The 72,089-nt window shown below is 41.9% G+C and overlaps 2 protein-coding genes across 16 annotated transcripts; one reads left to right on the top strand and one right to left on the bottom strand.

Annotated features, from left to right (window-relative positions):
• Nucleotides 1-13,003: 13,003 nt before the first annotated feature.
• amph (amphiphysin) lies at nucleotides 13,004-48,140 on the bottom strand. 15 transcript variants are annotated; one of them, XM_076745875.1, is made up of 23 exons: nucleotides 47,947-48,117; nucleotides 41,985-42,065; nucleotides 37,455-37,509; nucleotides 37,073-37,167; nucleotides 35,659-35,754; nucleotides 35,469-35,576; nucleotides 35,228-35,313; nucleotides 30,857-30,932; nucleotides 30,300-30,382; nucleotides 29,450-29,588; nucleotides 26,072-26,191; nucleotides 25,869-25,952; nucleotides 25,327-25,353; nucleotides 25,077-25,100; nucleotides 24,528-24,737; nucleotides 22,581-22,610; nucleotides 21,333-21,374; nucleotides 20,467-20,817; nucleotides 19,765-19,809; nucleotides 18,713-18,763; nucleotides 14,211-14,399; nucleotides 13,987-14,088; nucleotides 13,004-13,858 (listed from the first exon to the last, which is right to left on the bottom strand). In XM_076745875.1, the coding sequence occupies exons 1-23, from the start codon at nucleotides 48,013-48,015 to the stop codon at nucleotides 13,754-13,756; spliced, it is 2,268 nt and encodes a 755-aa protein (XP_076601990.1). In that variant the 5' UTR covers nucleotides 48,016-48,117; the 3' UTR covers nucleotides 13,004-13,753. The 15 variants fall into 15 exon arrangements, with proteins under 15 accessions (XP_076601990.1, XP_076601983.1, XP_076601984.1 ...); XM_076745868.1 differs by having other exon boundaries at nucleotides 22,899-24,740; nucleotides 47,947-48,112; XM_076745869.1 differs by having other exon boundaries at nucleotides 22,899-24,737; nucleotides 47,947-48,112.
• Nucleotides 48,141-53,778: 5,638 nt separating this feature from the next.
• On the top strand, nucleotides 53,779-58,981 carry inhbab (inhibin subunit beta Ab). Its single transcript, XM_076745399.1, has 2 exons — nucleotides 53,779-54,196; nucleotides 57,477-58,981. The coding sequence occupies exons 1-2, from the start codon at nucleotides 53,779-53,781 to the stop codon at nucleotides 58,253-58,255; spliced, it is 1,197 nt and encodes a 398-aa protein (XP_076601514.1). The 3' UTR covers nucleotides 58,256-58,981.
• The last annotated feature ends 13,108 nt before the right edge of the window (nucleotides 58,982-72,089 follow it).

Genomic DNA, 72,089 nt, shown 5'->3' with positions numbered 1-72,089 from the left:
TGGCCATAACTTTTGAACCAAATGTCACAGAGCTTCAGGAACACCACCGTTGGACTCAGGGTACATGAAATAGGGGGGGTAGACAAAGTTTCAACCTTCTAGCTCCAAAAAAAAAGTTTGTCCCTTTTTGCCCGAATCAGCCTTTTCACCCTTAATCTAACCCTAACCCTACCCTACCCGCCACTGACACTAACCCTCTCCCTGACACTAACCCTGACCATAACCACTTACTACCCACTTGCCAAACCGTAACCCTTACCTTTGCCTAAGGTTACTACCCACAAGGGTTACCATTTTCAGACATCGGAAGGGGGGTCCAAACCACTCGGGGCACCATGAAACGTGCTCCTACACACTTTCTGGGGGACACTTTTGGCCTTTGCCCAAGCGTAACCCTTACCTTTGCCTACCTTTACTACCCACAAGGTTTACAATTTTCATACATTCAAAGGGGGGTCCAAACGACTCAGGGGGCTCTGAAACGTGCTCCTACACACTTTCTGGGGGACACTTTTGGGCTATGCCACTTTGTCATATTATCACACTTTTCCATATTCCCATACACATACATGGGAATATTAATATGGCCATAACTTTTGAACGGAACATCACAGAGCTTCAGGACCACCACCGTTGGACTCAGGGTACATCAAATAGGGGGGGTAGACAAACTTTCAACCTTCTAGCTCCAAATAAAAAGTTCGGCAACTTTTGCCGAATCAGCCTTTTCACCCTTAATCCTAACCCTAACCCTCCCATACACATACATGGGAATATTAATATGGCCATAACTTTTGAACGGAACATCACAGAGCTTCAGGACCACCACCGTTGGACTCAGGGTACATCAAATAGGGGGGGTAGACAAACTTTCAACCTTCTAGCTCCAAAAAAAATCTTCAGCATTTTTGCTGACATCAGCCTTTTCACCCTTAATCCTTACCTTTGCCTACCTTTACTACCCACAAGCTTTACCATTTTCATACATCGGAAGGGGGGTCCAAACGACTCAGGGGGCTCTGAAACGTGCTCCTAGACACTTTCTGGGGGACACTTTTGGGCTATGGCACTTTGTCATATTATCACACTTTTCCATATTCCCATACACATACATGGGAATATTAATATGGCCATAACTTTTGAACCAAATGTCACAGAGCTTCAGGAACACCACCGTTGGACTCAGGGTACATGAAATAGGGGGGGTAGACAAAGTTTCAACCTTCTAGCTCCAAAAAAAAAGTTTGTCCCTTTTTGCCCGAATCAGCCTTTTCACCCTTAATCTAACCCTAACCCTAACCCTACCCTAACCCACCCTAACCCCTAACCCTACCCTAACCCTAACCCTAACCCTACCCTAACCCTAACCCTAACCCCTAACCCTACCCTAACCCTAACCCTAACCCTAACCCTAACCCTAACCCTAACCCTAACCCTAACCCTAACCCTAACCCCCCCCTAACCCTAACCCTAACCCTAACCCTAACCCTAACCCTAACCCTAACCCCCCTAACCCCTAACCCTAACCCTAACCCTAACCCTACCCTAACCCTAACCCTAACCCCCTAACCCTTACCCTAACCCTAACCCTAACCCCTAACCCTAACCCCTAACCCCCCACTTCGTGGGGAGCAGCTCCCCTCTCACACCTAACCAGCCAGGGCCTCCTAGGGGCCATTTAATTTTTGGAGCCCAATATGGCTATATCCCCCCACCCCAATATTCTAACCCTTACCATAACCAATTTTTTTTTTTAAGTTGCCTAACCCTAACCAATTCTAACCCCTCCAATTTAATTTCATTTTTACCCTATCCTATCCTAATCCTAAATTTCATCCCCAATTTTAATTTTTCCCTTGCCCACTTATTACTAATCTAAACTAGTGCCCGCTGTCCCTATATCCCAATTTAATGCCCACTACTTTTACTTGAAACTCTTAACCCAAAAACTAAGCCTAATTTAAAAAGGGAGAGGACTAAAGCAAGTCAGTGACATGTGAGGAGGGCGAAAGGACAGTGCCACATGGCCTAACGAGGCTAAGGGGAGGAGAAGGAAGGAGTGAAGCAAAGGGAGAAGGCAGAAGGAAGGGATGGAAGATGGATAGAGAGTTGGATAGTGGAAAGAATAATTTATTCAAATTAAAGGAAATTGACCAAAAAAAACTGAGACACAAGTTTAATATATAAAAACAATCTTTATTCAACACAAAATCATATAGGACAACATTGGACAATTGGAGGACACACATAGGATCAACACAAACTTACCTGGATCAGAAACCTGAAAAAGAAGAAACAAAAAACACAAATTAGAAACTTTAACATAAATTACTTAATATACAAATTGACTATATAAACTTACCTGGATTTGGACACAAGACACACCTGGAAAGAAAGAACAAAAAACACAAATTAGTAATTTAAACACAAACACATTTAGGCAAACTTACCTCAAAAAGGGAAATAGAAGAGAAGGGAAAGGAGGAGGAAGCTAGAAGGGACAGGAGTGAGGGAAAGGCCAAGTAGGCACCCCACTTCCATCATTGGCCATCGGTCTCGCCTGAAGAAGGCCAAGAAGGCCGAAACGTTGCGCACAAAGACCGACCAGAGTCTAATTTTTTGAACCCCCACCACCTTCGGGTGGTGGGACCCCCACCACCTTCGGGTGGTGGACTGTGGCCCCTAGGGTGGAGCGTGCATTCGCTGCCCCCCACTTCGTGGGGAGCAGCTCCCCTCTCACACCTAACCAGCCAGGGCCTCCTAGGGGCCATTTAATTTTTGGAGCCCAATATGGCTATATCCCCCCACCCCAATATTCTAACCCTTACCATAACCAATTTTTTTTTAAGTTGCCTAACCCTAACCAATTCTAACCCCTCCAATTTAATTTCATTTTTACCCTATCCTATCCTAATCCTAAATTTCATCCCCAATTTTAATTTTTCCCTTGCCCACTTATTACTAATCTAAACTAGTGCCCGCTGTCCCTATATCCCAATTTAATGCCCACTACTTTTACTTGAAACTCTTAACCCAAAAACTAAGCCTAATTTAAAAAGGGAGAGGACTAAAGCAAGTCAGTGACATGTGAGGAGGGCGAAAGGACAGTGCCACATGGCCTAACGAGGCTAAGGGGAGGAGAAGGAAGGAGTGAAGCAAAGGGAGAAGGCAGAAGGAAGGGATGGAAGATGGATAGAGAGTTGGATAGTGGAAAGAATAATTTATTCAAATTAAAGGAAATTGACCAAAAAAAACTGAGACACAAGTTTAATATATAAAAACAATCTTTATTCAACACAAAATCATATAGGACAACATTGGACAATTGGAGGACACACATAGGATCAACACAAACTTACCTGGATCAGAAACCTGAAAAAGAAGAAACAAAAAACACAAATTAGAAACTTTAACATAAATTACTTAATATACAAATTGACTATATAAACTTACCTGGATTTGGACACAAGACACACCTGGAAAGAAAGAACAAAAAACACAAATTAGTAATTTAAACACAAACACATTTAGGCAAACTTACCTCAAAAAGGGAAATAGAAGAGAAGGGAAAGGAGGAGGAAGCTAGAAGGGACAGGAGTGAGGGAAAGGCCAAGTAGGCACCCCACTTCCATCATTGGCCATCGGTCTCGCCTGAAGAAGGCCAAGAAGGCCGAAACGTTGCGCACAAAGACCGACCAGAGTCTAATTTTTTGAACCCCCACCACCTTCGGGTGGTGGGACCCCCACCACCTTCGGGTGGTGGACTGTGGCCCCTAGGGTGGAGCGTGCATTCGCTGCCCCCCACTTCGTGGGGAGCAGCTCCCCTCTCACACCTAACCAGCCAGGGCCTCCTAGGGGCCATTTAATTTTTGGAGCCCAATATGGCTATATCCCCCCACCCCAATATTCTAACCCTTACCATAACCAATTTTTTTTTTTAAGTTGCCTAACCCTAACCAATTCTAACCCCTCCAATTTAATTTCATTTTTACCCTATCCTATCCTAATCCTAAATTTCATCCCCAATTTTAATTTTTCCCTTGCCCACTTATTACTAATCTAAACTAGTGCCCGCTGTCCCTATATCCCAATTTAATGCCCACTACTTTTACTTGAAACTCTTAACCCAAAAACTAAGCCTAATTTAAAAAGGGAGAGGACTAAAGCAAGTCAGTGACATGTGAGGAGGGCGAAAGGACAGTGCCACATGGCCTAACGAGGCTAAGGGGAGGAGAAGGAAGGAGTGAAGCAAAGGGAGAAGGCAGAAGGAAGGGATGGAAGATGGATAGAGAGTTGGATAGTGGAAAGAATAATTTATTCAAATTAAAGGAAATTGACCAAAAAAAACTGAGACACAAGTTTAATATATAAAAACAATCTTTATTCAACACAAAATCATATAGGACAACATTGGACAATTGGAGGACACACATAGGATCAACACAAACTTACCTGGATCAGAAACCTGAAAAAGAAGAAACAAAAAACACAAATTAGAAACTTTAACATAAATTACTTAATATACAAATTGACTATATAAACTTACCTGGATTTGGACACAAGACACACCTGGAAAGAAAGAACAAAAAACACAAATTAGTAATTTAAACACAAACACATTTAGGCAAACTTACCTCAAAAAGGGAAATAGAAGAGAAGGGAAAGGAGGAGGAAGCTAGAAGGGACAGGAGTGAGGGAAAGGCCAAGTAGGCACCCCACTTCCATCATTGGCCATCGGTCTCGCCTGAAGAAGGCCAAGAAGGCCGAAACGTTGCGCACAAAGACCGACCAGAGTCTAATTTTTTGAACCCCCACCACCTTCGGGTGGTGGGACCCCCACCACCTTCGGGTGGTGGACTGTGGCCCCTAGGGTGGAGCGTGCATTCGCTGCCCCCCACTTCGTGGGGAGCAGCTCCCCTCTCACACCTAACCAGCCAGGGCCTCCTAGGGGCCATTTAATTTTTGGAGCCCAATATGGCTATATCCCCCCACCCCAATATTCTAACCCTTACCATAACCAATTTTTTTAAGTTGCCTAACCCTAACCAATTCTAACCCCTCCAATTTAATTTCATTTTTACCCTATCCTATCCTAATCCTAAATTTCATCCCCAATTTTAATTTTTCCCTTGCCCACTTATTACTAATCTAAACTAGTGCCCGCTGTCCCTATATCCCAATTTAATGCCCACTACTTTTACTTGAAACTCTTAACCCAAAAACTAAGCCTAATTTAAAAAGGGAGAGGACTAAAGCAAGTCAGTGACATGTGAGGAGGGCGAAAGGACAGTGCCACATGGCCTAACGAGGCTAAGGGGAGGAGAAGGAAGGAGTGAGGCAAAGGGAGAAGACAGGATGGAGGGATAGATGAAGGATGGAAAGGAAAAAAGGAAAAAATGGAAATTAATATTAATTGACATATAGGACAAAAAAAGACACTGGACCACCAAACTGAGAAAAAATTAATTTTTATTGAACATAAACTCACATGAGAGGACATACAAAACAACTCACCTGGATCTGGACCTGAAAAAAGAACAAACAGAAATACAAATTAGAAAATTGAAATACAAACCATGTATAATTAAATTACATACATAAAAACTTACCTGAATCCTAATCTGGAACACACCTGAAAAAGAGAAAGAACAAAAACACCAATTAGAAAACTCAAACAGAAATCATTTAGGCAAACTTAAATTACATAGGGGAACAGAAGGAAAGGGAAAGGGAAGAGATAGTCAGAAGGGACAGGAGTGGAGGAAGAAAGGCTCATTCAGCACCCCACTTCCCCTTGACAGGTCGGTTCCGCCTGAAGAAGGCCGAACAGGCCGAAACGTCGCGGCTAAGGACCGACATATGGTCGAATTTTTTGAACCCCCACCACCTTCGGGTGGTGGGACCCCCACCACCTTCGGGTGGTGGACTGTGGCCCCTAGGGTGGAGCGTGCATTCGCTGCCCCCCACTTCGTGGGGGACAGCTCCCTCTCTCACACCTATCCAGCCGGGGCCTCCTAGGGGCCACTTAATTTTTGGAGCCCAATATGGCTATATCCCCTTACCCAATATCCTAGCCCTTACCATAACCATCTAACCCTAAGTTGCCTAACCCTAACCAATTTTTCATCCCCTTTAATTTGAATTCTACCCTATTCTATTCTAATTCTAAATCTCATTCCCCCATTTTAATTTTCCCTTGCCCACTACAACTAATCTAATCTAGTGCCCGCTGTCCCCTATCCCAATCTACTGCCCACTATCTTTAGTTTAAAAAAACTCTTAACCCAAATACTAAAACCAAAAGGAAAGGGAGAGTGACAAAACAACAGTTAGTGACAGAGGAGCAGGGGGAAAGGACAGTGCCACATGGCCTAACGAGGCTAAGGGGAGGAGAAGAAGGAGTGAGGCAAAGGGAGAAGACAGGATGGAGGGATAGATGAAGGATGGAAAGGAAAAAAGGAAAAAATGGAAATTAATATTAATTGACATATAGGACAAAAAAAGACACTGGACCACCAAACTGAGAAAAAATTAATTTTTATTGAACATAAACTCACATGAGAGGACATACAAAACAACTCACCTGGATCTGGACCTGAAAAAAGAACAAACAGAAATACAAATTAGAAAATTGAAATACAAACCATGTATAATTAAATTACATACATAAAAACTTACCTGAATCCTAATCTGGAACACACCTGAAAAAGAGAAAGAACAAAAACACCAATTAGAAAACTCAAACAGAAATCATTTAGGCAAACTTAAATTACATAGGGGAACAGAAGGAAAGGGAAAGGGAAGAGATAGTCAGAAGGGACAGGAGTGGAGGAAGAAAGGCTCATTCAGCACCCCACTTCCCCTTGACAGGTCGGTTCCGCCTGAAGAAGGCCGAACAGGCCGAAACGTCGCGGCTAAGGACCGACATATGGTCGAATTTTTTGAACCCCCACCACCTTCGGGTGGTGGGACCCCCACCACCTTCGGGTGGTGGACTGTGGCCCCTAGGGTGGAGCGTGCATTCGCTGCCCCCCACTTCGTGGGGGACAGCTCCCTCTCTCACACCTATCCAGCCGGGGCCTCCTAGGGGCCACTTAATTTTTGGAGCCCAATATGGCTATATCCCCTTACCCAATATCCTAGCCCTTACCATAACCATCTAACCCTAAGTTGCCTAACCCTAACCAATTTTTCATCCCCTTTAATTTGAATTCTACCCTATTCTATTCTAATTCTAAATCTCATTCCCCCATTTTAATTTTCCCTTGCCCACTACAACTAATCTAATCTAGTGCCCGCTGTCCCCTATCCCAATCTACTGCCCACTATCTTTAGTTTAAAAAAACTCTTAACCCAAATACTAAAACCAAAAGGAAAGGGAGAGTGACAAAACAACAGTTAGTGACAGAGGAGCAGGGGGAAAGGACAGTGCCACATGGCCTAACGAGGCTAAGGGGAGGAGAAGAAGGAGTGAGGCAAAGGGAGAAGACAGGATGGAGGGATAGATGAAGGATGGAAAGGAAAAAAGGAAAAAATGGAAATTAATATTAATTGACATATAGGACAAAAAAAGACACTGGACCACCAAACTGAGAAAAAATTAATTTTTATTGAACATAAACTCACATGAGAGGACATACAAAACAACTCACCTGGATCTGGACCTGAAAAAAGAACAAACAGAAATACAAATTAGAAAATTGAAATACAAACCATGTATAATTAAATTACATACATAAAAACTTACCTGAATCCTAATCTGGAACACACCTGAAAAAGAGAAAGAACAAAAACACCAATTAGAAAACTCAAACAGAAATCATTTAGGCAAACTTAAATTACATAGGGGAACAGAAGGAAAGGGAAAGGGAAGAGATAGTCAGAAGGGACAGGAGTGGAGGAAGAAAGGCTCATTCAGCACCCCACTTCCCCTTGACAGGTCGGTTCCGCCTGAAGAAGGCCGAACAGGCCGAAACGTCGCGGCTAAGGACCGACATATGGTCGAATTTTTTGAACCCCCACCACCTTCGGGTGGTGGGACCCCCACCACCTTCGGGTGGTGGACTGTGGCCCCTAGGGTGGAGCGTGCATTCGCTGCCCCCCACTTCGTGGGGGACAGCTCCCTCTCTCACACCTATCCAGCCGGGGCCTCCTAGGGGCCACTTAATTTTTGGAGCCCAATATGGCTATATCCCCTTACCCAATATCCTAGCCCTTACCATAACCATCTAACCCTAAGTTGCCTAACCCTAACCAATTTTTCATCCCCTTTAATTTGAATTCTACCCTATTCTATTCTAATTCTAAATCTCATTCCCCCATTTTAATTTTCCCTTGCCCACTACAACTAATCTAATCTAGTGCCCGCTGTCCCCTATCCCAATCTACTGCCCACTATCTTTAGTTTAAAAAAACTCTTAACCCAAATACTAAAACCAAAAGGAAAGGGAGAGTGACAAAACAACAGTTAGTGACAGAGGAGCAGGGGGAAAGGACAGTGCCACATGGCCTAACGAGGCTAAGGGGAGGAGAAGAAGGAGTGAGGCAAAGGGAGAAGACAGGATGGAGGGATAGATGAAGGATGGAAAGGAAAAAAGGAAAAAATGGAAATTAATATTAATTGACATATAGGACAAAAAAAGACACTGGACCACCAAACTGAGAAAAAATTAATTTTTATTGAACATAAACTCACATGAGAGGACATACAAAACAACTCACCTGGATCTGGACCTGAAAAAAGAACAAACAGAAATACAAATTAGAAAATTGAAATACAAACCATGTATAATTAAATTACATACATAAAAACTTACCTGAATCCTAATCTGGAACACACCTGAAAAAGAGAAAGAACAAAAACACCAATTAGAAAACTCAAACAGAAATCATTTAGGCAAACTTAAATTACATAGGGGAACAGAAGGAAAGGGAAAGGGAAGAGATAGTCAGAAGGGACAGGAGTGGAGGAAGAAAGGCTCATTCAGCACCCCACTTCCCCTTGACAGGTCGGTTCCGCCTGAAGAAGGCCGAACAGGCCGAAACGTCGCGGCTAAGGACCGACATATGGTCGAATTTTTTGAACCCCCACCACCTTCGGGTGGTGGGACCCCCACCACCTTCGGGTGGTGGACTGTGGCCCCTAGGGTGGAGCGTGCATTCGCTGCCCCCCACTTCGTGGGGGACAGCTCCCTCTCTCACACCTATCCAGCCGGGGCCTCCTAGGGGCCACTTAATTTTTGGAGCCCAATATGGCTATATCCCCTTACCCAATATCCTAGCCCTTACCATAACCATCTAACCCTAAGTTGCCTAACCCTAACCAATTTTTCATCCCCTTTAATTTGAATTCTACCCTATTCTATTCTAATTCTAAATCTCATTCCCCCATTTTAATTTTCCCTTGCCCACTACAACTAATCTAATCTAGTGCCCGCTGTCCCCTATCCCAATCTACTGCCCACTATCTTTAGTTTAAAAAAACTCTTAACCCAAATACTAAAACCAAAAGGAAAGGGAGAGTGACAAAACAACAGTTAGTGACAGAGGAGCAGGGGGAAAGGACAGTGCCACATGGCCTAACGAGGCTAAGGGGAGGAGAAGAAGGAGTGAGGCAAAGGGAGAAGACAGGATGGAGGGATAGATGAAGGATGGAAAGGAAAAAAGGAAAAAATGGAAATTAATATTAATTGACATATAGGACAAAAAAAGACACTGGACCACCAAACTGAGAAAAAATTAATTTTTATTGAACATAAACTCACATGAGAGGACATACAAAACAACTCACCTGGATCTGGACCTGAAAAAAGAACAAACAGAAATACAAATTAGAAAATTGAAATACAAACCATGTATAATTAAATTACATACATAAAAACTTACCTGAATCCTAATCTGGAACACACCTGAAAAAGAGAAAGAACAAAAACACCAATTAGAAAACTCAAACAGAAATCATTTAGGCAAACTTAAATTACATAGGGGAACAGAAGGAAAGGGAAAGGGAAGAGATAGTCAGAAGGGACAGGAGTGGAGGAAGAAAGGCTCATTCAGCACCCCACTTCCCCTTGACAGGTCGGTTCCGCCTGAAGAAGGCCGAACAGGCCGAAACGTCGCGGCTAAGGACCGACATATGGTCGAATTTTTTGAACCCCCACCACCTTCGGGTGGTGGGACCCCCACCACCTTCGGGTGGTGGACTGTGGCCCCTAGGGTGGAGCGTGCATTCGCTGCCCCCCACTTCGTGGGGGACAGCTCCCTCTCTCACACCTATCCAGCCGGGGCCTCCTAGGGGCCACTTAATTTTTGGAGCCCAATATGGCTATATCCCCTTACCCAATATCCTAGCCCTTACCATAACCATCTAACCCTAAGTTGCCTAACCCTAACCAATTTTTCATCCCCTTTAATTTGAATTCTACCCTATTCTATTCTAATTCTAAATCTCATTCCCCCATTTTAATTTTCCCTTGCCCACTACAACTAATCTAATCTAGTGCCCGCTGTCCCCTATCCCAATCTACTGCCCACTATCTTTAGTTTAAAAAAACTCTTAACCCAAATACTAAAACCAAAAGGAAAGGGAGAGTGACAAAACAACAGTTAGTGACAGAGGAGCAGGGGGAAAGGACAGTGCCACATGGCCTAACGAGGCTAAGGGGAGGAGAAGAAGGAGTGAGGCAAAGGGAGAAGACAGGATGGAGGGATAGATGAAGGATGGAAAGGAAAAAAGGAAAAAATGGAAATTAATATTAATTGACATATAGGACAAAAAAAGACACTGGACCACCAAACTGAGAAAAAATTAATTTTTATTGAACATAAACTCACATGAGAGGACATACAAAACAACTCACCTGGATCTGGACCTGAAAAAAGAACAAACAGAAATACAAATTAGAAAATTGAAATACAAACCATGTATAATTAAATTACATACATAAAAACTTACCTGAATCCTAATCTGGAACACACCTGAAAAAGAGAAAGAACAAAAACACCAATTAGAAAACTCAAACAGAAATCATTTAGGCAAACTTAAATTACATAGGGGAACAGAAGGAAAGGGAAAGGGAAGAGATAGTCAGAAGGGACAGGAGTGGAGGAAGAAAGGCTCATTCAGCACCCCACTTCCCCTTGACAGGTCGGTTCCGCCTGAAGAAGGCCGAACAGGCCGAAACGTCGCGGCTAAGGACCGACATATGGTCGAATTTTTTGAACCCCCACCACCTTCGGGTGGTGGGACCCCCACCACCTTCGGGTGGTGGACTGTGGCCCCTAGGGTGGAGCGTGCATTCGCTGCCCCCCACTTCGTGGGGGACAGCTCCCTCTCTCACACCTCTCCCTGACACTAACCCTGACCATAACCACTTACTACCCACTTGCCAAACCGTAACCCTTACCTTTGCCTAAGGTTACTACCCACAAGGGTTACCATTTTCAGACATCGGAAGGGGGGTCCAAACCACTCGGGGGACCATGAAACGTGCTCCTACACACTTTCTGGGGGACACTTTTGCCCTTTGCCCAAGCGTAACCCTTACCTTTGCCTAGGTTTACTACCCACAAGGTTTACAATTTTCATACATTCAAAGGGGGGTCCAAACGACTCAGGGGGCTCTGAAACGTGCTCCTAGACACTTTCTGGGGGACACTTTTGGCCTATGCCACTTTGTCATATTATCACACTTTTCCATATTCCCATACACATACATGGGAATATTAATATGGCCATAACTCTTCAACCAAATGTCACACAGCTTCAGGACCACCACCGTTGGACTCAGGGTACATCAAATAGGGGGGGTAGACAAACTTTCAACCTTCTAGCTCCAAAAAAAAAGTTTGTCCCTTTTTGCCCGAATCAGCCTTTTCACCCTTAATCCTATTCCCATACACATACATGGCAATATTAATTTGGCCATAACTTTTCAACGAAACATCACAGAGTTTCAGGAATACCACCGTTGGACTCAGGGTACATCAAATGGGGGCGGGGGGGGGGGGGGGGGGGGGTTAGACAAACTTTCAACCTTCTAGCTCGAAAAAAAATCTTGAGCACTTTTGCTGACATCAGCCTTTTCACCCTTAATCCTCAACCCCTTAAGTATTTATTTTCTAATTCGATTTTTATATAATCATATTTTTAAATTTATATAAAACTAATCCCCAACCCTAATTATTATCTATTAATATTAATCTTTTTATGTAAATCCAATTATCTATTCATTAGAGCTCCTCCTTCTATTTGGATTTTTTTATAATGAATAATTATTACAATATGACCAAGAAAATTAATTTCAAGCATAATTGAGTTAGGGGGTGGGGCTGGTCCTTACTGGGGGAGGCTGGATGGAGTGTGCATTGGCTGTGCCGCCCCCAGCGGGGAGTCCAAACGACTCAGTGGGCTCTCAAACGTGCTCCTAAACACTTTCTGGGGGACACTTTTGGGCTATGCCACTCAAATTAGCACACTTTTCAATATTCCCATACACATACATGGGAATATTAATTTGGCCATAACTTTTCAACGAAACATCACAGAGCTTCAGGAACACCACCGTTGGACTCGGGGTACATGAAATGGGGCGGGGGGGGGGGGGGGGGAGTAGACAAACTTTCAACCCTCTAGCTCGAAAAAAAAAGTAGGTAGGTCAAGGTTCCAAGCCTCTAGCTCACTTCCCAAAGTTCGGCAATTTTTGCCACGTCAGCTCTTTCACCCTTAATCCTAACCAAAATTGATCTTTCCTAACCCATATTCACATTTAGCCACTTCACTATCAAAAGAAATGACATCATGTTTGATAATCTACAGATCTGTTTAAATACGGACATCTTCAATATACCAACAACATTGATTGCATAATATATGTTGTCACACCTTCCCTGTGATTATACACTTCTGAATTAATAATTGCTCAGCTTTAGCTGTCTTCTGATTCAATCCATTTCTTGCAAATACACTATTGATAAAACGTGACTCAGGCAGCTACACAATGTCTTTCAATATTGGGAGATTCTTTATTTTTTCCATCTTTGAAAACTTTTTCATGCTGAATGTGGGCTGGATTCTTTACCAATTCTCAGATAATACATATGAAGACTCTTTTGGCAAAAACACTGTAACACTCACTGATGACTTAATTCATCACCACATCTGCCAAAGAAATCATCACCACACACACTCAAACATGATATTACAGAAATACACAAACAGTGATTCAAGGGTAATAGTAATGATGTATCTGAAAACAAGTAAAACTCAAGAGTTTCATGTTACACTCAAAAACACTTAAAATGATCACAGCACTACAGATTCTGGTATATTCCACAGCAGAGCAACAAAATCAGGACCACACACCCAGTGCAAAGAAAGTAGAGTTTTTCTTTTCTTTTTTCTGCTTTTTGTAGGTGAGGACATGTAGAGATTGCAACATTCCCAATAAATCATACACCATTTTTTCTTTCAACAACAATAACATCAACAAAAAACATGTCTCAGTTCAAGAGAGGGATAGACCATACTAGGACATCATGCTTATTAATTTTCAGTTACGCTGGGAATAGTACTAGTTTTCATTATAATGAATAATATTTTCAACAGAGTTTCATCTACCAGAGAAAAGCCTTACATTGTCCAGCTGGAGCAAGTTATAAGGTGTTTGCAAGGATTGGCTACATGCTGATGGCACAGCTTGGACACCAATGTCTCAAACCTCTGCTAACTATTCCCACCAGATGAAGACATTAATTACTCCAAACGCTGAGTAAAGTTGTCTGGAAAAAGTCCTTTTTGAGCACCAACTCCATGTGTTAACCAGTCACTTTCTTTGATCCCTGTCAGCCAGCCAGCATCCTGCAACAAAAACAACAATAAAAAAAACTCACTACCAGCCAGAATTTCTGTTAAGACTGTTCATTCCTTCTTTCCAGGATGCTTAGCCTCTAATTACTGGAGTTTAAAATATCACCAGTGACTCTCACCTGATCCTCTACTGAAGCAGTGGGAACCACCAACACCACATCTCCTCTCTTCAACTCAAGCTCATCTGTATTTGCAGCCTCAAAGTCATGCATTGTCTCCACCTGCAGGAAGAAAAACATCACCACCTCAGCTCACAACAGAATTGAGCATTGTGTATTTCTTTACTTTGCTGCTTTAAATGTTACATCCTCCATATAGTGTTCATATGTGGAGGATGCCACACCTTGTAAAGAAAGTCATCAGGGAGTCCAGACACTCCACCAGATGGACTCATGTGTTTGATGGTCTGATTCTCAGCTGTCACTCCGTTGTCACTGATTGCAGTGGGAGAGTTGATGTCAGCATCACGATCATCATCACCCTCATTGCTGGATGCAGGCTCTATCACCACCGAGGGGATCGGCATCTTTTCCTGCAGAGTACAAACAGCACTTTGCTCTCATATCAATAACTTCTGACTTTGTCTCACAAACACACATACAACAAATATAAATATACACAAATACAGATAATTATATGAAATTTAAAAGTACATGTACAACACTGTTTCCAGAAAAGTTGGGATGCTGTCTAAAACATCAATTGAAACCCTAACCCTAACCCTATGCTTAAAAAAAAGTTGAGACATTGGCAACAAAACAGTAAGAAAGTTGTGAAATGATTAAAGAAAACAACTGGTGGGACATCTCACAATGAATCAGGTTAACTGGCAACAGGTTAGTCACATCATTAGGTCTAAAAAGTACCCCCCAGACAGGCTGAGTCTTTCTGAAAGATGGGGAGGGCTTCACCACTCTATGATAGACCACACTGACAAATAGTGCAGCAATCTAAGAATAATGTTTCTCAATGTCAATTTTCAAAGAATTTGTGGATTTCATCATCTACAGAACATAATGTCATTAAAAGATTCAGAGAATCTGACGAAGTCTCTATACACATTGCACAAGACCAGTACTGGCTGGTCATGATCCTCAGGCCTCAAATGGCTCTGCATTGAAAACAGACTCGATTCTGTCGTGGACATCCCTGCACGGACTCAGGAGCTCTTCCAGAAACCATTGTCTGTGAACACAGTTCACTGCTGCAGCCACAAATGAAGCTAAAACTCTACCATGCAAAGAGGAAACCCATAATAAACCAGATCCAGAAACACTGCCACCTTCTCTGGTCAGAGCTCATTTAAGATGGACTGACACAAAGTGGAAAACTGTCCTGTGGTCTGACGAGTCCAAGCTTGAAATTCCTTTTGGAAATCATGGATGCCACATCCTCAGGACTCAAGAAGACAGGGACCATCCAGCTCATTTTCAGCACTAATCCTTCACAAGCCAGTTTAAAAAAAACAAAAAACAAAAAAAAACATACCATCCATGATGGTATTAGTGCACATGTCATGGCTAACCTACATATCTATGAAGGCTCCATTAATGCTGAACCTTATAGTCAGGTTTCGGAGCAACATGCTGCCGACTATATGACATCTTTTTCAGGGAAGGCCTTCTTATTTCAGCCAGATGATGCCAAACCACATTCTGCACGTATTCCAACAGCATGGCTCTGTAGTGAAAGAGTCTGGCTGTTGAGCAGCTGAAATCATACATCAAGCCACCATGAGAAAACATTCCTCTTTCAGAATGACAGCAGTTTGTCTCCTCAGTTCAAACGCTGCAGAGTTTTGTTAAAAAAAGAGCTGATGCAGCAAACACCTAAACATGAGCCTGGCCCAAATTTATTCAAATATGTTGCTGCATCAAATTCTACATGACAGTATAATTTTCAAAAACAATGACATTGCTCATTTTCAACATTTGATATGACTGCTATTTTCAATTAAATACAGTGTTTCTGTGGACTACCTTTCAGAACTACTCTCAGCAAAAAAGACAAAGATAATGGAGATATCAACTAATACGAAATTATGTGATACAGCAGTATTTTGGGTACTGTAATAATTCTCTAGAATAACTTTTGAATGTGATAATATCTATAAAAGGACATGGAGGTTAGGCATGCAGGACATACAATTTTTTTTAAATGCCATCTAGAAAAATAAAAGTGCATTTCAAAATAACATAACAATAATGTCATGGACAATTATCATTTGATTAATTGTATCAGAAAGAAATAATTAACTGCCAATACTTAACCATAATTGTAACAGTTAGCATAATAAAGAAGCACAACAAACCCAAGAACAAAGAAATCAGTGGTTTTCCCAAACAAATTAAGTAACTTCCAGTAACTTCAGTTACTGTATATTGTGTCTCAGAGTTTCATTGACCACTCACTCAACATGTTAAAGACTGATGCACTGGATTCTTATTTAATGTTGCGTTGGGCTGCACAAACACTTTTAGCAGAGAATAATAAGAAAAACAAATTCTGTTAATTCTATATTTTTCGCGTGGAATTGGAAATTTAACATTGGAAATTGCAAAAGTTGCACACGATATGGTATGCAAAACCACAAGAATAGGAATAAATATAGATAGACAGAAAGATGAAACTTACACATCTTGGTAACAGGCTGGATATAAAGGTGTCACTTACGGTGACCCTACTGTTTCAAGGCACGTGTTTACACAAATACAACACCACAACTGTCCCTGACAGCAGTTGACGTGAAACATTAACTTAGTGCTGCATACAATTACTGAAGTGCTGTATTGAAGTCAATGAGAGGGATTAACACAGTGATGTCAAGCTTCATGAAATATTTCTATTTAAATATAATTTACTCTCATCTTAAGATAAAATAAGACAATAATCTTATTCAGCTAGGTCAGTAATGAATGTAGTGTGTGAATGCATGAAATGCATGATACATTCAAACTTACTGCTACAGGTCTGGGAGAGAGAGAACAGAAAGGGGCTAACAACCCTGCCCGCTGGCTCATGAGCCACGAACCAAAACCAACCTTACACAGCGAGAGATGTCACCACACAAAACTCACAACAATTTCACTACTGGGGATACAATTCTGGAAAAATGACACATCAGCCTGCTTTTCTCAAGTGTATTCTAAAATATTTTGGTGAAATTTTATACAGCTTTTGGTGAAATAGAAAATGTTGAGCATACATTACAAATTACAGTAAGGCACTGAATGTCACTATGAATTTATTGTCTGACATGTCTGAACACCATCTGAAACATTTGATATCTGATATCCAAAGAATGTCTACATCACTTTTATGACCATTTGAACAAAGAAATTGTAGAGATATACAGTCATGGAAAATATTATTAGACCACCCTTGTTTTCTTCAATTTCTTGTTCATTCTAATGCCTGGTAGCACTAAAGGTATAATGCCTGGAGAATACAAAGAACACGACAAAAAATGCACCTGATTCCATAATACTTTATGTCCTATTTGACATGCTTAAGCTTAACTGTATTCCCAGGGGTATAAGAGGCCATTTCATGTCATAAGCAGCACTGCACATACAAAGGCCTAGAGTGGTTTCCTGCTCACATTCAAGCCGTAGCGTGGTTATTATCAAGAAAACCATGGAAAATGGCGAGATATCAGATCTTAAATTAAACTCTTATGAGCTATTTTTGTTGTTATCATTATATTTGTCCAAACAAATGTACCTTTACTTGTACCAGGCATTAAAATGAACAAGAAATTGAAGAAAACAAGGGTGGCCTAATAATTTTCTCCATGACTGTAGATGTTAATTGAGTTACATATCTACTAAAAAGGGTTAGGGTTAGACTCCTGAAATCAGGTTGCAGTGAGACAAACTTTAGTCACACTTCATTGGAGGCTGAAAAATATTCAGCTCTGTAGTACATGACATTTTTTTTAACGTTTGGACTGTGACATGTCTAGATATTTACATTTGTTGAAATGAATCACTTCCACTTCACTCCAATCATTACCAAATTTTATGCATTGATTGAGTCTGACTGTAGATGGTATCATACACATTTTGTATGAATTTGCATGGCAAATTATGAGATGTCACGTGGTGGCAGAATATCCTAAAATTCTATAGCTAGGTGTGGACCGTGAATCTAAATATGAGTTTCATTAAAATTCAACTAAATGAAAAACATCCAAGATGGCACCACAGGTGGCTGCCATGGTGCTGTGGTCTCTGGTACTCTAGGCATTGGTTAATGTGTTAAATTTGCAGCCCACCTTCCCATTTGAATAACTTTTGGCCTAAGAAATTTGCTGTGCAAACATTTCCACTGAAGAAGAAGAAGAAGAAGAAGAAGAAGAAGAAGAAGAAGAAGAAGAAGAAGAGATGAAAACAAAACTAATCTGGCTTGCATCCTGGATCCTAAGGAGGATTTTTTTTTTTTTTTTGTTGAGGTCCAGACTCATTTATTGGTAGCTGAACTGTTGGTTTTGTATTGAACAGATTGTCTCTTTCAATTTCACATTTTCATGAGTCTGTCATATAGGTTAATTCAAATAATATTAAGTTTGTAAGAAAGTGAAAATGTGAAACAGTAATAAGCTAGTTGTGTGCTGTTGCTACCGAGCCCAACATTAACTTTACACCAGAGAACTTGCTATCAGTTCCTAAATTATGGGTAAAAAAAATGTATCTGACCTTAAATAAGCATCACATATCACAGACCTTAAAGTAACAAATCTGAGAATCCCTGAAATAGATTATGCTACTTTTGGAGTGATCTGTTGTTGAATTAGTGGTCACAGTGACAGATGAGTGATACATCAATTCATTAAGTGGTACTTACCGATGGAGCTACTTCAGCTGGAGATGTTGTGGCTTCATCAGCAGGAGGAATCTGTGTGCAGACACAAATCATTACATTAAACAGGAAGAGTTTTACAGTAGCTGTTAGAGTAGACTAGCTGTTAGTTTACAGCAATACAAGTTCATGATTATTACAGATAAAATATCAGTGTAACGTCTGACTATTTGGATAAATAATTACAAAAAATAAATAAATAATTACATAATCTCTGTAAAACAATAATTTAATGAACTATTGTGGCACAAGATCTTTTACTGAGGTTACAGGGTTAATAATGAACTTAAAAATTCTGAAAGTTAGAGTTCAGTGGTCTGTAGGAGGTGATATCCGGGATGGTGCTGTTGTCTTCAATCTGCATTTTTCATTAAGGACTGATCTTCACATGTTTAACAGTATTAAACCATTAATCAAACATGTCAGTTATTTACTGATGACAAGGACTAATAACTACACTGTTACATAAATGAAATAGCCTTAGATTTGTTAATCACTTAAAATCCCAATCAGTTACACTTTAAACAATCTTACATGTAAAACTAAGTCTGACCTTCTCCTGTTTGGTGCAGCCCAGTCATGGAAATTCTTTATTAATCAATTAATTAGCAAAATTATTTGAGTAGATTCCTGCTTTTCTTTGCATAGCAGTCATTCATTACAGATATTATAGTTCAATAGGCTTAAAGGACACTACTCACAAAATCAGATCATCACAAAAAGGATTCAGAATGTCCATTAGAAAACTATCACACATGAACATGAAAGTTGCAAATGAAACCAGGGTTTTAAAATAAGGCACTTGAAGCTGTGGGTGACAAAAACTCAACGAAATGCCAGACTCTATTTATTGTTTAATCACTTAATAAATACAATTGATAAACCAAATGATTAATTAACAGCTGTATTTTACATATTAAATTCTTTAGCCATTATTGCCAAAAAATACGGATACATTACTAAACTTCTTCATTTATGACAACATTGAACAGAAACCCAATAACTAATGAAAAAAAAAAAAAATCTAAGGTACATACCTCACCAAGCTCTGCCATCTCAGAGCCTGGAGATCCAACAGTTGACTTCAGAGAAGAAATCACATTTTTTCCATTATTCCTTAAAAATAACCAACTCGTAATGAGACAAACTCTACCCATAAACCTACCAACTGAACCATAACCCTAATGAAACAGCTTACAGCAATGAATTTGAAATGGAAAATAGGTGATTTAATGTTAGATGTTCTTGACTGACACTTTACTAATGATGTGGATCAAAAGATGATGACATCATGATGAAGATATGATCATGTGATGGTGATGAAGCTGTTGTGATGGTGATGATGATGATGATGATGATGATGTGATAATGAAGATGGTGATGATAATCATGATTATGATGATGATTATGAAGGTGATGGTGATGATGATGATGATGATGATGATGATGATAGCAATGATGATATAATGATAATAATGGTGATGATGGTGGTGATGATGATAATAAAGATGATAATGATGGCAATGACGATGATGATAGCAATGATGATAGCATAATGATAATGATGATGATGATGATGATGATGATGATGACAGCAATGATGATGATGATGATGATTATAGCAATGGTGATGATAGCAATGATGATGGCATAATGATGATGACAGCAATGACGATCATGATGGCGATGATGATGATGATGACAATGATAATGATGATGATACAATGATATTCACTCACAGAAGGCTTCTCCTCCTTCATGCTGCCAGGGCATTCTGCTGTATCTTCCTCACCAGCAGGAGCAGCTGCAGGTTCCGCCACCTCTTCCTCAGAAGGAGGAGCTGGATGTTCACCTGCCTCTACTCCAGCACAGGGAGCTTCAGGTTCACCAACAGCAGGGGGAGCCAGAGGTTCCTCACCAGGAGGAGAAAGTGGAGGTTCCTCACCAGCACAGGAAGCTGACTGCTCCTCACCAGGCGGGGAAACTTGAGGTTCCTCACCAGCATTGGAAGCTGGAGGATTGTCTTGTTTCTCAGCAGGTTCTGTCTCTGAGGCTTCAGGTGCCTCAATTGGTTCAGCATCAATTTTGTTCTTTGGCAAAGAAATAAGGTGGTTTACCTTAAAACTTGTCAAATGTGACACTTTGGCCCCAGATTTTTTGTATAGAATTTAATGGAAGGCTCACAATTCTTTGTGTAAATGGAACATCCATGAATACAATGTTAGGCTTCAGGTCTCCTTGTTTTGTTCTCATACTTCATTCAAGTTAAAAATACCTAACATATAGTACACATCAGATACTTTCTCCACAATATTAATATTTATACATGATGCAAAACCGCAAATAAATGTGTCAGATTTTAATATATACCAGCTTTAAAAACATTGCACATGATATCTGAATATATTTTTGAGGGAAAACAAAAAAAACTGCAGATCAAACATAAGCAAGAACTAAAGATTACAAAATCTATGCAACAAGCAGATTAAAGAATACAGCTGTTCAACAGAAGCAGTAAATCAAGGAGATTTCCACACCATTCCTAATAAATATGCACACGTTACCTTCAAAAAAATTGCACGACGTACTTAAATTTCAAACTTACCATTTGATCGAAATCAGCAAAAAATGATGGTGCAGTGGTATCCTTCACAGTGCACATGTTGAAAACACAGAAGAGTCACAACTGTTAGTAAGGACCAGGAAATACATGACTGTTTATCATTCACAGAAAATGAAGAATATTTCTAGAACATTATGCTACAGTAGATTCATAGATGGTACTGAAAGATGACACATTAAGAGATGAGACATTAGGAGACCAGAATTAAGAGATGACATATAAAGAGACAGGACATTAAGGCACTATAATTAAGATAGGAGTTATATTACGACACAAGAGTTAAAAGATGACACATTAAGAAACAAGATATTAAGAGACCAGACATTAGAAGACAAGACACTGAGAGACAAGGTATTAAGAGACAAGATATTAACAGAATAGATATTAAGACACAAGAATTCAGAGACAATTTAAGAGACAAAATATGAATAGACAAGATATTAAAAGACTTGACATAAAAAACATATCAAGACACAATATTTTAAGAGACACTGCATTAAGTGATGACAATTAAAAAGACAAGACATTAAGAGATGACATAATAGACGAAATATCAAGACCCTTGACATTGATGAGGATTAAGAGATGAGATATTGAGAGAATTCAGAGATGATATATTCACAGATTAGATCTTAACAGATGAGATATTTAGATATTAAGTGACAAGGATTAAGTAATGAAAAATGAAGAGAGACAACATTTAAGGACACAACATGTTAAAAGAAAGGACATTACTGGGGAAAATGCCTCTGATGTTTTCATGATGTAAGCATGCTGTTCGGGTCAATGTCTCTTTTAATGTCCTGCAGCAACTTGTGACCTTTCCAGTGACATTTAACCTCTAACCAGTTTTTCTAACACTGCAGAGGCTGACTGACACACCTCTTGTTATCTTAGAACTAGTTAACTACCTGGTCAAATATGATATGATTATTTATTTGCTTGTAAAGTCTTAACTTTGCATGTGTTCTGCTCAAAGATGAAATATGAAAAGACTTTGTAGGAAATCAAACTTTGGCCACTGAGAGTTAACTCTAAAAGATACAGCTGGAAGGCTGAACAGTACAATGAAAATGACATTTAACTGGATAAAATCAGAAGTCCCTGCAGGCTGAATTAGATCTGAACATTCTGTGACTAAAAGATCACTGAATTTACGTCTGCAAACTGCAGATTTCATTATTTCATCTAGACAATGTGTGCAAATGTGGGTTTAATTTAAAAAATTACCTGTGAAAATCCATTAAATGCATCGGTCACCTAAATTGAATTGCAAAGACACAGAATCAGTATAAAAAGCCTTCATGTAAAATGAGTTCATGAGTTGTAGAGATGGATTCGGTATGAAAATTAAAAGTATGGAATGAACAAAAAGCAAGCAAGAGGAGAGGTGGGAGGAGCTCAGGCTGGGATCCAGGTTTTAGACAACTACATTCACTTTGTTTCTCAATATGTGGGAGAGTAGAAAACAGGAAAAGGGTTTTAATTTTTTTCTAGTCTACTCTATGCTATAATCTACTTGACTGAAGAGGGGAGGAAGTCCAGTACCTCTTCCTTTTCTGTATCTAGCTCTTGGTACAACTTCCCAAATCTCCGGTTTGCAGCCTCATCTTCGGACATGTCTGAATTTTCTGGTTCTTTGTGAATTCTGGGAATATTAACATCTTTAATTTCTTCTGCTGCTGAGACAGGTGCAGAGTTTCGCTGAGCGATGGAGGAGTTGAAGCCACTGCTGTCACTAACTTCCTGCCGGGACGTGGTGTTGGAGGCTGCTGGGAAACTGTTGGCAAAAGGGTCTGTATCCCACCCATTTCCATCCTCTGTTGCCACAACTCTACCTTCTCCACCCCCCTTGTCCCCGAACTGTCTTTCAGCAAAAGGGTCTGATTCAAATGCACCTCCTCCCTGTGTTTTTGCAAAAGGATCTGAATTAAACGCACCTCCTCCCTGTGTTTCAGCAAAAGGATCTGAATCAAACGCACCTCCTCCCTGTGTTTCAGCAAAAGGATCTGAATCAAACACACCACTTCCCTGTGTTTCAGCAAAAGGATCTGAATCAAACGCACCTCCTCCCTGTGTTTCAGCAAAAGGATCTGAATCAAACGCACCTCCTCCCTGTGTTTCAGCAAAAGGATCTGAATCAAACACACCACTTCCCTGTGTTTCAGCAAAAGGATCTGAATCAAACGCACCTCCTCCCTGTGTTTCTGCTAAAGGATCTGAATCAAACACACCTCCCCCCTGTGTTTCAGCAAAAGGATCAGAATCAAACGCACCACCTCCCTGTATTTCTGCAAAAGGATCTGAATCAAACACACCACCTCCCTGTGTTTCTGCAAAAGGATCTGAATTAAACGCACCTCCTCCCTGTGTTTCAGCTGAAGGATCTGAATCAAACACACCTCCTCCCTGTGTTTCAGATAAAGGATCTGAATCAAACGCACCTACTCCCTGTGTTTCTACAAAAGGGTCACAATCAAATGTACCTCCTCCCTGTGTTTCAGCAAAAGTATCACAATCAAACGCACCTCCTGTCTGTGTTTCAGCAAAAGGATCTGAATCAAACGCACCTCCTGTCTGTGTTTCTACAAAAGGATCTGAATCAAACGCACCTCCTGTCTGTGTTTCAGCAAAAGGACCTGAATCAAACGCACCTCCTCCCTGTGTTTCCAATGTAAAAGCTTGTTTGTCTTGTTCCCCTGCAGATTCAGAATATTCTCTACAAACTGATGTGAGATTAGTTTGTTTTCCTGGTAGCTCTTCTTCAGCTGAACAGTTTCTGTCTGCTTCACTGCTCTTTGGTAAAACCTGTTCAACACCATCACATCCACTTCCCCACCCCTCTGAGGCATTCACTGGCTGACGATCTTCATATGAAATTTCATCATCGGCACTTGCCCAGCCTCCCCCCTGACCTACGTCACCCCATTCCTCAGCAGTCTCATATTCAGATCCAGACCCATCTGGAGACCTAGACCACTTGTCTTGCCTGTCCTCTGTACAGTCCTCAATCTGTTCACCATACTCATTGGTGAATATAAGTCCTGGGGTGGACTTCCTGCGGTCTTCCTGCCATGCTGAATCTCCCTCTGAATCTGCCTGTCCTGTTTCATCTTCATCACCTCTGTCTGCAGAGGGATTAAGGTTGGGATTAAATTGAGAGTCCGGGCTGCTAACCTCGACTTCAGCTGTTGTGGCCTCACTGTCCTGAGGAGGTGTAGTTGTGTCTCCACCCGGCTGGGGCCAGCCCTGAGCCCCACCCTGTCCCCCACCCTGTGTCCCTTCTGGCCCTATAGCAGCGGCCTCGGCTCCTGAAGTAGTATCTCCATTAGATGATAATGAACCAAAGTCAGCAGACCAGTTGGCGACGAAGCCGGCATCCGCAGCCTGCTTGGGAAAAGCAGGGAATGGGTTAAAGTTTTGGCTCCCGCCGAGTACTAAGTCCAACTGGAGGGCCAGTGCATGACAATATTCTGGGTAAATTAAAAAAAAAAAAAAAACTGCAAACATGGCCATCAGAGCTAAAGAACAGCATTGCTCACAACTTGTTTCTTCAAAAGGTGAACATTTTTGGAAGAAAATCACTCGCCAAGCCCCATGCTTCATGAGAAATTTGCCAAGTCGATTGCACTTAGTTGAATTTTACTTTTATCCATTCACCAACAAGCAGTGACTGATCAGGTTTTAATGATGGTGAGAAACAGATGAGTAAATGTGTTTACTTACAGGCTCAGCTGTTTGGGTGTTTGCCTTTTAAAAAAAAAGTGATAAAATATGGTTAATATCTACAGAGACAAACATATTAAGTATTTGTAAAGTTTTTTTTACCACCTTCATTTTTCATTGATCCTCTTCAAATAAGTGACATTTTACCCTCAATAACAATCTGAGAATACATTTAGGAGTAAATATGAATACTAACAGTGGAAACTCATACCATTAAGCAATTTAAAATAAGAAAGAAGCTTTTACTGACCGACCACATATCCCAAGGTACAGCTGTCTGAAAAGGCCAGAGTACAAGATGTTAATGTAAATAAACTCATTTCATACAAATAACAAATTCATATCAAGACCAGCTCCTGATGGGACTAACAGGAACAGACTGGGAAGGATAAATTATACCTTTGATCAAACATCTATTTCTATCTTTTCTATTTATTAATGTATGATGATGATTAAGTTTTACTTATTTTTGTTTTTTGTTCCAACACCAAGGGAGTAAATATTAAACTCACTTGAACAAAAAAGTAACAACTTCATCATCAGGTGATCAGTTACCTATCTGCCTTTCAAGCAATCAGTCACCTGAGAGCAGGTGAATCATGCAAATCTGCAATTTTTTTGTAATTATCTACTTCAGTCAGTCAACAGTCACTGGACTAGTGAAATGTAGTTTCCACACTGTCATTCAATTAATAAGACCAGTGTGTTGATGAAGCTGGTGGTGCTGGTATTTCTTTATTCAGTTAAAAATGTTCAGGTGACGACACTGCTACAGGTGAAATGTGAGGGAACCTGTGGTATTGGTGAAACACTTTCATCTGGCTGAAAAGCATCAAAGTCCAAATCGAGAAGAGATTCTCCAGGTCGTTCATTGGGCTGCGGACAACAACAAAGCAGAAAAAAAGCAAACAGTTAAGCAAGTGAATAGAACACACTGTGCATTACTTGTCAGTTTTTATTAATGAACACAGTAAACCTGTGAGAACTCCACAGACCTGTGATGGTGAAGGTGCTGGTAAAAATTCTCCTCCAAACAGGTCGATGATCTGCTCCTCTGCCACCTCCTTGGTGGGTGTGACCTTTGGTGGTGGAGGCACCGGCGGTCCCTTTTTAAGCTGCCAAAACATATGATGACCCATTATCAAATCAACACAAATTAATCAAGCAGCACATTTTTACTTTTTCTGATCCATTTCACTATTTAATATTATAAATAAAATAGGATGGATGGAGCCACATGTGGATGATAAACAAATGATCACACCACAGTTTGTCCATTATTATTATAATTAACTACTATTACTTAAAACTGGCAGCACCTGTGGGGTTGCTACAGTGAGGATGTAATAGTTGGTTTGGAATTGGTTGCACAGCTTCAACGAAACTGTGGTGAAAAAGTAGTACACTGTTAAGTGCTTCCATTGTATTTCTGTTGACTCTGTCATAATTGTGGTCTTAAAACAAAGATTTGATCAGCAGCCAGTGCCTGCAAGGACTGCTGTGAATCATGAAAAGTTTATTTAAGCGCTATGAACAAATCCATATATATCTTCTTCTTTTTTTTTTTAAACTCTGTTCTTTGTTTGACACCAGAAACAGACAATGCCAATGAGACCAATTAAATTTTGAATTTGGTGTGATTATAAAACAGCATAGGTTCTCACAAAGAGAAGGTATATGCTCTGGATAAAAAGAAGTAATTCCTCAAACCATCCCTCAGACCTTTACTGCAGGCAGCAGGTAACATTTCCAAGAAAACAGAAAGACTAAAGGTGTCAATATGCAGCTTCCCCATAAGCAAGTTAAATATTTCCATGACCCAAAGCATTAGATCATCTTAAACCAGTCACAAGGCTTTTTCTGTGCTTCACATTATTTAAAACAAAGAAAGTATTTGCACTGATGCTGTGGAGACGTAACTTTCTAAAATGCTACTGAACAAAACTGAGGGAGAATTAAAATATTTTATTGTTGATGAGACACATTGAGAGTAACTAGCTGACTAAGCAGCACATTGTTTTTGTGGCTGCAACATGTTTGTTTGATCACTCAATATTCAAAGTGTGCATTTTTCTGTATAGTCTCAGTGCAGCATTGCATGATATCACATCCAGCTGCGAGACCAGCATAACATCAGTTGAAAGTTGACTTTTTCTCAGCCTGGTTCATTGTGAATAAACAACAGCACAGTGAAATAGACTGAACATACATCAGCTTTGGGAGTTTCAAGACAGCTTATCGAAGCTAATGCTGTATGCTAGGTGTGTGGTCACGTTGGTGGCTTTGGACTAGCCCTCAAGTTCAGAGCAGTGAAGTTTTCACATTAGCATGCAGATATGTAAATCCCATTCTGTCTGCCCCTCTCCTAAAAATCCCTGCTCTCCACACCAAAATGGTGACAGACAGTTGAAACTGAAAACCAGTGATACTGGACAAAACCCTGACACCTTAAAAAAAAAAAAAAAACTGTCATGGAAAGAAGACAGACATGAAGAAAATATCAGATTGTCATTGAAAAACACATGAAAATCATGAAATATCAAAATGAAATCAAATATTTTTTAATGCTTGTGTTTTGTTTTTCAGTGCCAATACTTTTCCAATTATAATGTTTCCTTTGCCAAAGGTGAATTTTATTTTCGATGATAAAATTTGCTGTCACTGTTTTAGGCCCATACAAAACACAGAACTACAGGAGCAATTCTGATTAATTATTCTACAGTTTCTGTTCTACTGCTCTAATGGTGGACAGTACATTCTACAACACTGGTTCCCAACAGTAATCCTTTAGTGGCAAAGAGATCTGAGATGTTGGTCCTCCACTGTGTTCCAGTTCTATGCAGTTACAGTGGTCTCTAGTGTCTTACCTGGCCTCATCATATCTATTGTATGTCACAGCTTCCTTTCAGCTCCACAATTACAATTAGTCATTTGGAAGATGCTTTTCTCCAAAGCAATGTACATATGAATTCACACACAGATGGCGCAGATCAGGGGCACTTTTGGGGTTCAGTATCTCACCCAAGGATACCTCAGCATGTGGACTGCCGATGCCAGGGATCAAACCACCAACCTCCTGTTAGGGGGACAACCACTCTACCGCCACAGTCGCCCCAGCAACAGTAACAGTAATTGTTAAGGTTGAATCATTCCTGTCCAGAGATGTATACCCAACTTTCACTTTTTATGTTCATTTTTCCCAGCTGTGAGCAGCTTCACTGTTTCTGCTGCAGTGTTGAATCATGAGTCCATCAACAGCACACTCAAACATCCAGAGATTTTAGTTGATCTATCCACATGCTGTCCCCTGCAAGAACCCATCATCAGTTGGTTAACACCAACAAGCTGAACTTTTATTAAGATGCTGGATGAGTCTATTACAGAAAAGACTGGGAACCAGTGTTCTAGAAACACACTGTATGACATTATATATGAACACACACACACACACACACACACACACACATACATATACTGTACACCACATATACACCAACATACATACACATATTTGCCCAAATGCATTTGACAAACATGTAAACACTATTGACTATTGTAAACACTAAACAGTCACTGGACACAAGGTGATATTCTACTTTCAGGTATCAATTCAGTATATAACAACTCTAGTGTTATATATCTGCCCAACACATACAGTAATACAGACAAATGGCATAAACTGGTGTTACATGTTCACTCACCAATTAACAGACAAAAGTGTGCAGCAAAAAAAAAAAAAACAATCACAGAAAGTTACTGTGAAGTTCTAACAGTCAGCTAAATAATAAAGTATATAGAAATGCTGTCTGGTGGTGCTGAAGCTATTTCACTATATCTATCAATCACTGTAATCTATCAATCAGTATCTTCAATCAAGTCACAATTATCAATCATTATCATGTTACCTATTACTCACTGTTATCTATAAGTCACTATTATTTATTAACAATACTGTCTTATTATGTCATCTAAACATTTATATGAACTACATATTTCATGTTCTCCGAACCAATAAAATTTCACATATACCTGTGATGGAGAACTGGATCCAGATTGTATAACCTCTACCTCTGCTACCTGTACCTGTACAGAGCTGGATTTAGTAAGGATAACATCTACCCATAATGGCGATCTGGATACAGTCAGGATTAGGTCTACCTGTGATAACTATCTGGATCTATCTGTGATGGAGATCTGGATCCAGGTAGGTTTGGATCTACCTGTGATGTGGATCTGGATCCACTTAGAATCACTTCCACTTGTGATAGAGATCTGGATCCAGGCAGGATAACAACATCCTGTGTGGGAGATCTAGATCCACTTAGGATTAGATTTACTCATTATTAGGATCTGTACATTAATATTTGACCTACCTGTGTAGGAGATTTGGGCCGTGGTGGTCCAGGTGAGATGGGGCGGAGCATGTGATTAGAGCTAGCATCTGGACTCTCGGGTGGACTCTCATCTTCTGGTGGTGATGGGGTTCTGGCAAGTCGTAGTGGTCCTGAATCACTGAGACGAGACAAAAAACATGTTATCACAATGACAGAGTCTTTTGACTGGCTGGCCCCTCTCAGATGTTACAAACAAACACCAGTGTTGCAGGTGTTTTAACTTGATGTGATGAAGTGGACTTGGTATAACTAGGTTTATTGCTAACTTTTCCCGTTCTACAGTTTGAGTCATTTTATCTTTATGAACAAAGTAAGTGGGAAAGGAGTCTTTAAATGTCCAACAGACAAAAACTTAACATTGTTTACGGAAACATAGCAGAACAGAAAACCTTTCTCATATTTGTTCACAAGTATATCTAACTGGACTCAATATTTACAAAACAACTACAAACTGGTACCTTTATGACAAAGAAACAGATGTGAAGTCAAAAATAACATGGATTGGCTTTGTGACTCCCGCGTGGAACGGGCAGGCAATCATCAGTGATGTATCACACCCTATCTGTGGTCAATACCAGTTGTTACCATCAGGACGTGCAGGGAAGTGCCTTTTTGGACTTCCTGTGCCCAGCAGTCCTTCATACCTTCTAGTATAGCTTCCGAAAGGACAATAAACTACAACAACTAAAAAAAAGATTTCACTCAAAAATAATTGTAACAAATTTAATGAAATAACTTTCATCAAACTAAATAGAATATTTTGAAAATCAAACTAAATGTTTCTGTTTCAAAATGAGAAGTTGAACTGACTCCCCAAACTCATACTGACCTAGGTGCTCCTTGGATGGTGAACATTTTGTCAGAGTGCTGCTCACCCAGTTTGGTCATCACTTCATACAGCTGCCTACATACCTGGAGAGTCAGAAGAATGTGAAGTTATTTTCCTTATATAATATAATAGAAGCTATATAATAAATAAAAACAATAAACTCCAGCAACAATGACTCAGTTTACCTTTGCATCATGTTTGGCTTAAAGTACCTGAATGTCCTGAAGTCTTGATATAAATATTCAGGTTTGTAGTGTGGTGTTTCTTGGCAGTCTCACTTAGCTGTCAGGCCACTACCATTTCCTCCCCTGATGAGAAACTCACCTCATATACATGATACCAGTAATCTGAACTATGTCACTGTGTATAAACATTGATAGGATACAGAAGAAATGTACTAAATTAATGTATCCATGGTTTGCAGGCATGTGCAATGCCAACATTTTATTCAGGCAACTGGACTGCTGTCTGTCTGAATGTTCCTCTGGATTATTCAATATTCAAAGCAGCTCTAAAGCCTTTTTATTGTTTTACTGTGTATGCAGATGTCTCCTCACCAGAGAGATTTCACGGTGAAATTTAGCCTCCATATTTGTCACACTCTTATAGGTGCTGATGTAGAAGCCAACCCGTCTGCAGAGCAAGAAAGACACAAGCATTGGTGAATATTTGTGATTCTGTGACATTGCTGTTCTCCAGATGATTAAAACATTGTTTAAGAAACTCATCTGCTTCTTGAACATTTCCTTACATGGTCTCCACAAATGTTTACAACAGATAAAGTTCAATAAAATAGACAGAAGTAATGCCAGCAAGTCTCTGGAAAGTCAGTCAGATCATAAACATCCAAGGACAACTATGCATTAGCAGAGAAAAAGGAACAAGGCAAAATATCCATAGTCACATCAGAACAGATCATATCACAACAGATACACACAGTTACACACACATACACTCAGTTACACACAGTAACACAGATACACGTGGTGACACACAGATACATATAGGTACACACAGATACCCACACACAAAAGTAGAATCAACAAAGATTTTACTAGCCGCACAAACACCTCTCAGTTTGTGTTTAATTTGTGTATTATTTGAATCGATACAAAAAGTATATTCACCATCCATCCATCCATCCATCCATCCATTTCCACCCGCTTATCCGGAGCCAGGTCGCGGGGGGCAGCAGTCTAGGCAGGGACGCCCAAACTTCCCTCTCCCGGACACTTCCTCCAGCTCATCTGGGGGGACCCCGAGGTGTTCCCAGGCCAGCCGAGCGACATAGTCACTCCAGCGTGTCCTGGGTCTTCCCCGGGGCCTCCTCCCGGTGGGGCATGCCTGGAACACCTCCCTAGGGAGGCGTCCAGGGGGCATCCAGTAGAGATGCCCGAGTCACCTCAGCTGACTCCTCTCGATGTGGAGGAGCAGCGACTCTACTCTGAGCTCCTACCGGGTGAGAGAGCTCCTCACCCTATCTCTAAGGGAGTGCCCCGCCACCCTGCGGAGGAAACTCATTTCAGCCACTTGTATCCGGGACCTCGTTCTTTCGGTCATGACCCAAAGTTCATGACCATAGGTGAGGGTCGGAACGTAGATTGACCGGTAAATCGAGAGCTTCGCCTTTCGGCTCAGCTCCTTCTTCACCACGACGGACCGATACAGCGACCGCATTACTGCTGCCGCTGCACCGATCCGCCTGTCAATCTCACGCTCCATTCTTCCCTCACTCGTGAACAAGATCCCAAGATACTTAAACTCCTCCACTTGAGGCAGGATCTCTCCCCCAACCCGGAGGGAGCAAGCCACCTTTTTCCGGTCGAGAACCATGGCCTCGGACTTGGAGGTGCTGACTCTCATCCCAGCTGCTTCACACTCGGCTGCGAACCGTCCCAGTGCACGCTGAAGGTCCTGGCTCAATGGAGCCAACAAGACAACATCATCCGCAAAAAGCAGAGACGAAATCTGTCGGCTCCCGAACCGAACCCCCTCCGGTCCCTGGCTGCGCCTAGAAATTCTGTCCATAAAAATAATGAACAGAACCAGTGACAAAGGGCAGCCCTGGCGGAGTCCAACATGCACCGGGAACAGGTCCAACTTACTGCCGGCAATGCGGACCAAGCTCCTGCTCCGGTTGTACAGGGACTGAACAGCCCTCAGCAGAGGGCCTCCAACCCCATACTCCCGGAGCACCTCCCACAGAATGACGCGAGGGACACGGTCAAATGCCTTCTCCAAGTCCACAAAACACATGTGGACTGGTTGGGCAAACTCCCATTAACCCTCAAGCACCCTGTGGAGGGTAAAGAGCTGGTCCAGTGTTCCGCGGCCGGGACGAAAACCGCATTGTTCCTCCTGAATCCGAGGTTCGACTATCGGCCCGATTCTCCTCTCCAGTACCCTGGAATAGACTTTCCCAGGGAGGCTGAGGGGTGTGATCCCCCGATAGTTGGAACACACCCTCCGGTCCCCCTTTTTAAACAGAGGGACCACCACCCCGGTCTGCCAGTCCAAAGGCACCGTCCCGACTGCCACGCGATGTTGCAGAGGCGTGTCAACCAGGACAGCCCTGCAACATCGAGTGACTTGAGGTACTCAGGGCGGATCTCGTCCACCCCCAGAGCTTTGCCACCGAGGAGCTTGCAGACTACCTCAGTGACTTCAGCCCGGGTGATGGACGAATCGACCTCCGAGTCCCCAGTCTCTGCTTCCTCTGCAGAAGACTGGGATTGAGGAGATCCTCGAAGTATTCCTTCCACCGCCCGACAATATCCCCAGTCAAGGTCAGCAGCTCCACTGTAAACAGTATTAATGGAGAGCTGCTTCCCCCTCCTGAGGCGCTGAACGGTTTGCCAGAATTTCTTCGAGGCCGACCGGTAGTCCTCCTCCATGGCCTCCCCGAACTCCTCCCAGACCCGAGTTTTTGCTTCTACAACCGCCCGAGCTGCCGCCCGCTTAGCCTGCCGGTACCTGTCAGCTGCCTCAGGAGTCCTATGAGCCAACCAAGCCCGATAGGACTCCTTCTTCAGCTTGACGGCATCCCTTACTTCCAGGTCCACCACCGGGTTCGGGGATTGCCGCCACGACAGGCACCGGCGACTTTACAGCCACAGCTATGGACGGCTGCATCAACAATGGAAGTGGAGAACATGGTCCATTCGGACTCAATGTCTCCAACCTCCCTCGGAATCTGGTCGAAGCTCTCCTGGAGGTGGGAGTTGAAGACCTCCCTGACAGCGGGTTCCGCCAGACGTTCCCAACAGACCCTCACAGTACGTTTGGGTCTGCCAAGTCTGTCCCGCTTCCTCCCCTGCCAGCGGATCCAACTCACCACCAGGTGGTGATCAGTTGACAGCTCAGCCCCTCTCTTCACCCGAGTGTCCAAGACATACCGCTGAAGGTCAGATGATACGACTACAAAGTCGATCATTGACCTCCGACCTAGGGTGTCCTGGTGCCACGTGCACTGATGGACACCCTTATGCTTGAACATGGTGTTCGTTATTGACAAACTATGACTAGCACAGAAGTCCAACAACAGAACACCACTCGGGTTCAGATCGGGGAGGCCGTTCCTCCCAATCACACCCCTCCAGGTATCACTGTCGCTACCCACGTGGGCATTGAAGTCCCCCAGCAGAACGATGGAGTCCCCAGTTGGAGCACTTTCCAGTACTCCTCCCAGGGACTCCAAGAAGGCCGGGTACTCTGCACTGCCGTTTGGCCCATAGGCCGAAACAACAGTGAGAGACCTGTCCCCGACCCGAAGGCGCAGGGAAGCGACCCTCTCGCTCAGCAGGGAGAACTGAACAACACATGACGGCTGAGCTGGGGGGCTATAAGCAAGCCCACACCAGCTTGCCACCTCTCATCGCGGGCAACTCCAGAGTAGGAGAGAGTCCAGCCTCTCTCAAGGAGTTGGGTTCCAGAGCCCGAACTGTGCGTGGAGGTGAGCTCGACTATCTCTAGTCGGTACCGCTCAACCTCCCGCACTAGCTCCGGCTCTTTCCCCCCCAGCGAAGTGACATTCCATGTCCCCATAGCCAGAGGTTTGGGTCGTCGGGGCCCCCGCCCACGACTGCCACCCAAAACGCAAAGCACTGGCCCCTTCTGGTCCTTCCTGCGGGTGGTGGGCCTACGGGAAGGCGGGCCCACGTCGCTCCTTCGGGCTGAGCCCGGCCTGGTCCCGTGGGCAAAGACCCGGCCACCAGGCGCTCGCCTGCGAGCCCCAACCCCAGGATATTCACCAATGTAAAATATATTTCAGATGTGTTTCCAATATTTACATTTAAGACTGAAAAGCTTTGCTTGCAAACTGGAAAAATCTACATTTGTCTGTTTTTTCACCCACATCTGAAAATGTTATTTACATTGGTGAATACACTTTTTATTATCATTCAAATGATGATTTACGAAACACAAACTGAATGGTGTTTGCATGTGGATAGTTAAATGTTTGTGGATTAAAGTTTTTGTGTTTGTTTATTTTTGACAGAAATCTAACTCCATGTTAAACACAGTTACACACAGTTGTACGCAGATATACAGTTACACTAAGTTGCACACATTAACACACAGCTGCACATGGTTACACAGTTACATACATTTAAATATGATACACACAGTTATACACAGTTGTACACAATTATTCTCAGTTATACACTGTAGTGTCCAGTGATCACTTAAAGTTCTAAATAAGGAAATGTACTATGGTGCTGTCAGATATGTGTGTATGTAATCCGAATCACTTGTCCCAGACAGTTGGCAGTTAATTAAACACAGCTGCACACAGTTACCCTCAGATACTCTTAGATACACACTGCTACACTCAGGTAGACACTATGGTGTCCAATGATCACTCCTGTTCTAAACAAAAGGTGTCTTATGGTGCTTTCAGACAGGTATCTATATGAGATCTGCCTCACCTGTCCCAGAGAGTTGGTAGTTCATTCTGCAGACCAACATTCAGCTCATCAAACACTCTCTGAGCCTTTTTCAACTCATCTTCTGCCTGCCAACAAAAACAAGTCTGTTAAATAATATTAACTTCATACAACACCAGAACAGGTAACATATTACACATGCACAGGTAGTATAAAACAACTAGAAATTAATCTTCTGAATTTCTAGCCTCCAGCATGTATAATAACAGACAAGTGGATTCACCTTCATCATCTTGCGGTCGTTCTTCATCCCCGACACCTGCAGAGTTTCAACATGATGACGAGCACTGTCATAGTCGATAAGTTTCCGACTTCTTTTGGCCACACGAGTCTGAAATGTAAAAAGTTTCAGTTTTTAGATGATGAACCATCAACACTGTAAAAGATTCTTTAAGCATAAGACAAATTGTTACTTTGAGGTCTGGAAACTGTTGCAGGTACGCATCTAGGTTCAGTAGCGTTGAGTCCACCAGTTTGTTATGGAAGTCTTCCCATAATGCATCACAATCCTGCAGGAAAACCACAATGTATGTCGTCAAAGCAACCCATCAAAAATTAATATACATATTCTGTAAGATCTGTTATGCCAGGGGTCAGCGTGCCAAGGTCCATGCCTTTGCCTGCAGCTTGGCTGACAATGGGGTTGATGTGGCTTAGGAGGTCCCCTTATCAGAAGGTCGTTGGTTTGATCTCCGGCCCCTGCAGTCTACATGTCAATGCATCTTTCAGCAAGATATTGAAAACCTAATTGCTCCCAGTGCTGTGTTATCAATGTGAGTACTGCTCATAATGAGCAGGTGGCACATTGCCGCCAGTGAACAAAGGTGTGTGAATGTGTTAATGCTGACTAGTGTTGGAAAAACACTATATAAATACAGTCCATTTATTATTTACCATTATATGTTCTGATCCCAACGCTTATTGCTGTGGGTAGTGGGACAGCAAGGAAGCAGCTCCATGTACTTTCTTTGTGCTGTGCCTGACTGGGTCCCTGGTGTCAAGACCTGGTCACCAGATACCTCCTATTGAGCCCCACTCCTGGTCTGGCTCCCTTTTGATGAGGTCCTGCAGCTCCATTGTGACTAATTCATATGGGGTCTGAGAATCATTGTTAGTCTGGCAGCTGGGGCCCATGTGCCTTGGAAGACCCCACCAGGAGCTGTCAGCCACATCACAGGGACACACAGACGCCAAGGCCAAATTATAAACTTATTTTAAAAAAATATTCTGTTCAGTAGTTTTTCTTTCCATCTCTGTATCATATGTGCTTTTAGTCCTATTGCACTGGATGTGTGGACATTTTTACATTTTTTACATTTAACTTTTAACTCCTTGCTTGCTGTGCTTTTAGATTATTTATTGCATGCCTTTTACTTAAAATTTGTGGAATATGCTGGAACTTGTGAATTTCCCTTGGGGATGGATAAAGTATCTATCTATCTATCTATCTATCTATCTATCTATCTATCTATTGACAGTGAAATAACATCAATTAATAATGGCTGGTTAAAAAAGAATGAGTGTTTGTGATTAACATGCTACACATTAGCTGACATGGCTTCTGTTGATGCTAACGTTTAAAGGCAGAAAATAATTAAGATTTTAAGTGTAATTGTTGTTCCCTATGTGAGAGAACGCTTTGGTTGATAGCATGTTTCGGATCAGCTGCACGTGAAGACACACTGACAATGTGATGTGTTTAAATGTCATCCTGTCTTGTTTGCATGACGTGCTCAGGTGTCATCTTTCATAGATATATAGATAGATAGATAGATAGATAGATAGATAGATAGATAGGTGTCATGTTTGTGTTGTTGTGACTCTGACCTTCCCAATGACCATGACGTCATCTTTTCCGTGCCAGTCTGGTTCGTAGACTTCATGCAGAGACTGTGTCAGGTTGATGGAGGCTTGCTGCATCCCTGCAGGAACAAAAACACAGTCAGGTAATGAACAACTTAATGGTGACCTAAAAGAAGAGAGACCATCCTATACGAAACAGGTCAAAAATGAACTTTACTGTACACTAGAATAATTTAGTACCAGCAGTATGAAGACAGTCATGACAAGAGAGTATGTGTGTTTTGTATGTGTTGTATAGTGTGTGTTTTCTATATATGCAATGTAAATATGTTTTATACTGTATACATGATGTGGGAAACATGTGGATGTGGTTATAAGAGACTAAGCAACAAAGATTCTTTCTCACCTTTAATAGCAGACAAGTAGGACTTCATCTCCCTCTGCAGCCGAGAGCCCTCAGACTGACAGAGCACACAGAGTACTGATTAATACACACACACTAAAATATTCTACATCATTTTATTTTTGTGCAACATGACGGCTCTGTGTTTTTCGTCAAAACTGTCGTTTGTGTGGAGACCCAGCAAGGATATTTCCTGAGCAGACATAAACAGTCACAGGAATTTCTCTGAGTGGAAACCTTCCTGTAAAGGAAGTTTATTGTTTAAGATTGATTATCCTTAAAGAGGACATGAAACACCCCGATTTTTATTTATTTCACACAAAATTAAGTGTGTGGGAATACGTCTGTGATTTTTTTAAAGATGGAAAGTACTTCTACATAAAATTAGAAGAGTTTTTCTTTTGTGCTGATCAACTCCTTCAGCAATAGTGCGCTGCCATGTTGTTTTTGTGTCATTAGCTATGTCACAAGGTTGGTTGGTTGGATCGGGTTGTATACATGCTAGCTTGGCAGTACAATCAATCAATCAATCAATCAATATTCCTTTATTTGTCCCGCGAGGGGAAATTTCAGAATACAGCAGCATCAGTAAAGATTAGTAAAGATTAATATAAGAAGTGCAATGCAGATTAGAAACAAAACAGTATATACAAAAGAGTGAGGAAATATGAAGAAACAATGGAAGAGGACGAAATTGAGCGGAATTTCAAAGCGATGCCATCGCATACGCCTTCCAGCCACTGAGGAGACAAACACAGCCACAGGTTGTTTTGGAGGAAGAGCAGCTGATGGCTTCTGCAGGTGCTGAGATGGTGGGCAACACAGCGTGGTGCAGGTGTGGACACTGCAGGGAAATGCCAACCCCGACATAATGTATTTGTTGTCGGGAGGCGAACGTGGGCCATCTTCTGGGTTACCCTAACCCTTTTTTTACATGATACTACAGGTACTTTGTGTACTTTGCAGCGTCCTGTCACCCCAACATTGAGAAATGGTGTGGAATCAACTACGTGGATGGCGGATTGAAAATGTGGATCCTGTGGCTGCAGATGATGTGATGGTTGAGACGATGAGGCAGTGTACACTGATCGCAGTCTGAGGGCGTCTCTAACGATAAATTAGAATCTATATAAGTTACTTATATTGGATTTAGAGCATTGATGATCCCTTTTCCAGAAAAAGATTCTTCGCCTCCTCTTGGCCTCCCCTTGGCTCCTCCTGCACTCCACAAGCTGCAACTCCAGCGAATTTCACAAGAGATTTAACATGGATTGAAAATAGTTTTTAACTGTTTTTTTTGTGTATGGTAAAAATAAAGTAATCTAGAATCATGAATGAGTGTTTTATTAATTATATGAATTGATTGTTTGATGTTTATTATTGTAGAAAATGAAGTGAAATTATCATTGTAGTTATTATGTAGTAACTATGCCACAGTATTTTTTAAACCTGCCATCACTGGAAAAATGTGCTGCTTGTATCAGTGGTCCATTTAAATTACACAGCGTTAGCAGGAATAAAAGGCAAATTATATTGTAGATAGCAAGCTTTTTTTTATTTATTGATTTTTTTAGCCGTGCCACATAAACGCGCCGGCTTTACGGTTGACGATGTAATGGTTATGACTAATAGATGGTGTCGTCCGCACACAAACCGCACGCACACAGGACAGTGCATGCTTTAGCCACGGCAGTCATTTTCCGTTTTAATGACCTAAATGTATGACTACAGTTTGATCAGTTGTGCATAGTACTAGCGATCTCCACCAGCTAGCCTTTCTCTCCCTGCTCTGCCACAACGGCACGGTGTTGTGCTCTTGCCTTACGGCGCACAGCCGCCTCATTGCTGCCGTCGGACTGTGTCGGGCGGTCTGTGGACCTGACACTGTAAGATGAAAAATCAAACACAGGTGGAGCAGTTTGTTTTACGAGTCACCAGGACACCTAATTCAAAGCGTCCTCCTCGATGTAGTCCTCATTTACAAAGTGCTTGCTGCAAACCCAAGCTGCAGGACTGAGAGAGGGACTCTGGTGTTTTAGAGCAGCTAGCCAGCGACGGAGAACCGATTGCCACTTTGATGGCAAAACATGAAAATGTACAGTCTTGCTGTGGTTTTTTATTCTGTGAATTCATTGCTACAGCCTGGGGCGATACAAAAATGACCTCCCTTGCAGTTCTTCTTTCTTTGAGGTTCCATTTTGTCACTGTTGCCATAAGCGGAGTATTGAAAGACCTGGATCCAACCAACCTTGTGACATCACGCTCTATGCCAAGACAATATGGCAGCGCCCGTGTTTGAGAACATAACCTTTGGGAGTTAATTTCTCTTCTTACAGCTTATTAACAATGTTAGGCATTGGCTAATGTTTTGGTCTGGAAAAAATAGATAGATAGATAGATAGATAGATAGATAGATAGATAGATAGATAGATAGATAGATAGCCTTTAGTAAGAGTATTTAAATTCTTGTTTGGGGGGTTTTCACCCATTCTTCTTGCAGAAGGCTTCTAGTTCTGTGATCTTTAGGCCGTCTTGCACACACTACTATTGAGGTCTATTCGCAGATAGCAAAAAAATTCCAGGTTTAGATAAGTTAAGACTTTATTGATCCCACACCGGGGAAACTGTCGTTACAGCCAGCAAGCATTGTCACATCAACTCCTTATGTGCTGCTACTCTCCCTCATCTGCTCACCTGCTCTTCCAGCACTCTTCACCTCTTCACTTAAGCAGCTCTCGCTCACTCATTCATTGCCAGATTGTTCTTAGCCCTGATGCAAGATTCTCCAGCAATAATTTTTGGACGGATTTCTTGGTATCGACCCACCCTGCATTTGACCTCACCTGCTCTCCTACCCCCTAGTAAAGAACTCTGTTTTGTGAGTCTGACCACATCTTTCATCTTGCCCTCTCTGAACATGATTATCGGCGAAACAGTTTGCTGATTTGCAAACCAAACTAAATATGTGACAGGCCTATTCCACTTGCACTAATCAATATGGCTCTTCAGATTTTAGTTCATGCTTGCTCCCAGAGCATGCACACCAAAATTGGTGAAATTCTGTTGACTGGGTTTTGAGGTACATGGTTTTGGTATTTGTGGTGCCCTTTATAGGTAGGGCTCAAAGTGATTCACTCAACCTATTCCCAATCCTGGCCTGAAGATATATACACAGATTTTTGAGGATTGGATAAATTGTTAACAAGTTATGGCCATTTTCCCACCACTTTTATTGGCTGATGGTGGCCATGTTTTTCAACCAATCTTGCTCATTTATAATAGAGTGTCTATCTCAGTCTTGCCATGCTGTATTTGGTGCTGATACAATCAAAATCCAACAAGTTCTGTTCATAGTACATTTTTCAAAAACTTCAAAATGGCGGAATACTATTGTGGCTGATTTGAATAGCACATTGAGCTGGACTTGTGTGTCCACTATCAAGTCAATCGGACTTACATTGTGAGGTCCGTGGCCTTTACAAAAAAAAAAATGGAAATTTTGGGCTTTAATTATAGCATCACCATCTGGAAGATTGGGCTCATATTTTTTGGGAAGCAGATGCACTCCATTTCCACTTATGGGTCTTATTAAAGATGAATTTCCTCAGGAAGTTGTCTGCTCTAACTTTTCCTGTAAACAGCCTCAGTGGTTACTTGGACCTCTGTGAGGGGTGAGCAGCAGCCATTTTCTCATGATCTTTGGAGGGAAATTGCATTTCATTTTTTGTGTGTTTCTCTCACTAAAATAGGATGTGTTGTTGTTTTTCATTGTTGTTGTTGATTGTTGTCATTGCAGCACCTTCCAAAAGATATCACTTCACTTTCCCAGGGCATAGTTAAAGGACAAGAAGTAGAAACTGCATAGTGGTAGACCCTGTAACTCTAACACCTGGTATCTTGGCACTTACAGTATATTGATAAGACACTGAGCTTTGTTGGAGACACTGAGGCAACATATAAGAAGGGACAACAAAAGCTGTTTTTATGGGTTTTAGTGATGACAGACAGCTGCTGCTGCTATTCTACACTGCCATGATAGAATCAGTCCTTACCTTCTCACTAATTTGTTGATATGGAAATCTAAATGTCCAAAACAGTAATCATCTCAGAAACATTGTCAAGGTAACCAGTAAAATCATTGATGAGCAGCAGCTTCTCTTTCTGACAGACAGACAGATGACACAGCAAGCTCAATCCACCACACAGTGTATCCTGTGTCGTCCCCTCAACTCAGACATACAGGCATACAAAAGTTATGTGCACCATTCATTGATACCATGTGAAATAAGTGCTCTAAATCTAATACATTGTAATCTGCCTCTTGGTTCCTGAAATATTTTAGTTTTTATTTAATCTTTATTCTTCCTATTGTAGCTTTTGCTGCTTTTATCATGCACCCTTTGTTTTATTCTGAACTGCCCTGATAATGTCTTCAGTTGTCTTAGTGTCTCCACTGTGTTTACGTTTCATATTTTATGTTTGAGGAAGTAGTTGTTGCAGAAAAACCAACTGTGATCTGTAAATGTCTCTCACCTCCTGTCTTCTGAAGTTGATGACCACTTGTTCAAACTGTTCATCTTTGGTTTCATCTGCTTTTCCCAGTTTCTGCAGCACCTGAAAAATTATATGACACTTAGTACACCTGTTTTTAAAGACAGTTCAGTCTTTAAGACCTCGCCTCCTCCTGCAGCTGAGTCACCTGCACACACCTACTATTCCACACTCATCACAGGAGACTCCAGCTGAGACGCATCGACCGACACAAACATTTCCCACTGTGAATACTGTTGTCGATCATGCTAGCCACCAACAATGTTTCAGCTCGGCTAGGAACTGAGTTAGTTAGAGAACAAGACTAAGTGGAAACTTTTTATATAGCTGGACTGAGTGTGGTCAGTGGTAGCGTCTATAATGTGAATTCCTGGATATTAAATATTCATCTGTAATTTCCTGTAGTGGTGCCAGTAATATTTGGTGTTCTGAAGAGGCACATCACATGACATTGTTAAGATATGTTTGAGTCGCAAAATGTAAGAAATGCAGTTGGAAGAACAATAAACATATCTTGAGATGTTCGATTTGAAAGTGAACTTACTCTAATTATAACTGTTCTAAATAGCAATTACTTCCCCTGCTCTTTCATTTTTTTCTCCCTGAGGGATGTCTCTGGTTTTCCTATGATTCCCTTTGTAATGACTGTTTGGTCACACTGATTGCTATTTGAGGTGCTTTAAATGTTTGCTCTGCCCTTTGCCGGACTGTTACAGTTCGTAACCAATGTCTCCATTTCTCACAGCGTATTTTATGTTTTCCACTTCCATTCCCTCATGATGAGCATCAGGTACTGCGCTGTCTGTGTGCCATCTGTGCGCACATGTCGTGCTGTCATATACCATTGCACTGTGACACATTGGTGAGGTATAGACAGGTTACTGATTGTGAAGTGGATGTGTGTTTGTGCCTCTGGTCCTGGAAGGACTCAGTGAGGCATGAACCTGCATGAATCTTGCAACTGCTGTTGTTTTATAGACACTTGGTGAATAGCTTCCCTATGCACTTTTTGAAGATATATACCTGTGCTGCACTTTGCAAATGTCTGCACTCTACCTCACGATGAGTGAAGAGCAAAATTTTTTTTGGAATCTGAACGCAGTTTTAGGGGCTGCGTCAATCCAGTGTTTTTTCCTGCTGAAAATGCCATGTGCTCCAATTTTCCAACTTTCAACCAGTTTATTAACTGTCCCACGAGACAATGCCACACCAGATTTACTGTCTAACCCTAATGTAAAGGATTTATACAGTGCCACTGCCCTTCGCCCCGTAGGCAGAGCTGATCACAGCCTGGTGTTGTTAACACCTCAGTATGTCCCTATTGTCCAGAGGCAGCCTGTGTCCACGAGAACAGTGAGGAGGTGGACTCAGGAGGCTAATGAGTCACTGCAGGACTGCCTTGAGACAACAGACTGGAATGTGTTGTGAGAGCCACATGGGGAGGACATCAACAGCCTGACAGAGTGTATCACAGAATACATCAAATCCAGTGAACAGACCATACCGCCAACCCAGACTGTACGCTGCATCCCCAACAACAAGCCCTGGATCACCGGTGAACTGAAAAGTCTCCTGAACAAGAAGAAACAAACTTTCAGGTCAGGGGACAAAAAAGAACTGAGGAGTGTTCAACACGAGCTGAGGGAGAAGCTGAGGCAGATCAGAGATGCCTACAGGAGGAAGCTGGAGGCGAAACTCCAGCAGAACAGAGTGAAGGATGTGTGGACAGGAATGAAGGAGATCACGGGGCTCAAGGCAAAAGACACACCAGCAGCCGGCAGCCTTGAGAAGGCCAATGAGCTAAACCACTTTTTCAACAGGCTCAGATCACAGCCAGGAGTGGCCCTACAGCTCACCAGCTCCTTCACACCTCCCCACTGTCCACAACAGCCTCCTTCCTGTTCCAAAGAAGAAATCTCCATCTTGCCCCAACAACTACAGACCCATTGCCCTTACATCGCTCATGATGCAGGTACTGGAGAGGCTGGTCCTGGCTCACCTCCAACCGCAGGTGAAATCATCACTGGACCCTCTACAGTTCGCCTACCAAGCCCCATCTGGGTGTGGATGATGCCATCATACACCTGCTGCAGCGTGCTCATGCCCACCTGGATTGTAACGGCAGCACTGTGAGGATCAACTTCTTTGATTTCTCCAGTGTATTTAATACCATACAGCCACTGCTCCTGGGTGAGAAGCTGCGAGTGATGGGACTCGATGACCACAGTCTCTTGGATTACTGACTACCTGACAGACAGACCGCAGTTTGTCCGACTGGGCAACGTTCTGTCTGAAACTGTGGAAAGTAGTACAGGAGCACCACAGGGGACTGTTCTGTCTCCTTTTCTCTTCACCTTGTACACCTCAGACTTTCAGTACAACTCTTCATCGTGCCACCTACAGAAGTTTTCGGACGACTCAGCGGTGGTGGGGTGTATAAAGGATGGACGAGAGGAGGAATACTGAGCAGTGGTGGACGACATTGTGGAATGGTCTGGTAGAAATCACCTGCTGCTTAACGTGGCCAAGACCAAGGAGATGGTTACTGACTTCAGAGGGAACAGGACGACCACACAACCACTGTGCATTCTGGGGGAGAATGTCACAGTGGTGGAGGATTACAAATACTTCGGAGTGCATCTTGACAGCAGACTGAACTCGAAAACTAACATCAACGCTGTTTCCAAGAAGGGGATGAGCAGACTCTGTTTCCTGAGGAGGCTCAGATCGTTCAACGTGTGCAGCGAGATGTTGGAGATCTTCAACCAGTCTGTTGGTGTCAGCTCACTCTTCTTTGCTGCAGTGTGCTGGAGGAGCAGCATCAGAGCCGGCGACACCAACACACTGAACAAACTGATCAGGAAGGCCGGCTCTGTTAACGACTGCAAACTGGACACTTTTGAGGAGGTGATGGAGAGGAGGACACTGGACAGACTGTTATCCATCATTGATAACCCTGAACATCCTCTTCACCACCTCGTGGACAGACAGCGGAGCTCCTTTTCCAACAGACTGCTCCAGCTCCACTGTCACAAGGACCACTTCAGGAAATCATTCCTGCCACGAGCCATCACACATTACAATAGAAACATAAACAGTTAATCCATGGACCTCACAGAGTCTTGTGTTTTTACATATTACTTTTACATATATATCTGCACTACTGCAATATTGCACATTCGGTCTACTTGCACAATGTTTTTTGTTGTTTTTTGCTGGAAATATTGTCTTTTTCTAAATAATTGTGCATACATCCTGTGTTTGCTGTATGTTTAATTGCTACTGCAACAAAATAATTTCCCGAATTGGGATCAATAAAGAAACTGTCTAAGTCTAAGTCTAACTCTCTTTTGCAAACGTCCAGGTGGAAGCACTTGAGAGCTCAGTATTTATTCAGCTGAGATCCACTGGTTGCTGTGATACAGAATACCCGCAGAAATATCTTACTGCTGCTCACCTGATAGTATGACATCTCATTTAGATCACTGTAATTTCATGTTTTCAGGGTCAAACCAAAAAGAAGTTACATTTCAGTTGGTATAAAATGCAGCTGCTTGGCTTTTAACAACTACAAGATGACAAGATCATATCAGCCTGTTTCAGCCTCTTCACTGGTTACCAGTAAGTTTTAGAATTGATTTTAAGATTTTATTGATCAGAATCAGAATCAGAAACAGCTTTATTGCCGAGTACGATTTTACACATACGAGGAATTTGTTATGGTGAAGTTGGTGTATGACACATCTACTAAAAATAAGAGTACAAAATATAACAATATAAATATATATACACAAGTCTGTTTTTTTTTTTTTTTTTTTTCCAGAAACACAATTCGTTTTTCCAGAAAGAGGTCCGAGCTGAGCGTTAATGTAACGCATAGAGTTGTGTAAGTGTCAGTGTGACAAGATGAGGCAGAGGTGGAGTGTGAAGAGTGTCGGGGGGGTTCCAGGTCTTGTTGATAAGGCTGACAGCAGACGGGAAAAACTGTTCTTGTGGCGTGAGGTTTGGTCCTGATGAACTTGTGCCCCCCTGTGAGCCACAGTGCAGCCTCAGATCTTCAAGCAGGGCTCTTCTGGCTGTTTCTGAGTCCTGACTCACAGCTAAAGGTGACAGGAGTTTTATGGTAAGAGCCCTTAAGACCTGGAACCTGGAACAGACTGCCTGAGGATCTGAGGTTGCAGGATCACTGACATCTTTTAAATCACTCCTCAAAACTTAACTTAAAAGCCTTTCATTAATGCTACCACGACTTCGTGTTTTTCCAACATGTCTCATCTGTTTTTTCATTATTGTTGTTGTCTTTATTGTTGAAGATGTTATTCCTTTTCATTTTGTTTTATTTTAAGTGTCTGATTTTACTTGCCTAAAATATTTTCTGTTTTATCCTGTCTCACCGCTGTTTTTATTATAATTATTAAGCATCTTCGACATACATGTGACTGAGTTTAAGATAAAAACAAATAAACACCATCTGAAAACACCAATAACAATAAAGATTTTGTTGTTTTCTGTATTAAAAGGTCTGAAAGCAGCTGTTGTGCTGTGGACAGGAAGTAACAACAACTAAAATGGTTGTTTGAATGGAGAACATAATGCCAGCATTACATTTCAGTGTGTTTTGAAGAGACAGGAGGTTTGTTTGAGTTCCTCCACATCAGAAACAAGAGTTTGAAATACTTACTAAAACTAAGCAGTGATGTAGCTCAGCTCACAGTAACTGCTATGTGTTTAATATTTAATAGACTCACAGTCTGGGTTGTGTTTCAGGATGAAACCTGGTGACACCTATGACCCACCTGCTGTTGCTGAACACAGCATAAAATTAATGTTTCACCTGAAGGATTTTTTTTATCTACTCACAGTGTGCCAGATGTTGGCTGGTCCAGCTGAAGCAAAAACTCTTCTGTCCTGTATGGACTCATCCTCAAATGTCACCTTCCTGTAATGTCATTGCTTGGCTGTCTGCCCATACAGAGAGCTGTTGAGCCGTAATTCAAGTGTATCTGTGTAATGCTAACTCTATCAGCTGATCTGCTCAAAGACAGGCGCCAACGTAAACTCAGATTAACAAAGAAGCTGAATATGAAAAAAGCCTGAGTGAGATAATGCCTTTAAGATTCATTGAGATGTGTACTGAAATTTCTGTGAAGGAGGTTAAACAGGAAACAAAACACCAATACAAGTCATGTGACCGATCAGCTGAGGACTTGGCCTGGTTTCTGCTAAGATATAAACCTGAAATACCGCAATTCACTTTTCCAATGAGTTTCAGCAACTTTCACAGCCAAATATCACTGTCCAATCAGACCCAGGGAATATTTCAGCACCACGGACAGTCCTCACTGTCCAATCAGAACAAGAGAATATTTCTAAATTTAACCCTGAAAATCCTGTTTAGGTCACAGAATACGGTGTTCCACCAGCAGTCCAGCAGCCCTCTCCTATAAATAGCCTAACGTGCAGGTAGCTGATCTGGCGTCAGAGGTGGCGTCATCACGTCACAGACAGGGCATCCCCGCCTCCCCTTCTGCCGACCTTGGAGCAGGAAAACACCTCCTGGCAGTCACTTGTTTAAAACATGAAATACACACGTGACATATTTCACCGCAGATGTGACGTCATCACGAGCGTTAGAGTCAATGCTAATCCGTCGTCGGTCTGCTTCAGCCAATCAAGACGCTCTCCCTCAGTTTCTGATGATTTTTTTGTGCAGATTTTGGAAACATGACGTCAGCCTGTCTGTGTGGATCAACAGCTGATAATCAAAAGAATAATAATAACGCAAAACCCGGAAAAGACACGAACAATATCAGACGCTCCACAGGCCTGCAGCCTCCAACCAGCTGCACATTCATATACCCCAGTCCTCCACCATCTGTCCTTCACCGCCACCTCTTTCCTCATCCTCATCCTCCATCACATCATCACAATCGTAAACTCTTACCTTCTCCTGGGCGCGGTTCAGTCGTTTCTGCACGTTTTTAGCGAAGATTCCAGTTTTGATTTCCGCCATGATGTCTGTAAAGACAGAGGGGGAGAGAGAGAGAGAGAGAGAGGCGGATTAACAGGGAGAGAGAGAGAGAGAGAGGGAGAGAGAGAGAGGGAGAGAGACGTGCTGACAGAGGGGGGAGGGTGTGTGTGTGTGTGTGTGTGTGTGTGCGTGTTGGAGGGGAGGGGCGGGGTTTAGCGACAACACTCCGTCTGCTGATTGGATTGTTTCAGTCAGCCTCCTGTTTTCTATCATTATAGTGAAGCACTATTTTCCATCAGTGTGAACAAACGGTCAGTTTACATGTAAAAATGTTCAGGTCAAGTAAAGTTATCATGTCTCTCGTATCTCAGCAGGTAATCTGAAGGTGTTTGTGTACAGGTGGAGCAGATTATGCACATGCTATTTTTGGGTTCACTTTTTGACTGCGCTGTCCAGTAAACAACAGGCAGTGATGTAAAACCTGCTAAATTCTTACGTCATAAGAGCAGGCGTAAAACCTGTAGCTGTGTTAGTACATGCTGGTTTTAAAGACAGTCACATGATTCACGATATGTTTTTAATAAACTATGAAACGTTCCTTCATACAAAAATTAAAAATAAAAAAGACTTGAAACTCGACACCAGTGACTTATGACTTTTTTTTAAAATGAATTTTAGCCCTTTGATCAGGTATGACCTGAGACCTATATTAAAAAAATATAGCACGAAATCAAATCCTGGATCAACAAATCAGCCTGAGAGCAGCCTATCACACTGCACAAGCTGGTTGGAAAAGTGTCAGCAGCTCACACTAAATACACATTAAAACTCTCAGGTCAGGTCATTCAGAGTCAGAAAAAAAGCGGAAAACATCACTGAATACCCATCACTGGACACAACCTATTCCAACTTCTCCCCTCTGGTTGGTGCTACAAAGCTCTGTACACCAAAACATCCACACAAAAACAGTTTCTTCCCACAGGCCAGTTAACCCTCTATTACCAAAACATCCACTTACATAAAAATTGCTAATTATTATATTCACAGTTCCACCCCCTGCATGAGACATTGGGGGCCTTAAGCAGACCCTTCAGCAACAGACTACTGCATTTACAGTGTGTGAAAGAACACTACTGCAGGTCCTTCATTCCAGCAGCTGACAGACTGTTTAACACCAGCATCATCTAACATTTTAACTGTCAACATCATTTAACATAGCACTGTGTTGAAGTTGTTTTCACATTACAACACCACAAAAATACTGTTTTTGCACTACTGGTATAGATAGATAGATAGATAGATAGATCCCCCCCCCCAGTGGAGTTAAAGAGCCGCATAGCGTGGGGGAGGAACGACTTCCTCAGTCTGTCAGTGGAGCAGGACAGCAACAGCAGCCTGTCACTGAAGCTGCTCCTCTGCCTGGAGATGATGCTGTGCAGCGGATGCAGTGGATTGTCCATGATTGACAGGAGCCTGCTCAGCGCCCGTCGCTCTGCCACAGACGTCAGGCTGTCCAGGTCTGTGCTCACAACAGAGTCTGCCTTCCTCACCAGTTTGTCCAGATGTGTAGCATCCCTCTTTTTGATGCTGTCTCCCCAGCACACTGCTGCATAGAAGAAGGCACTTGCTACCACAGTCTGGTAGACCATCTGCAGCATCTTTTTGCAGATGTTGAAGGATGCTAGCTTTCTGAGGAAGTACAATCGGCTCTGATCTCTTCTGCACAGAGCAGGTTCACTTATCAGCCACTTACAATGCAGTCCAAAGATCTCTCTCCAGGCAGCACAACAACCATTCACACCAGGAATCACATGACCCTATTGTGTCACATGGTGGGTGGGTGGGTCAACGACCCAACCATTACCACACATCAACACCTATTGTGCCAGCCACACCCTGACTCATGTGTCTCTAATGACTCACATGATCCTGGGTGGAGGTATGATCCTGCAGGAGGATAAATACCTGAGACCCCTAACCAGTCAGTTAGAACTGAAGAAGCCTTTTGGATAAGAGGCGAAACATCTTCTAGAACCACAAATAAGTCCAGTTGCCTTTGGAAGCACTTAGAATTGGCATGACCTGGACGAATGAGAATCCTCACAGAAGTTGGCATATCATTATCCAAGTCTACCATAAAGAGAAGACTTCACAAGAACAAATACACAGGGTTCACCATAAGGTGCAAACCATTCATTAGCCTCAAGAATAGAAAAGCCAGATTTGTGTTTGATGGGTAGAGAAAAGTATGGAGAAGGCTTGGAATGGCTCATGATCCAACACACACCACATCATCTGTAAAACATGGTGGAGGCAGTGTAATGTCATGCATGGCTTCCAATGGCACTTGGTCATGTGTTTATTAAATGATAACACAGATGGAAGCAACCACATGAATTCAGAAGTCTATAGGAACATTCTGTCTACTCACATTCAGCCAAATTCGCCAAAGTTGATTGGACGGTGCTTCACAGTACAGATGAACAATGGCCCAAAACATACTGCAAAAGCAACCGAGGAGTTTTTCAAAGCAAAGAGGTGGAATACTCTACAATGGCCCGAGTCAATCACTTGATCTCAGTCTGATCAAACATGCATTCCACTTGCTTCGGACAAAGCTTAAGGCAGAAAGACTTGCAAACAAACAACAACTGAAGACAGCTGCAGGCAGGGCCTGGCAAAGCATCACAAAGGAGGAAACCCAGTGTTTGGTGATGTTCATGGGTTCCAGACATCAGGCAGTCATCATCTTCAAAGGATTTTCAACAAAGTATTAAGAATGAACATTTTATTTATGATTATATTCATTTATCCAATTAATTTAGGTCCCTTGAAATGAGGGGACAATGTATGAAAATGTTTGCAAATCCTAAACCCTTCCTCCAATTTTGATGTAAATACCCTCAAATTAAAGCTGAAGTCTGCACTTCAGTTTCATCTCGATTATTTCATTTCAAATCCATTGTAGCATACAGGGCCAAAATTATGAAAATTGTGTCACTGTCCAGATATTTCCAGACCTAACTGTACAGAATGTACATATGCATAGTTGATTTTTCTGTATTATTCTGTATCCTTTTTAATTGCCCTTTTTGATCTTTTTGTGCCTCCTTTTTTATACCTTTGCTGACTGTAACAATTTAATTTACTGAGAGGGATGAACAAAGTTTCACCTTATCTTATCTTCTCTTAAACCTGGCTTCACCAGCAGTTTTGAACATAGGCCGCTGCAGCCATCTGCTCAGTTGAGTGAGGCATGTAGGAGCATTTTTTTTAAAGTATCGCAATAAATGTTTTTATCAGGGTATTATCGTACTGTGAGTTTTCGGTTGGTTGGCTATGGGTGCCAGTTCCAAAGCAGACTGGCCATCAGCCACCTGCTTTACATGGATGACATCAAGCTGTAGGCCAGTAATGAGTGAGACATCGACTCCACACATCTCCAGGATCTACAGCAATGATATTGGGTTGACATTCAGACTAGATAAATGTGGGTGGATGGTATCAAGGAGAGGGAAGATGATCAGAACCAAGGGGGTTGAACTACCAGAAGGCAGCATTGCAGATGCTCAGGACAGCTACAAATACCTTGGGATACCACAGGCCAATGGGAACCATAAGGAGGCCGCAAGGAGGTTAGCCACAGCCAAGCAACAGCAACATCAAGAAGGAACACGAGAAGTTCAAAAAATACCAAGGGCTGAAAGAGGAGCTAGAGAAGATGTGATGAGTAAAGGCAACAGTGTTACCAGTGGAAATCGGAGCACTAGGGGCAGTGACCCACAAGCTGGGAGAGTGGCTTCACCAGATTCCAAGAACAACATCTGAGGTCTCTGTGCAGATGAGTACAGTCCTGGGAACAGCTAACATACTGAGCAGAACCCTCAAATTGCCAGGCATCTGGTAGAGGACCCTAGCTTGAGGACAAAGACACACACCAGCCCCCTTGGGGAATGAGGGGGGAATTTTAACATTTTTTAATATGTTCTTGTTGTCCTTGTTTGGCAGTTTGCGTTTTTCTTAGAAATCTCTTGTATGTGTTCACATTGGGTCAAAACAGATGATTTGGATTCTGATCTATACAGGTGACACAGTTATTAGTTTATCAAACACACTGCAACTCTCCACTTCAACACAATACATACAGTGAGTAAATTGTGGTCTGGTTTCATTTCAAAACTTTCTTCTAACTCATTCAGAGTTGAAAGGGTGCAGTTTGCTGTTTCCAAAATCATCCACCAGAGAGCAGCAAAGGTCCAAACTGTAACTGGAGCTCAACACTACAGTACAGATATGACAAGACTGACTACAGACCAGACACACTACATTTATGACAAAGCTGCAGGTCAGATATCACAACAGTGCAATACAGACCTGAAAAGACTGCAGTACAGACATGACAAGAGTGAAGTACAGACCAGACAACATTGCCACACAGACATGACAACTCTGCAGGACAGACAAGAAACATGTTTTTTATCTGAAGACCTTTAATTTGGATATAACTGTATATGCGACAGAATTTTACTGCTTATTCTTTGACTGTATTCTATGTGCAAGTATTGTTTTCAATGGAGGACTTCGTTTAAAAAGGTTGTTTTCACTGATACTATGAGGTCAAAGATATAAAAGTGTTCTAAAAGTGGTTATTATGGACAAAACAAAGGCCTGAGAAGGAATTTATTAAATTCATGCATTAGTTTATCTCACATTTCCGACTAAAACAACTGGAGAGCCTTCTGCAGTGTAACTGCATCAAGTCAAACAGTTTGTCACAACCAATTCATTTTCATGTTACTGGGACAGACAGGAGACAAAAGGTGAGTGAGAGGACACAGCTTAGGTGAGGAGGACACTGTAATACCTGACTCCCACCAGAGGAGGGCGTGCTGATGTCACAGTGTGTGTATGTGTGTGTGTGTGTGTGTGTGTGTGTGTGTGTGAGAGAGAGAGAGAGAGAGAGAGAGAGACAGTCTGTTCTGAGCATGTTCCATCTGCTGTGTGCAGGACTCTGATTATAACAACAAAGTCTCTTTTTTCAGTCTAAAAATTAATTTCACACCAACAGAGTTTCTCCTCCACGTGAGGTGATGATGACGCTGTGCTGAGTCATCAGGTTGTGTGTGTGTGTGTGTGTGTGGTATGAATGAATCAGGGACACTCTCTCTTCCTCCTCTTCCCTCCTTCCTCCTCTTCTTCTGTCGTGACGTTCATTCAGGAGGAAACACCACAAACAGTCCTGAGATATTCTGAGACTACTCACTGTGTGTGTGTGTGTGTGTGTGTGTGTGTGTGTGTGTTTTACTCACAGGGAAATACCTCTGTGGATGGAGGGAGGGATTAAACAGGCAGAGAGGTATAATTACAGTAACAGAGCAGAGGAAGAGTAGAGTGACCCTGCACTCAATGTGCATTCAGCTCAGACCACCAAACCATCAGGACCACAAAGGACCAAAACCATTAGGACCAGACCTGCAACACTCTGAACACTGAACTAATCAGGACCAGATTCAAAGACCAGACTGAGGACCAGAACAACACCTGCTCTGTCTTCCCGCGTGAACTCTGCTGATACTCTGCGGGATTTTTTTTCTTCACCATTGGCAGTTTAACTCTGTTTTTGTTCTATTTCCTCACTCACCTCAAACACCAGAAAGACTCTACTAACTCTACAGCAACTGTGTTGTTCACCAGCTGCTCCCTGGTTCTGCATCAAGAACTGCTGCACTACTGACTGTACTGAATTGTGAGTCTCTGCAGAATCTACTGTCAGTGTTGAAGAATAAGTGTCAGCCATAACCCATCATGACCTCTCTGTTCGCCATGTTTTTCTTCATGGCCATCGGTCTTCTTGTTGACTCCTCTCCGACGGCCTCCTCAGTACCAGAGGTTGACGTGGCATCTCAGCTCCGGGAGAGGGCGCCGGCCTCGGACTGTCCATCCTGCTCTCTGTCTCAGATGAGGAAGAACTCATCTTTGTCAGGAGGACAGAGTGACATGGTAGAGGCAGTGAAGCGTCACATCCTCAACATGCTGCACCTTAGCACTCGGCCCAACCTGACACAGCCAGTCCCACGTGCCGCTCTGCTCAACGTCATCAAGAAGCTCCACGTCGGCCGAGTGGCCGAAGATGGCAGCGTGGAGATCCAAGAGGAGGGCCAAGGCCCCGGGGCCTCAACTCCACCTGAACCACCCTCTGAAATGATCGTGTTTGCAGAACCAGGTGAGTCTGGCAGCCAAACAAAATTGTCATTTTAATTTTAGCTCCAGCAGCTCTAAGAAAAGCACAGAGATCCAGAGTTACAATTGTAAAAAGTTACAGTTACAAACATTGTTACAGTTTGAGTTACCATTACAGTTAAGGTTACAAGGATATAGATACAGAGTTACAGTTACAAAATTACAGAGTGACAGACGTACAGCGTTACACTTTACAAAATGTACATAGTTCCAGAGTTATAGAGTTACAATTAGTCACAGAATTACAGTTGCACAGATACAGAGTTACAGTTAGAGTAACAGTTACAGAGTAAGAGTTACAATAACAGCATTACAGAGTTATCATTACAGTCACACAGTTACAGAGTTCACTGACACTGGAGTTATTCTTCTGCTCAGAGACATGGAAATATCTCTATGAACCTACATAGGTGTCAAACAATCAGGAGCTCTGTTTGACACAACAACATGTAAAGGTTTTACCCAAAATCTGTAAAAAGAAAACAGACAGATGAACTCCTCTGAGGTGTTTACCAACATAAAGCCTGAATAATCGCATTCCTGCCTCGACACTGCCAGAGCATCGAAGGGATCCCTTCTCATAAATTCAGTAATGTCAGTAGACTCAGATTCTACTTGGGTTTACTGACCATCAGCTGCACTACAGATGTCTGCATGTCTGTATGGTCTCTTATCAGTTCATTCACAAAATTCCAAAAAGTTCAAAGTTTGTTTACAGATTTCCACAGTAAGAATCCATTGGCAGCCACACAGTCTGATTCCATTGATTGTATCTCTAAGTGCAGTCTGTTTTACAGTTATGTTTTTCTCTTTTTTCTCACACAATGTAAATTTCAATCAGAAATGAACCTGAACACACTTGTGTACACCAGGTTTCACACAGAGTGCTGATTTGTCACCGGCAGCTATGTGATTTCTCCACCATGTTTGTGATTCAGAAGGTTGGCAGTGAAGCCAACATGAAGGAGGGTGGGAAAAGGCTCAGTAACCTTCATTTTCTCAGCAACATCTGACATAATTTAATATAGAAAAGTTATTTTAAGTGTAAACAGTCTGTGATCATCATTATGAAGTCAAAGACCATAAACACATCATTTTGGCTCTAAAACTGAAATCAGTCCTGTGTTAAAACAACTGAAGTCTTTGTGCTGGAGTGTTGTTTAATGAAATCTGTTTCAGTTTTGTCCAGTCTGAGTGACAGATTAGTGAGCCTGAGGGTTCATTCCAGAGGTTTACAATACTCAGACAGAAGGTTTCCACAGAGATAACGATTTAATCCAACAGTAGAAATACAGCGTTTACATTGAAATGTCAACCACCAGCAATGTGTGATGTATGTCCGTATTCACTCAATACAGTGTGTTGCTGGATGAAGTTCTGACAAAAGTTGAGTCAGGTTGTTTTTAGTCAGACGACATCACCTTGACCTCAAACTGAAAGTTAAATAAGAGCCAATCTGAAAGAAATTTTAAAGTTAGTCATGGGAAACTGATTCTAGGTCTGTATAAAATCTGCACGAGCATCAGTCGCCTCGTCAGTAGTAAAACAAGCATCAGTTTGTCTTTTCCCATCACAAACTGAATCAAACAGTTTTACTTTAGTTGTGCAATTAAAAGAGACCCTGTTCAAGTCATCAGTCCGGTGGTGTTGTGGTTCATCAGGATGTCAGAATACATGAGGATGAATAAGAGTCAGAGTGTTTCACCTTCTTAAAATCTGAGATGTGAAGAATTCAAAACTGTCATGTTCAACACAAGAACAATGAATGAAAGTTTCTATCAAAAAAATGTCATTTAAAGTCAGATGAAGACACTCTGGGTGTCTGTCCAACTGTTCACTGAGCTGTAACAACAATAAATACTGCTCTGGGGTGATCTGAAGAAGTTCATACCCTGAATACAGTGGAGGATGTCAAACTGTAAGTGGTTTATCAAGAAGATGATGAGTTACAAGTTTGGACAGAAACAACATACAGTCCTCGTCTAACATTTGTTTTTATCATGATGAGGTGCAGTGTTTTCAATATAAGCCTGATTTGGAAGAGATTTTCAACAGAGCCTGTTGGGTTAATCCCAGACTGCATCATGGATGATACATTTGCTTGTAATGATAACGCAGATAATGACAGAAAACAAGTGATCGGACTGTTTTAAAGTTTTCTGTGAACGTGAACCAGCTCGTTACTGTTCACATTGTTCTGTCACTTGTTTGCTTACATAAATGTACAGAATGGCTTTGTGCTATAAATAGTCTTCTCTTTGAGAGGAATCTTCAATTAAAAAGGTCCCTCAAAAGCTCGAAATTAGAGGACAGTAACAAGAGGGGGGCATACCGAGTGGGCTCAGGCCGTAAATAATCTCTTCATTCAGAAAAATCTGGGCCTCAGTAATTATTTGGCAGAAGAGACAAAGAGAGAGAATAAGAGAGAGAGAGAGAGAGCGAGAGAGAGAGAGAGAGAGAGAGAGAGAGAGTGTGTGTGTGTGTGTGTGTGTGTGTGTGTGTGTGTGTGTGTGTGTGTGTGTGTGTGGCCTTGTTAAGCATTCCCTGAAACCAGGCCTTTTCTTTTTTTAGTGTTTCTGCTCATATTGAGTATATTTAGAGGCAGCAGCTCCATTCATGCTTTTATCAATAATGACATTTTCTTTGTTCATTCAAATGACAGGAAGACAAAACAGAAGGGGGCAGTTCAGACAGCAGGGTCACAGTGTCTTTATCTTTATAATTGCTCACTTCATAGAAAAACAAGCGGGATGAAATAGATGACGTTTTCTTCAGTTTCTCCTCAGATGTTCATGTTGTACTTCAAAGAAGGAAACTATCATTTTTTAAATTTAAACATCTGGCGTCTCATTATTTAAAGTCTAGAGTTCAGATGACTGAGAGTTTCATTTTGCTTCTCAATGAGGGACAACAAGAACCAGAACATCTTTATACTCTTATTGTCTTGAAGTAAAAAATGTTTGTTTGTCATCAGGTTTGGCTTTATATTACACTAATACCCACATCGCATCATTAAGACCTCATCGAAAAGCACTTTTTTTTAGATAAAGATAAAGATAAAGATCAGTAGGGACCAGTACTTTTCAGTACAGACCAGTAGCATGATGTAGAGACCAGTCCAGTCCAGCAGAGACCTGCGATGGTGATGGTGATGGTGATGTGATGTCTTTCTTTACTGTCTCATATTTATATTGCAAATGTGTCTTTTATACAACTGATGAATGTAATTCCTGCAAACATGCTAACTGTGCTCTCCACTGCAGGAGACTCTGTGAACACTGTGACCTTTGACATTTCAAAGGAGAGCGACGGCTCGATGCTGGTAGAACAGGCAAATGTTTGGATCTTCCTGAAGGTGTCGAAAGGAAATCGAGCAAAAAGCAAAGTGATGCTGCAGCTGCTGCTGCAAGTGGATGATCGGGAGGAGTGTGTTTCAGAAAAGATGGTGGATACTCGTCGCAGCGGCTGGCACACCCTCAGCATCTCTCCCATTATTCAGACTCTGTTGGATGGTGGCGGAAGCTCGTTCAGCCTGCAGGTTTCCTGCCTGCTGTGCACAGAGGCCGGTGCCTTGCCCATCCTGGTTCCTGCCAACAGCGAGCGAGCAGGAGAGCGAGGCCAGTCTCATCGACCATTCCTCATGGTGGCGCTGCGAACTCGAGAGGAGGTGTCTCAGCGACGAGTCAAACGAGGTCTGGAGTGTGACGGAAAGATACATGTCTGCTGCCAAAGACAGTTTTACGTCAACTTCAGAGACATCGGCTGGAATGACTGGATTATCGCTCCAGCCGGTTACCATGCCAACTACTGCGAGGGTGACTGTCCAAACCACATGGCGAGTATCAGCGGCTCATCCCTGTCATTCCATTCAACGGTCATCAATCATTATCGTATGAGGGGCTACAGTCCATTTCAAAACATCAAGTCGTGCTGCGTGCCAACGAGGCTGCGTGCTATGTCAATGCTCTACTACAACGAAGAGCAGAAGATCATCAAGAAAGACATCCAGAACATGATCGTAGAAGAGTGTGGCTGCTCATAAGGATTTTAGAAATACTTCCTGCTGTCAGCAGGAAAAACATCAAATCAGCTCTTTCCCAGTAATGATAAAAGTATTTATGTTTGGTGATGAAGCATTGTGTTTCTCATTGGGAGAGACTGTTTTCCACATTGGAACGACCCGAGAATTCTATGCAACATCTTCTACATTTATATCTGCGGTTTGTCTGTTGGATTCTATTGTTCATCTATTGTTTTCTATTGTTATAGAAAACATGTTAGAGGATCATTTTTGATACGTTTGACTGTTTACTGAAGGTTCAACCTGTGTTAAAATCTCTGATGTTGAGATACTTTCAAGAAATGTGTTCAACTGGCTGCTTAGCCAAACATTTTTATTATTATTATTATTATTTTTTTTTTTTCTTACTATTATAACCCCGATTCTACAAAGTTGGGACTGTGTAAAACATAAATAAAACAGAATGTGATAACTTGTTAACCCTTTCTGACATAAACATACCTGAAAACAGTACAAAGTCAATATATTCAATGTTTTTCCTCATCAGCCTCATTGATTTCTGTAAATATCTGCTTATTGTGAATCTGATGCAGCAACACGTTTCACAGACTGAAAGATGTGGAACGCTCCAAAAACACCTGTTTGGAACATTCCACACGTAAACAGGTTCGTTGGTGACAGGTGAGAGGATCATGATTGGGTATGAAAGGGGCATCCTGGAAAGGCTCAGTCGTTCAAAGAGGATGGAGCGAGGTTCACCACTTTGTGAGCACATGATTGGATGACTACATGGACTCAGGAGCACTTCAGAAAACTGCTGTCAGGAAACAGTTTGATTGTGAATGATTATTTACATTTTACACAACGTCCCAACTTTTTTGTAATGAGGGTTGTAGTATTATTATCATTATTATTTAAGTTAACTATTGATATTTGCACAACATTCCTGGCAGAAATTTTGATTCAGAAGAAAGCCAAAGACAGCTAACAGCTGGGTATAAATTATTTAAATGGTGAAACAAAAATACTAAAACATCAGCTTTTGTTTGTTTCTTTATTGTACAGAAAATGTTACCACCTCTATATAATTGCATTTTTGCTCTTTTTTTAGCTTCACCATTAAACAGTCAATATTCTCAACACCAGTTATTTTCAAAAAAAAACAAAAAACAGACACCTTCAGACCACAGACAGATTTAAACATCTGATCCGATTAAATTCTCATTCATGCTCCTTTGAGGATGAACCCTTTCAATTTTAATTATTCCATTACTTGTTTTCTTCTGGCCCCATCATCAGGCCAAACTTGTAACTGGTGAGACTAAGAACTGATGAATCATCATGATGTAATTTAAAGACTGCAGCCTGTAGGAGACATTAACAAGACCTAATGCCACTTATCAAATGAAGTTAATGGTTAATGTTACACATGTCATTTTGGAATCTGAAACAAGATGAAAAGTTCAGATTAAATGTGGAACTCAGAGCAGAACATATTTTCAGGTCAGGTGATAGTCATACTGCAGATTAGTTGTTTTCTTGGTGATTTTATGATCCAGGCTGACTCTTGTCTTGATGGTCAGTTTGAGGTCACCCTCTCTGCTTCCTGTTCAGGTGATTTGTTTTCAGAGATCAGAATCAGGACTGAGCTCCACTCTGCTTTTGCACATCCACAAAAGCAGTCAGAGTGACATAGAAACCCGACACTTGGCTCTTTGTTTGCAGGTAAAAACTGAAGTGATGGTCAGCAGACTGAGAGACCCCTCTATGTCCTCCTCTGACTGCTGGACCAAATTGTTGCTGATGTTGATAAATTTAAACCCTTGCAGGTCCAGAAGAAGTGAGGCAGCCACAGCCAGTTCGCACAGTGATGCTCTGTTTGTTCACTGACCTACAAACTCATCGCTGATTCAACAAGTTGATTTAAGAAACACAAAGACTGCTGCTGAGGCAAACACAAAGCACTCTGGGTACTGGAGCACATCATGTTAACAGAAACACTTCCTGAAAACAGCCTGAAACATCAAAAACATTCAAAGAATCATAATAAACTTTATTGGTATAGTATCTTTCATACAAGTAATACAGAAGAAACTCCTTTACAAAAAATCATATGCGCCAAGCACTTAACATAAAAAAATAAGAAAAAACATTTGATGGAATGAACATAAAAACAGGGACAGAAAATTAATGCAAAACAAGATAGAGGACAAAATCCACCCAATAATAGTAAAAATAACAGGAAAAATATAATAGAGAGAATGCATAACATAATATTGCAACTAAAACTGAACTGAAATTTAAAAATACATAAAATGTATAAGATCAAGTAAAATACAACAATTGAAAGGACGTGCAGCAGTGAATAAATGCGAGACAAAGCACCAAAGTTTCAGCTCTATATCAGGAAGTCATTGCTAGTTAAAGGCTGAAGTGAAGAGATCAGTTTTTAGCTTTCTTTTAAAAATATTTAGTGAGCTGCTTTCCTGATATCTATTGGTGGTGTGCTCCACAGCTTTTGGGCATCATTGACAAAGGCTGCATCCCCAATTTTCTTTCAGCTGTTTCTGGAGACCTCCAGTAAACCAGCAGCAGATGATCAAGTTCTTCAAATAGTGAACAAGGGAGTTAGTGATGTAGCTTGGTCCTGGCCCATTAAGAGCTTGGTATACGAGGAATCAGTCCTGAATGTTACTGGAAGCCAATGCAGAGCAACTGAAAGTGGACTAATGTGCTCTTTGCTCTTGGTTCTGGTTTATAGTCAAGCTGCAGAGTTTTGAATGAGCTGAAGTCTCTCAGTTTTCTTCTGGACGTCAGTAAATAGTGCATTACAGTCATCGAGCCGGCTTGAAATAAGGGCATGAATCAGTTTTCAGCATCTCTTTGGGTTAGAAATATTCAAACTTTGGCTTTAAATTTTTTGATCTGGTTGGTTTCTTCACCTTTAACACTTATCAAAACTGATCTCAGGGCTGTTGCAAAAGAAAAACATGTTACAATGTTACATTTTTTTAAATGAAATTGAAATTCAGATGTTATGAAACCAACCACAGAAAACTTGGCTGAGGCCTGTGTGTGTTTGACTTATGATTGGCTCGTGACCTTCCCAGGTGTTATCTACCTCTCACACAGTGCATGCTGGCAGAAATTCCAGTCTGTAGACAGTGACCAGTTTCAGATTAGAGGTTTGATAGTCCTTGCTGGTCAGAGTTTTGGTCTGACCAGAAAATTTAACTGTGTGAACAGAATCACACATAAGCCTCAACAACGCAAGAGAAATACTGCTGTCTTTCAAGTTCACTTTGTGATTGGACAACTAATGGTGTTCAGCCATCAGACTTCACTTAAGCATGCCAAAAGAGATTTGTTTCTGTTTTCTGCCTTGCTTACAAACCTGATCTCTCCAGCACAACACCAGTATATCAACTGCTGAACATGACAGAAAATCTGGACTGAACTGGTGAAGTACCCTTTTATTGATATTAACACTAGAGGGCACCAGAGGGGGTCTCTTCAAATGCTGTAGTAGCTATGCATATGCATAATCACCACTGACTTTTAAAGGAGTTAAATTAATCTGCAAATTTCAGGGCTTCTGTGTGACTAAAGTGAACGGAGGTGAACCTGACCACAGATCAGCTCCATAAACACACAGAGTTCATTACAGGTCCGAATTACAACCAGATTAGTGTGTTACGAGAGGACAGACAGGACAGAGAGAGTCTGATAATCAGAGAGGAAGAGACTGAACAAACAGTCCAAGTTCATTCACCTGACTGCAGCCGGAAACATTCAATGACAAATACTGAAGTAACATTTGTACAATACATCAGTGACTGACACACTGGGAAGAGAGGGTCACTGCACTGCATTAACTGGAGGAGAGAGAGGGCCAGTGCATTAAATGGAGAAAAGAAAAAGTCATTGCACTGGTCTAACTGGAAGAGAGAGAGGATCAGTGCACACTGAAACTGACAACTACAGAAAACTGGCTAGTGAGGTCTTGTCCCCTGTCTGCAGGTATTCCATGCAAAGTATAATGGGAATATTCAAATGTGCACCGAATTTGACTGGCTCATCTGGAAACTGCATGCAGGGTACTTTCAGAAATCTGTATCTCACTCAAAAAAGCATGGATGGTCCTATTTCACAGTTTGCATGCATGTGGCAGCACCAGAGACCCAAAATAACGCCCCAAATCCCAGAAAAAGTGAGTTTTTCATAATATGGGACCTTTAACAATGAGTATTAGGCTGCACCGGCATTATGGCGAGCCTTTTTGTATGTCTTAGGACTATTTTGCCAGGCTAATACGGAGTTCGGAAATTCTTCCATTTTGGTGGAGCACCATTTCCCAGGCAGCGATGAAAATGGGGAAAGACCAACAACGCCACCTGGGGGACAGCATCCCAGTAATTATAAGGATCAACTGGAGCTGCTGGGGAAAAAAGTTAATATCCAAATGAAAATTTGTACAACCACTAAGGGGAATGAAAATATATATAAATTATAATTGTAGTTTGTTTTTGTTTTGTTTTTTTAAAGAAAAAAAAAAAGGTTTCAGTAAAGAGTATGGTCTGTACCAGCTCTATATGGAAAGTGTCCTGAGATAGCTTCTGTTGTGATTTGGCACTATATAAATCAATCTGAACAGAACTGAATTGAATACAACCTTTAAAACTTTAACCAGTTCCTTCCTGTCACCATTGGTCAGGTGGTGATCTTCTTGCATGTTTTTAGTGGGGGTTTTTTTTATGGAGGATACCCCAGGTGAACACGGGGAGAACATGTAAACTCCGCACAGAAAGGCCCCTTTCCAAGCAGCAGGCACCGAAGGCATGGTGGAGGCCCCCAGTGCCCACTGCGCCCCAGGTGGGAATTGAACCCGGGACCTTCTAGCTGTGAGGGCAGGAGCCAGTCCTGGGGCTGCGTTCACTAACGTGGTACCTGAGAAGGTATTCACTTGCACTGGGGCAGCATTCCCCACCACAGATGCTTTAATTTGGTTTGGGAGGTATGCCATACAGCTAAGCTCCCTTGTTCTATTATGTTCTTTTTTTTAATGAGGCAAAGAGTTGAGTGTTATATACAGTGACCTGCAGCACAATCAACGAGATGATCAATTTGGGAGAGACTAAGACCCCGTTTATACGAAGATTGCGAATGAAAACGACAAAATATTTTATCGGAAGTGCCTTTCGTTTACACGGCGACGGCGCCGTCGAGGTCTGAAACTGCAAAAATCTGAAGATGCCTTCCAGAGTGCAGAGTTTTGAAGACGACTCGGGTTGCGTCTCCGTCTAAACGGCAAGAAGTGCAAAACCACGTCGCGTCACGTCACGTCGCATAGCAACTACACCTTACGTTACACTCAACGCGCCAAGCCGGTAAAACAACAATAAACAATATGTCTGTCTACGTGGATCCCACTGATGTTCAAGCTGTGCTAGCAGCTGTAGTCAACATACAAGAGTCATTTCAACAATTGTATAGAATGTATACGGATACTATAGGAGAACAGAGACGTGTATACAATTACACCCTAACCCTAACCACCTAGCGGCCTGGCATGCATATCCAATCGAATTCGCCCACTTTTGCGTCTTCGTATAAACAAACAATTCCTGCTGAGAATGCTCGTCTAAACGCGGATTAAAAAAATTGAAGACGACATGCCACTTTTGCATCTTCTGTTTTCATCGCCTCCATATAAACGTAGCATCAAGTCAACATAGGAGTCCTCTGTTATATTGACACATGGCACTGAATTAAATGCTAATGTAATCACTTTCTTAAAGTTAGCTACAGCCCTAACAGATAAATGTCACAAACCCTCCTCCCTGTTGTGAGTGTATTTTGTTCATTTCAGCCCTTTTAGTTTGAGTGATGGCTACTTGGTGTGTTTCAGTTTTGTCTGTCTGTTTGTTCCTCTCCCCTCTTGCCCTCTGTCTCTTGTACTCTCTCTCTCTGCACACCTGTCCATCATCCAGAATCAGTACACCTGCCTATAATCAAGAAATAAGCATCACACTACAAGAACCCTGCACCAACATCCAGTGCCTGCCTGACTAGTTACACCTCCTCTTTTTCTTTGATTTGAATTTGGTTCATCATCAGTATGTCTGTGAAGGTTCTCATTCATTTTCATCCAAGTCATGGTATTTCTAAGTGCTTCCAAAGGCAACTGGACTTTGAGAAAATGTTTCGCCTCTTATCCAAAAGGCATCTTTTCTACTTTTTCAGTTAGAACTGAAGAAGCCTTTTGGATAACAAGTCCAGTTGCCTTTGGAAGTACTTAGAAGTTCATCATCAGTTTCAGCAGCACTTAAATTTGACTTTATTTTGATTGAGGTTGTGTTGTCATCTGCAGGTTGCTTGTAGTTTTTGTTTTTATTTGCTCTTATTTGTTCTTGTACATTTATCGACATGTACAGTGAACATGTTCATAGTGCAGCAGAGCTGTAATATGTCAGCAGGAGAAACAAGATGAAAAGTAATAAGTCAGCAGGAAAAAAAACAGTGTCAGTTAGATTAATCTGACAATCTGAATTAATCTTTAATTAAAATCTGGGTGTTAATGTGGTTTCCAAAATTATTTCAAAATATCAAATATTGTCTATGAAATCAGTTGTTTCTGCTGCTCTGTTTAGTCTCCTTGTTTGAGTTTTTATATTTGTTTTAGTGTGTCTCTTTTTCATGTTTTCTACTGTTCTGTTTATTAATATCACTTGTCAGCACATGCCAGCTCTGTATGTTTCATTATGTTCTGTTTGTTTCCATGTGTGCTTTCTGTGTACTGAGCTGATGTTGCATGTGCCTTCATGTTGTTGCATACTTACCTTAACATCAATGTCACAATGATATTGACCAGTGATATTGTTCAATGTTCATTTCCTTCATGACTAAACGACTTAGTTTAAAATACTAAAATGACAAATCAGTCTCCTTTTGACTCACATTTTGTCACCTAGCTGAGCAGACAAGCTCCGTAACCATTCTGTTTGACTTGAAAACAATAGTAAAACAGATTTTATTTGGCAACTAAAACATTTCCTAACTTCAAAGAGATGGACCTCCAACCATGAAACAAGTTCGACAGAAGATGAGGCAGTGAGAATCAGAAGCAGAATCAGGTTTATTATCGCCAAGTTTCCACAAGAAAAACAAGGAATTTGACTTGGTAAAATGATGGCTAGTCTTGTTGGGGACCTATAATAAATATCATAATGAATAAATAACATCAAAGACAACAAAAACAGAAAAAAAACAACAAAACAAAACAAAAAAAACATGCTACAGTAAAAAAGACATGCCCCAACTTTAAAAAGTGCAAGTGTTTGCATGGTTGAGGGGGTCGGATAGATGGTGTGTGTGTGTGTGTGTGTGTGTGTGTGTGTGTGTGTGTGTGTGTGTGAGAGAGAGAGTGGGGAGGAGGGGTAGTGTTGTGAGTTATGACCTGTTCAGGAGACTGACTGCAAAGGGGAAGAAACTGTTCTTGTGACATGTGGTCCTGGTCCTGATGGACCGCAGCCTTCTGCCGGAGTGGAGTATCTGGAAAAGACTGTGTCCGGGGTGGGAGGGGTCAGCTGCAATTTTTCTTGTCCTCCCCAGGGTCCTGGCGGAGTGTAGGCTATGCAGAGAGGGCAGGCTGCAACCAATCACCCAGCAGTGCAGATGATGCGCTGCAGTCTTCCCTTGTCCCTAGCTGTGGCGGCTGGGTACCAGACTGAGATGGAGGAGGTGAGGATGGACTCAATGATGGCCGAATAGAAATGAACCAGCATTGGCATGGGCAGGTCACATTTCCTCAGTTGCCGTAGGAAGTAGATCCTCTGGTGGGCTTTCTTGATGAGGGAGCTGTCCTCAGGAAGCAAAATGATTCCACAGTGTTCACTGGGGAACCATGAAGTGTGATGGGGGCTAGTGGTGCTGGAGTTTTCCTGTAATCCGCAACCATCTCCACAGTTTTTGCTGCATTCAGGGCCAGATTGTTTTCCCTGCACTAGTGTACCAGCCTGTCTGTTTCACTCCTGTAGGCAGACTCGTCTCCATCTGAGATGATGAGATGAGACCGATGAGGGTGGTGTCGTCAGCAAACTTCAGGAGCCTGACAGACTGGTGACTAGGGGTGCAATGGTTAGTGTACAGGGAAGAGGACAGAGGGGACAGGGCACAGCCTTGTGGAGCACCGGTGCTGATGGAGCAGCTGCCTGAGACATGCCTGTTCAGCTTCACATGCTGCTTCCTGTCAGACAAGAAGTCGGTGATCCACCTGCAGGTTGAGTCAGGTACGTTCAGCTGTGTAAGTTTATCCTGCAACCTAGCTGGAATGATGGTATTAAAGGCAGAACTGAGGTCCACAAAGAGTATCCTGGCATAGGTGCCCACAGCGTCCAGGTGCTGGAGGATGTGATGTAGAGCCATGTTGACTGTGCCATCCACAGACCTGTTGGCTCTGTAGGCAAATTGCAGGGGATCTAGCTGGGGGTCGTTGATGGATTTAAGGTGAGAAAGCACAAGGCGCTCAACCGATTTCATGGCTACAGAGGTCAAGGCTATGGGTCTGTAGTCATTAAGGCCTGTGATCTTTGCTTTTTTGGGCACAGGGATGATCGTTGAGGCCTTGAAACAGGCTGGCACATGACATGTCTCTAGTGAGGTGTTAAAGATGTCGGTAAACACTGACAGCTGCTCAGGGTGGATGGAGGACCATGCCTGAAGTCGGCCATGTTGTGGCTGCTGAGAATGCCATAGTGGGGGGAGAGGAGTGTTCAGGGTCAGGGGACAGGGTGGTGGTAGGGCAGGACAGGGTGGTGGTGGGGCCATCCCATTTCCTGTCAAAACAGCAGCAAAAGATATTTAGGCAGTTGGGTAGGTGAGAGTCGTTTGTGATGGTATTGGGAGCTTTAGGCTTAAAACTGAGCAACTGAGCAACATGAAAATGGTCAGCATTCCCAACCAGAGACTTCTGCTAGCATTCTAACTGTGGAAACTCAGATTGAAAGAAGACAGTGAGCGCAGCACTGTCTTCCATTTGGTAATGCTGTTAAATTTACACATACACTGCTCAAAAAAAAATGAAGGGAACACTTAAATCACACATCGGATCATGATGAACGAATTATTCAAGTTGAAAATCTTTACGGTGTACAGTGTGTAATTTGTTGAGAACAAAATTATGTAACAACGGTCAATGGAAGCCAAAATCATCAATCCATTGATCCATCCATTGGGCAGGAAAATCAAAGTAAAAAACTGAAATGACAGGCTGATCCAACTTGCGTGAATTTCATCATAGCAACTCATAATGGGACTCAGTAGTATGTATGGCCCCCGCCTGTCTGTATGCACTCCCAACAACGTCCAGGCATGCTCCTGATGAGTGGATGGATGGTGTCCTGGGGGATCTCCTCCCAGACCTGCATATGGGCATCGGTGAGCTCCTGGACAGTCTGTGGCAGTACATGGTGGCATCGGATGCACCATTACATAATGTCCCATAGGTGCTCAATTGGATTCTGGTCCTCCTCGCACAAAGGAGCAGATACCAGTCCTGTTGCTGGGTTGATACCCATCTATGGCCATGGCGAGCTCTCCTTGTATAATGGCCGGTCTCCTGGTATCTCCTCCATGCTCTTGAGACCTTCTTGCAACTGCATGTAGCAATGTGCCATCCTGGAGGAGCTGGACCACCTGTACAGCCTGACTGGGCTGCAGGTACTGCCTCATGCTACCAGTAGTGACAAGGACACTAGCAGAACTCAAAACTAGAGAAGAATCAGTCAGGAAGGACAAGGAGAGAGCAAATGTTTGTTGCCACCACATGCAAAACCATTCCCTTTTGGGGGGTTGTATTGTTTTGCCTATCCATTGCACCTATTGTCACTTTCATTTGCACCAAAGCAGGTGTGATTAACTGACTTGGCATTATACTGTGATGATTAAATGTTCCCTTAATTTTTTTGAGCAGTGTATATTATTACTTACTCTCAAAAAAAATGTGCAATATCAAAATGGAAATCAGATGAATCCCAGCGAGTTGGAATTTGGATTGCCAAAATTGAAACTTCTGTAGAAGTACAGAAAAGTACATGTTGGTTGAGAAACCAGAGTAAAACTTTTCTTGATTGTGAGCAAAAAAGAAAAATCACCTGTGAGGTCACCACAAACAAACTTTGAAAATCTGTCCAGGACCAGTCAGAAGCCTTGCATCTAGATAAGATAAGACTTTATTGATCCCACACTGGGGAAATTAAGTCGTTACAGTCAGCAAGTATTAAAAAAAGTAAAAACAGTTACACAGAAGAGTCAGGATCATTATGAAGAAGAGGTTTATTTTTACAGGTGAGCTGTTTCTGCAGTCTGACGGAGGCAGTGATGGTGTGCAGACAGACTGCGAGGAGGGAAGACGTCCAGAGAAACGTGATGCGAGGTGGAGGATCGTCATGTGAGTCAAACTGAAGGATCTATTTTTTGTGTGTGGGCATGCTGCAGGACACGTCAGTGCTGTTAGCTGAGGCAAGGCCTGATAACCTCGACACCACCTCCACTACAAACTGCTACTCCATCACTGAGCATAGACTCAGCTGCTGCTAAGATATTCACCCCCACAGCTTCACTCACACTCTGCCACTGCTAAAATAGACTAGGGTTCAGTCGTCAGGACACCAGCAGACTCATCTTTGTCTGTACTAACTGATGTGACTCAATGGAAACAAAAAAGAATTAATGAGCCCTTTTTATTTTTACTGAGATCTGAAAATCATATTTCCTCTGGGGTGAAATTAAATTCAAAGACATTTCAAATAATCAATCAATGAATAGAAGGGCTGGGTTTTCTTCTTTGTTGTTTTTAGCCTCTGTGAGGCACTTTGTGTTGCTTTTTAAGTATGAAAAGTGCCACATAAATAAATAAAGTTTAAGTTTAATCAATGTGAATTGCATTACGTGAAAGACAATGGGGCATAATTCTTTAAAAAAAACAGATTTGATTTGACAGGTGAACTAATCTTCATGTATGATCACCTGGCCCTGTGAAAAACAACATCTCATTCTGCCATATGTGTATTTCATGGATATGGTTGGACAGTTATGATTAAATTAACTTGAACTATAATTTTTGAATCTTATTAAGTAAAAAAAACGACTTAAAAAAGACGTAATGAGAGACAAAATAAATGACATGATCTGCTCATTGTTTCTGTTTAACATGATGAAAACTCTGTTTTCTAATCAGATCTTATGCAAATGATGGCAAAAAGGTTGAAAATAGGCAGTGTCTCACTACAAGAGTGAGGAGCATTTAGATGTCTGTCTGAACATCTTAAGGCTTTTTTTCTTTCAAAGCAGTTAAGAAGGTTTTTAGAAATTCACTTCTGCTCATCTTTGTGACATCAGCAGGGCTGGGGACTAGTTGCAGAAGTCTGAAGACTAGTTGGAGAGATCTGGGGACTAGTTGCAAGAGATCCGAGGACAAGCAGCAGTGGTTTGGGGACAAGTAGCAGATGTCCATGGATTAGTTGCAGAGGTCTGAGGAGTAGTTGCAGAGATCTAAGGAGCCCTTACAAAGGTATAAGAACCACTTGCAGAGGTGAAAGGAGTAGTTACATAGGTTCAGGGACTAGCTGCAGAGTTGTGGGGACAGGTTACAGGGATCTAGGGGCTAGTTGAAGAGGTATCTCCTCTCTTTCATTCACTGGCTCTGTGCTCAGATGAGAGTTTTCATTCAGATGGTCAGAATCTTTTTTCTCACTTTCTTTTGGCTTCTGCGGTGAGTCAGTTTGTTCAAACGCCCACAGAGCAGAGTGACAAATGACTCATCTTCATCAGGAGGAGGAGAGGTGCAGTCTGACTTCAGCAGCGGAATTTTTTCAGATAATGTTTTTAAATTCAGCAGAATGTACCTTTAATCCAGTGTAGCAGAGCAGAGCTCCTGACATGAAACACAAAAACTGAATATTGATGACTCCAGACAATGAGTCAAAAAGAAGAAACAAGAAATACACACTGACACACAGCAGATTCAGGTCTCTGAGTTTTTAGGAAAAAGCCATTCAATGTTCTGAACAAAATCAATCAGCTACTCTGTGTGCGCACTTGTATTTCTATGCTTGTGTGGTCACAACACCAGAGGGTCACTTGCAGTGTGGTGTCCAACAACTTTGTGGGGATCAAAGTGCTAGACCATCACAAGTGTGTGTGTGTGTGTGTGTGTGTGTGTGTCTGTGTGTGTCTGTGTGTCTGTGTGTTTGGGAACTGCTTGCTGTCATCATGTCAAGTTCCTTTCCTGGCACTGAACCCTATAAAGTCTCCATCGGAATTATGTATTTAGAAATTTTGTCCATGAAAAAAATCCATTCATGCCATAAAACTTCTTTTATGTAACAGTACACTTTTGCCTTCATTTATTATGCGCAGATCTATAAATAGGCAAATAGCCCCCACCTCTATCTCCACTGCTCACCTGCAGCTCTTCTCATCAGACATACAAACGGCGCTTCCTGGCAGAAAGCCCTGAAGGAAAACTCCCACGTGTCATACACACTTCGTTCACCTCACCTTATCTTGCTGCATCAGCAGCTTTGGAGGACGACTTTTATCATGACATGCTGTCTTCATGGACAACTCAAAGGTCGTATGAAGTTTTCTGTCAAAATTTTCGTAGTGAAAATATCCATCATCTAACTTAGCTTAGCTGACAAACAGTTCTGAGAAATGTTTGCCAGAACTTTCTTCATAAACCACAGCCTACAGGTTAATTCTCACATTTTCAGGTCCTTTGGTAAAACATGAAGGCTGAATATTTCTGTTTTTGTAACTTTGTCTCTGCCATTATTTTGAAAATAGTAAAATTTAGTTTGCGAAATAGCAAGATGTGACTACTCCTGGCTTCTCTTCTGATACCTTTTCACTGTAGCCCCCATGTAGATTGGTTCCTGACGTATGTGATCCGTGAAACCCTGGCTGTCTGAATCCATGTCATGTGACTGTTCCACTGCAGTTCACTCATACTCATTCATTTAAAAAAAAAAACATCACATGGACATGTTGTCGAGGTAAAACAATTTTCATTGGGGGAGGTATTCAAACATGTAGAGATTAAACATAAATGTTTTTAGACTTTAATAATTTTTTCCTCTAGTGCTGGCTAAGGTCTGAACTGGTATGTACTGTCTCCAGGAAATGACCAGATCTAAGCTGTATGGAAGGTATTGGTTGTCTTTTATTCTTGCAGAGGAGGATCATGCTCAGTTTTTCGTCTTTTAGCTTTAATTTCACCTCACATGATTTCACATTTAACAGCAAAGAGTTGAGAAACTGCTGGAGATTCAGGTTCAGCTCAGAGTTCTTGGTAACGTCCCCATGAAGGTCAGATCACATGTACACTTTCTATCACTGAACTTAATGTCAGGTTGTCTTTCATCTCTGTGAATTATTCAGACAAACTGACACTTTGGGACAGTTGGACTGTTGGCTGCTCTCAGATTCACAGCAGCAACAGGGATCGACTTCACAAATTCTCCTTCTGAAGGAGGTTTCAGCTTCTTAGCTGTTTGCTTAGCACAAACCTGCCTGCAGAACACTGTCTCTGTCAGAATGTGTCTGTGAAAGCTACGTGTTGAGCATCAAACTCCACTGACGAGCATTACCTTTATCCAGGAGCATCTGCCCTGCAGCTGATACAATTCAGCAAGTTTGTAGTTGTGATGACTCTTCATTTTGACCTTTTTCACCATTATGAGCTCCTCCTCACATACTGAGACACGCTGGTTGGTCTTTTACTTCTACAAAACAAAGAGTCATTTGTCCATTTGAGACAACTTCTGTTGTGATTTGGCGCTATACAAATAAAATT

The sequence above is a fragment of the Chaetodon auriga genome, chromosome 12, assembly GCF_051107435.1.
Source record: "Chaetodon auriga isolate fChaAug3 chromosome 12, fChaAug3.hap1, whole genome shotgun sequence".
Classification (NCBI taxonomy): Eukaryota; Metazoa; Chordata; class Actinopteri; order Chaetodontiformes; family Chaetodontidae; genus Chaetodon; species Chaetodon auriga.
This window is presented reverse-complemented; position numbering and strand designations above follow the sequence as displayed.

What these genes read in the sequence shown, in the direction of transcription:
- inhbab (XM_076745399.1), top strand. Translation starts at nt 53,779, where the DNA reads ATGACCTCTCTGTTCGCCATGTTTTTCTTCATGGCCATCGGTCTTCTT. An exon ending in GATCGTGTTTGCAGAACCAG is followed by an intron (nt 54,197 to 57,476) that starts GTGAGTCTGGCA and finishes TCTCCACTGCAG; the next exon opens with GAGACTCTGTGAACACTGTG.
- amph (XM_076745868.1), bottom strand. Translation starts at nt 48,015, where the DNA reads ATGGCGGAAATCAAAACTGGAATCTTCGCTAAAAACGTGCAGAAACGA. An exon ending in GTGTTTCACCAATACCACAG is followed by an intron (nt 25,354 to 25,868) that starts GTTCCCTCACAT and finishes TGGCCTTTTCAG; the next exon opens with ACAGCTGTACCTTGGGATAT. An exon ending in AGATGGCAGAGCTTGGTGAG is followed by an intron (nt 18,764 to 19,764) that starts GTATGTACCTTA and finishes GTCTGCACACAG; the next exon opens with ATTCCTCCTGCTGATGAAGC.